This window comes from Budorcas taxicolor, chromosome 9 (genome assembly GCF_023091745.1).
Source record: "Budorcas taxicolor isolate Tak-1 chromosome 9, Takin1.1, whole genome shotgun sequence".
Taxonomy (NCBI): domain Eukaryota; kingdom Metazoa; phylum Chordata; class Mammalia; order Artiodactyla; family Bovidae; genus Budorcas; species Budorcas taxicolor.
This window is the reverse complement of record NC_068918.1, coordinates 78,749,549-78,821,637: the sequence shown is the minus strand read 5'-3', so window position 1 is coordinate 78,821,637 and position 72,089 is coordinate 78,749,549. Positions and strand designations below refer to the sequence as shown.

The following is a 72,089-nucleotide window of genomic DNA, read 5'->3' as shown; positions in this document are numbered from 1 at the left end:
TGGGTTGGGAAGATTCCCTGATAAGGGAATGGCTACCCACTTCAGTACTCTTGCCTGGATAATTCCCTGGACAGAGGAGCCTGGTGGGCTACAGTCCATGGGGTTGCAAAGAGTTGGACACGACTGAAGCAACTTGGCACACACACACACTTCTGTAGTGAACATTGGACTATTTTACATCAATATCCAAGTTCTCTTCTTCCAATTCCTGAAACTAGTTCTTATTGATGGAAGGTAAGCAGAAGTGTTGTACATTACCTCCAGACCGAGGCAGTTAAATGAAATAGGGTTTACCCATCCTCCTCCTCTCCTGGCTGCTGGTCAAATACAAAGCCCTGATAGAGGAAACCAAGGCACCAAAAATGGCAGAGCCACTAACTGAAAAAAGCCTGGATCCCTGAATGCCTGGAGCAAGGCTCCCTGCCTTTCTCCTGAGAGACCCATGTTAAGTTGTGAAGAAAGTGAGAAATAAACCTCTGCTTTGTTAAACCACTGAAACTTTCAGGTCTTTGTTCATGTGGCCAGCACTGCTTGTTATGACTCATGCAAAGTATAAATCTTACGTAAATCTTTGCCATCCTAGAATTGAACTTAATTTTTCCAAAACTGAATCCCTGCCTACTTTCTTTTGTATTTGTGCTTTCTCATAAGATATTTCATTTTTAAACTAATAACAACAACAAAGCCCCAGACTGTTCTGGATCTTTATAATGGGTTGGTGACAGCTGTTGAAGGCCTTTGGGGGGAAAAATGTTGCCTTCTGGGTTGTAGCTTATGAGGTACAAATGTATTATATGATGTTACAACATATGACATGACACCTGGATAAAAAAAAAAAGGAATGTAGGGATTAAAAATAAAAGTGAATAAAGGTTATTAAAAATGATATCCTGTATACAAATTGATCCAGTATATTCAAAAATTAAAATAACTCTCCTTCTTTATGAATGTCAGAGGACCACAAGGTTCTTTTTATATCCCAAGGACTGAACCAATTAAAAAAAAAAAAACAACCTTTAACCATATACTTCTGGAATTAAAGGTCAGCTCTGAAAACTTCAATAACAGACTTATAAATACTAACAGTTCCTAAAATGCTGTCTGCATAATCAAGGACTATTTCTCAATGCTGCTCTATAAAAAACTAGATCAGACCCTTGTTTTGTGATTTAGACTGTGAATTTTTGTCTTCTTGTGTTAATGGAGCACCACGAGGAAACTGAGGAAAGCATGGTCAATGTGTCCCCTTTATTCCATCCATCTTTCACCCTCTTGGATCTACTGTCCCTTCACACCAGCCACTCCAGGGGCCACCAACACCCCAGGGGGCCTCTCCTTCCATTTCTTGGCTAAGCAGCAGGGCCCCAGCCAGGAGGTGGGCCTGCCAGCCCCCAGGCTGCCCTGCTTTTCACTTCCACACAGGGGGCCTTTCTGTGGCCACGTTTGTGGCTTGGTGAGGTCAGACTAGCTCAATCTCATTTCTCTCTTCCGGCCTCTAAGTCTCTTAGTTCCCTTTATTGGCTCTGGACTTGCTCCACAGGATGTCCTACCAAACTTTTCCTCTGGGGACCTGAGTCTTGCTCTAGAGGGAGTGCTGGCGGGGGTGGGGCGGGGGAGGGGGGGTTTGACTGGGAGATGGCAAATCTCAGTGACCATAGGACAGGCTCGTAACGTGGCTGGTCTTGCTGGTTCAGCTTCAGACTGTGAATATTTCCTCTTCCCCCCACTTCCTCTTTTTCCAAAAGGCAAAGACAAATAAAGCTGAATAAAGAGAGCTATCATTTGCTTTGTATCTTGGGACATTTCTCTAACGTCTTTCCAAAAGCTGAGCCTCTTACATGCAAAATAAAAGGAGTGGCATCTTTAAGAGGGTTGGGGAATTGATGTACTATACAAGAAAATTTCCAGAACATTCAAGAGTAATGTTTTTCCTCTCCATCAGTATGTGTAAGAAAGAAAAGAGACCCACACCACTGATGTAAGTGGATGAAAAATAAAGGAATGTGTGGCAAAGGAATAGTCAGAAGACTTGAGCTGAAAACAAAGGAGAGTGATCATTTTTACAACCTAGCCTTAGACACTGAACAGGTGATTCGGGTGACTAACTCTAGCACATCTGTATTTACATGATCTAGAAACATAAATTACGAACACACAGGAAAATTCGGGGGTTGCCTGGGGAGAGAGAAAAGATAGTATCTGATTACATTGGTGTCTTTGTCCTTATCTATATAAAGGCCTGATCTAGCATGCGTGCGCCACCTGGTGGAGTCACAATACCTACCTTCACTTGGAAATGGATTCAATTCAGCAAGATGCTTTCAATTTCCCATCAACGGCAATGAAAGGGGATTGAAAAAGTATTTTTGTGGCAACCACATGTAGGGTATTTCCAAATTATGTAAGCCAATGATGAGTGAAAACTTACGAACTTCACACAAATGCCTGATTTCATCATCTAAAGGCATCCATTCAATGCCAAAGTGTGTATTGTGTCTGGACACCAAAGACACCCACCAGCTCTGCAGATAGTTCCTGCCTTCCAAAGCAGTTACAGACGTCTCCCTTCTGTTTTCAAGGTACTAGGAGGTAGTGATAGTAGTATTAGTGGCAGCTAATAGAGAGAGAGAAGAATCCCTAAACTCAGTAGCCATCCTTTAAATAACCAACAGCTGATGTTTGCCATAAAGCAATAACATTGACCTGCCGAATCTCTTGCTCTGAAATTGTGGGGTGGGGGGTGGTTTTTGTAAATATTTGCTCTAAATGTGAAGACTTCCCACACCAACTCTGACTCTCTCTTTCTTTAAACCATTTTTAAGATTAAATTTTTATTGGCATATGGTTGCTTTACAATGCTATGTTTCAAAGCTATGTTACTTTCTATCATACAGCAAAGTGAATCAGTTATATGTGTATATATATCTCTTTTCTGGATTGCCTTCAATTTAGCTCACCACAGAGCACCAGACAGCATTCCCTGCGCTATACAGTAGGTTCTCATTAGTTATCTATTTTATACTTTTATACACACTAGCAAATATACGTCAATCCCAGTCTCCCAACTCATCCCACCCCCTACATTCTCCCTTGGTGTCCATTATTTTTTCCCTCTGTGTCTCTACTTCTGCTTTGAAAATAGGATTTCTAGAGTCTGCATGTATGTATTAATATACGGTATTTGTTTTTCTCTTTCTGACTTACTTCATTCTGTATCTGATTCGCTATTTACTTGGAGTCTCCTGTTCTATCTGACTTGTGTTCTGAAGGTCATCAACATCCACCCAAAGTTGTCCCCAGCTCTCAAATTTCCCTACTTATGTGCAATTCTCCGATCAGCCACTTACACTCTCAACTCTACCACCCACAAGGAAAGAGTCAGAAGGAACTCAGGGAAGAAAGAATAGAAAATACCCAGAGTTTCTTTCTTTTGCAAGTTGCTTTGAAATGACTGCACATTTTATACGGAATCTACAAAAACATAGAAATGTACAGAATGGTAAAATAGCTGACGTGAGAAGGAAGCAAGACCAAGGAAAACATCTCAGCAACTTTTGGAAACGTTGGAAAAGTGGAAATGTCCCAACGTTTTAAAACATGGATTTTTAAAACATGAAAATAGAATATTTCAAATAGCTGTTGATGTTTGTTGGTTTATTTACTGTTTGTTGTTGTTGTTGAGACGTAATTCACATAACATAGAATTCACCATTTTAAAGTATATAGTTCAAAGTTTTATTTTTCATTCACAAAGTTGTGCAACCATCGCATCCAACCAATCTTAGAACATTTCCATTACTCCCCAGAGAAACCCCACACCCATACCTCACTCCCTGTGCCCTCTTCCCTTACCAGCCTCTGGCAACCAATAATCGACTTTTCATCTCTACAGATTTGCCTATTCTATATACTCTGTGTAAATGGTAGCATATAGTAAGAGGTCTTTGGTGTTTAGCTTCTTGCGCTTAGCACGTTCAAAGTTCATCCATCTTGTAGCGTTATAGTCCATTGTATGAGTATATTGCACATCATTTTTCATACATTCAGTAGTTAATGGACATCTGGATTATTTCTACTGTTGGCTTTATTGTGAATAATGCTGCTATGAACATTCATATACAAGTTTTTATGTAAATATACATTTTCAATGCCCTTGAGTGTATGTTTATATATATGAGTGGGATTGATGGGTCACATGGTAACTGTATGTTTAACTCTTTGAAGAACTGCCAAGCTACTTTTCGCTGTGGCTGTACCATGTTATAGTCCCAACAACAATGTATGAGTGTTCTAATTTCTCTGTATCCTCACTAAGACTAGTAATTTTCTGTTTAAAAATTACCATTATTATTATTTCCATCCTACCGGGTGTGAAGTGATCATTGATTTTTAAGAGTGAGTATTTCAGGTGATGCAATGGTAAGGAATCTGCCTGCCAATGCAGGAGGTACAAGAGACATAGTTTCAATCTCTGGATCGGGAAGCTCCCTTAGAAAAGGAAATATATTCTCCAGTATTCTTGCCTGGAGAACTCCAAGGACAGAGGAGCCTGGCAGGCTACAGTCCATGGGGTGGCAAAGAGTCAGGCAACATTAAGCGACTGAGCACGCACTCAACACACATTAATGCAAATACAAACTAGAAAACAAAGGAGATGCTCTTGGGCATAGAAAAGAAGTTTCAGATCAGTTCAGTTCAATCGCTCAGTCGTATCTGACTCTTTGAGACCCCATGAACCGCAGCATGCCAGGCCTCCCTGTCCATCACCAACTCCTGGAGTTCACCCAAACCCATGTCCATCAAGTCGGTGATGCCATCCAACCATCTCATCCTCTGTCATCCCCTTTTCCTCCTGCCCTCAATCTTTCCCAGCATCAGGGTCTTTTCAAATGAGTCAGCTCTTCGCATCAGGTGGCCAAAGTATTGGAGTTTCAGCTTCAACATCAGTCTTTCCAATGAACACCCAGGACTGATCTCCTTTAGGATGGACTGGTTGGATCTCCCTGCAGTCCAAGGGACTCTCAAGAGTATTCTCCAACCCCACAGTCCAAACACATCAATTCTTCTGTGCTCAGCTTTCTTTATAGTCCGACTCGCACATCCATACATGACCACTGGCAAAACCATAGCCTTGACTAGATGGACCTTTGTTGGCAAAGTAATGTCTCTTCTTTGTAATGTGCTATCTAGGTTGGTCATAACTTTCCTTCCAAGGAGTAAGCTTCTTTTAATTTCATGGCTGCAGTCACCATCTACAGTGATTTTGGAGCCCCCCAAAATAAAGTCTGACACTGTTTCCACTCTTTTCCCATCTATTTGTTATGAAGTGATGGAGCCAGATGCCATGATCTTAGTTTTCTGAATGTTAAGCTTTAAGCCAACTTTTTCACCCTCCTCTTTCACTTTCATCAAGAGGCTCGTTAGTTCTCCTTCACTTTCTACCATAAGGGTGGTGTCATCTGCATATCTGAGGTTATTGAGATTTCTCCTGGCAATCTTGATTCCAGCTGGTGCTTCTTCCAGTCCAGCGTTTCTCATAATGTACTCTGCATAGAAGTTAAATAAGCAGGGGGACAATATACAGCCTTGATGTACTCCTTTTCCTATTTGGAACCAGCCTGTTGTTCCATGTCCAGTTCTAACTGTTGCTTCATGACCTGCATACAGGTTTCTCAAGAGGCAGGTCAGGCGGTCTGGTATTCCCATTGAACTTTATGTTTATATATTAAGGTCAATTACATACTTGGCCCTCATCTAACCCAGACAAGAATAATTACCCAGCTTGTTTACCTAAGTATTCTGCTACCAGGGTGTTTATAGAATCACAGAGTCTTAGAGTGAAAACTGCCATAGAGAAGATTCCTCAACTTGTGCTACAGTTTCTAAATTGCAGAAATTTCTCTACAATTTATCTGATAGTTAATCATTTCATTCCACTCATGCAATGACAGGGAACTCTTTTCTTCACAAGACTTCCCATTTTATTTATAATTTCTAGAATAGCCTTCCTTACATTTAAAGCTTGCCTTCTTATAACATCATGTAAATTTTGAGACCACATGAAAAATCTTGAATTCCATTAAGCCACCGGTCATGTCCTTGTCCTCAATATTTCTCTTCATCAAGCTAACTGTCTTCAGAAGGTTACCCATCCTATAAAGTCATGGATTCCTCTCCTTCACCATCTCTGATGTCTTTCTCTAGATATTAAAATGGGTCTATATCCCTCTAAACATGAATCACTGGGGTGTGAGCCCAGCACGCTTTCGACAGTAGGGAATACAGTGAGAGCGTACTTGGCTGTGACGCTGTGCTTCCTCTGACGATGTTGTCTGAGACTGCATGCCTTTCTGCAACCGTGTTATAGTTGCAATTTGTTTGATCAAACTGTGCTTGAGCCAATCAGCTAAAACCCACCAAACTTTTTCAAATGACATGCTCTCACTCCCCTGTTCTTGGGCAGTTGGTTTTCAAAGCTTGTAGGACTCTTATCCTTTTTAAATTTCATCTTTTAAATTTTAGTCTCTAATTCCAAAGATTGTGACAATCTTTTGGACTCCTGAGTCTGTTTCCACTTCACTAACTACTTCTCTCAGGCTTTGTGCCCATCACAAATTAGAAAGGCATTTTATTGGTCTTTGATCAATTCATGGTTATGAACCACATATCCAGCCTGCTCTCCTGGATGGCATCTGTTCTCACAGACAGCACCACTATGCAGTTCAAACACCTGTTCAAGTGTCTGTCTCTCTATTAGATTGGACTCTCATTGTTCTTTCAAGTACTAGTCACTCAGTAAGTTTTGGTGCATCAAGTTGGACTGAATCTCCTTTTCAAATGCCAGCTTAGAGTTTTTTTGGTAAGACCACTTGCCAAACATGTGAGAACATCTCCTGTCTTGCTAAAATCTCACTAATTAGTTATGTTAAACTATGGTCAAGGGGAAGGAAAAAGCTGTTCATTTATACCTTCTGCTTAGTTAGTAACTCATTTCTTAACACATCATCCTTCATCCGCTAAGTTCTTGTAATGATATGTGCTAGGATCTGTATTAAGCATTTTGCATATGTTATCTCATCTCATCCTTAAAGGAAACCTATCAGGTACAATTATTTCCCAGTCTAGAGTCGAGGAAACTGTGGCACAGGGGTAATTTAAGTAAATCATTCAGGGTCACGTGTCCAATAACTAGCCAAGCAAGCATCGAAACTCAGGTCAAGTCTAATATGGAGCCAGAAAGCCAATCGCTATGCACCCTGTCACCTTTTATGAAGTCATGACTTTCACCCAGAAAAGAGATGAAATGCTATTATAATGTGTCACTGAGGACATCCATTTCCTTATCGGTATCCACAGATTCCTGCTGGTGATTAATACCTTCCATTCAAAGTGACCCACAGAGAATGGTTGCCTCGGAAAAAGGAAGGAAAAACATGAGACCCTGAGACCATAGAGGGTCTAATGAGATCTTAACATGCATTTCTAATGCTTTGTTTCTTGTATTTTAAAATAAAGAATACAAAATTATACAATGCAAATACTCACTAATACAAAGTGCTGGGTTTATGTGTGTTTTTATGTTCTCAATACTTGCCTGCATTTTTCAAATTACCAAAATAATATTTCAAAACAAAAATGTATAGATACGTGGAAATTTTGATGCATGTGAAACTGCTGATGCCACAGTTCCTTTTGATGTGGCTAAATGAGGCGGGCCACAGATTTCCCTGTTTCATCACAACAAGTTTAATGTACATCAGCAAAATCATAATTTAAAAATCACTTCAGGCTGTTTAGCTGAATGTATATAATTTCTTCTAGAAGAGCAATTCACCTCCCAGCACTAGAGGAGAGAGGGAATACCCAGAATCCTCTTGACTCTGTGGACTCCATGCTGGAGCCCCAACAATTAAGCTTCTGTTTGAAGAGCTAGGCTAGGCCATTAGAAAATGAACTAATATGCATTCTTAATGCTGCAAATTTATTGCACGCATTGGCAACTAGGAAGAAATAAAAGGTTCCCAAAGATTATTTCTAAGTCATAAGATCAATGGAAGATTTTTTTTTCATATTCTTTATACACATCCCAAATTTTCCACAGGAAAAAATAAAACTTTAATGTATTCTCTTTTGTCCTTCAATGTTTTACTATTCATCTAGAGGTTTATATGCTCTGAACCAGTGATATTGTTAACACTACTGAAGTTGCAAGCACTTTAGATAATTAACTGTCCCCAGATTGCTAGCAGCTTAGTACATTGAGGCTTCTGTCTGTCTGTTGCTTCCCTGGTAAACTGTCACATCTTTCTTAATGTTGCTTCTTCGGTTTTTCGTCACCTTCCAAGTTCCTATTTCATTCACTGTATCCTAGGGAATTAAATGAATGTGCTTGTTAGGCCTGTTTGTAGAGTAAATAGACCTGAGAAAAGGTCTGAAGGCCTTTGTTGTGGAGGACTGCTCTGGATCTTTAGGGTGGGTTTGTGACAGCAAGTGAAGGCCTTTAGAGGTGGGAAATGTTGCCCTCTGGATTGCAACTTGTGAACCAGAGGATTGAGACTTTTTATAAATCCAAACATCTGTCAAGTGAGTCGTTTCCATACTTGATATAAACTCTATTTTTTTGTTGTCGTTTAGTCGCTAAGTCGTGTCCGACTGTTAGAGGCCCATGGACTGTAACCCTCGGGACTCCTCTGTCCATGGGATTCTCCAGGCAAGAATACTGGAGTGGGTTGCCATTACCTTCTCCGGGGGAGCTTCCAACCCAGGGACTGAACCAGAGTCTCATCCATCGGCAGGTGGATTCTTTACCACTGAGCCACCAGGAAAGATGTATAAACTCTACACGCATCTCCTTTTTACCTCTAGAGTGTGTGGAAGAAGTTAGCTGCTTGCTGCTGAAAATAGTGTTTTGAAATCAAAGCAAAAATACATGAGCTTTATGAAGACATTGCAAACTTTTTTCTATTTTTATTCTTTATTAGGTGAAGAATGTCAACCTTCTGATTTTTTTTAATCCAGTACATTTTATTTGGAGCAAGTCCACTTAACAATTTATGCCCTGGGATTAGGCTATGAGATTAGACATTATAGATTGATTTTTGAAAAGTACCATTTTAATATATTATCATTGTAGTTGTTGAGTGTTTAAAATACATTTTATACATTTGTTTATATTTCCCCCAAGAAGCCCATGATTGGATCTATTGTGTTTTGACACTGCAGATCACTGGAAAAAGTTTCGATTTTCAGAGATTAGGAAACTGTTTTGACTCCACTGTAAAGTGTTTATTTGACTTGCTGTCCTTCAAAATAGAGACCAATGATAAATGGATCCGTTTCATAGGAATATACTTTGGGTTATTCTTTAGGAGTAGGAATAGTTTGCAATGAATCTCCATCATTTCTGTCTTCACTACGACTATTGCATCTAATATATACATGATACTTTATAGCCTCAAAATATAAATCATCTCAGTTGATTCTAACACCAAACAGTAGGATTGATTCAGTTCAGTTCAGTTCAGTTGCTCAGTCACGTCCAACTCTTTGCGACCCCATGAATTGCAGCACACCAGACCTCCCTGTCCATCACCAACACCCAGAGTTCACTCACACTCATGTCCATCGAGTCCTTGATGCCATCCAGCCATCTCATCCTCTGTCGTCCCCTTCTCCTCCTGCCCCCAATCCCTCCCAGCATCAGAGTCTCTTCCAATGAGTCAACTCTTTGCATGAGGTGGTCAAAGTACTGGAGTTTCAGCTTGAGCATCATTCCTTCCAAAGAACATCCAGGACTGATCTCCTTTAGAACGGACTGGTTGGGTCTCCTTGCAGTCCATGGGACTCTCATTGCCCACCGCCTAATGAGGAAGAGCCCAGTGGCTCTTGAGCCCGTTGTCTTCTGATTCTTGTATAGGCGGCTTCTGACCACTCAGAGTAGCAGAGAGTGTCTGCTCCTGAGAAGGCTGGTTTTCTGCAGTCCAATGATCCTGGCTGGCCTGTGTTGGCTCAACAGTTTTATCTGTATTTGCTTCTTAATTACCAGCTATGACAAAGAATCCTCACTGTCAAGTCTTCATCTTATAAATTATAATTCCAAATGAGAAAGAGTGAATCTCACACATATGTTTTAGAAGAATGTCAGTGAGCTTCTCAGAATCTCTCCTTCTAACATTGACTTTGAGAAGGACAGATCTTCTGGTAATTGGCTGGCACGTATTTGAGTTTACTTTTTATGATCAACCATAGAAATATGGCTTAGAAAAAGGAAAATGGAATTTTAAATCATACCTATGCTAGAGTGAGTTGGTTTAATACTTCAATATAACTCATCATTTTGAAGTGAACCATTTTTCTCAATGACTGTGGTTTGTAGCTTCTTCTATGACTAATATGCCATATACCGTATTAAAACTGTCAAAGACTGCACTTTTCTGTGATGAAGAGAAAACACTGAAATATTCTTTAGAAAAGCCTTTCCATATCCAGATTATTGTCAAAAGGTCTTATGTTTAGATAACAATGTAATGTGCTCATTTGCCCCCAAGAATGGTGGGAAAAGCAAAATATCGCAGAAATTGCCTTTCTTATTGCCTCTATTGCTCCCCATTTTTTGTTTGCTTTTTGAAAGAGAAGTTGCAATAGTGTCAGCTGCCTTCAATCTTTTTTGAAAGTAGATATATTAAAAAATAAGCAAGGGAGATTCCTGCATTTAACAAATACCTGTGTGTGTGCATGCGTGATCAGATGCTCAGTCATGTCTGACTCTGCAAGCCCATGGACTGTAGCCCACCAGGCTCCTCTGTCCACAGAATTTTCCAGGCAAGAATACTGGAGTGGGTTACCATCTCCTACACCAGGGGATCTCCCTGGCCCAGGGGTCAAACCAGTGTCTCCTGCATCTCCTGCAATGCCAGGTGGATTCTTTAACCGCTGAGCCACCTGGGAAGCAATAAGTAAGAGATTCATGCACTTAACAAATAACCACATGCCTCATATATGGATGTAGCCATGAAAACTGGGTTTGGATACAAAGTCATAAAGAATTAAAGCTACCATCCATTAGCTTTGATATTTGTGCCCATATGAGTTTTAATTAGTGGACATCTGCCTCTTTTATTTCCCCTCCAGCTTCTCCCCCACAATTTTCACATTTACACCTTTATAGGTCACTACTAGGGTTCACGCTGTCTCTGGTTTAGTTTCTGCCTCTAAGCTTGGAAACTCTGAGTTTGACCTTCAACATTAAAAAAAATATTCACACAGTGGATGAAAACTGGCGTAAGTTAAATCACTTCACTCCCTTAGACCTTAATTAAGGAAATTGCAGAAGTGTTTATTTAATTACATTTAAATACCTAATTGAAGATCAGAAGTCCACTAGCTTCTAGGTACATGAAGAGTTTGTGATGAAAGTTTCTCCATTTCAATGTTATGAACCGAATTACTGAAACTCACATGCTTGATATGGTCCTTTTTTGTTTCAATAGTTAATAGGCTGAGCCTACGATCATAGAGCCTCCTGGGATCACTAGCTCAATATTTACTCTTTCAGAAACTAATACTCTTCTAGATATATTAGTAAGCACCAGAAAAAAAATTTCCCTGTTCTAAAAAAAATTAAAAAAAAAAAATAGGGAAGAAAGGAAGGAGGAGGAAGGGAGAAAAGAAGGAAGTCTCAGTCAATGAGAAGCACTGGTGGGAGTTCGGAGCATCAGAGGAAGGGTGAAGTCAGAGTACTTCTCTGTGTGTGTCTCAGCCTGTGTCCTGAGCTGCACAGCTCTGGGGTCTCTACCAGGCCGGCCATCCATGTTCCCAGCTTTCTCCAGGTAGCCCCTCAGGGGAGACCTTCACCATCACCAGGAAGCGGAGGGTAACAGCCCATCAGTCGTTGCCTCAACATCTACTTTGGTTTGGCAGTGCTCCCAACAACTTTGCAACCGATTTCTTTTTTTAAATCCTCTTATGTAAATAAGTGATCTCTGTTTAGGCCAGACCTGACCGACACACCCAATAATACCTTTCTTGGAAGGCAGCTATATGGGTGGCATGCACTCTTTCCAAGGGCAGAAAATGGGCTTTCACTTCCTTTTTCAGACCAAAACTCTTTAGTGTTTAGTATGTAAGTTTAGTAAGACCAATGTTCCAGTTTGCAACCAGAAATTAAATTATAAACTTAGAGTGCCTAAAGTGAAGAGACAGCACTTCGTTTAATCCCATCCCACCACGCCACTCTCCAAATACCTACCTCTACTCTGCCCATAATTATGTGGGGTTTGTTGTAACTGGTTTAATCTCATCAGCAAACCTGAGAGACCCAGGCTTTCCTTTTTTTACCCCCAAGAATTTCCCACTGAAAATGCAGAAAAGGTTTTGGTGAGGTCTCCCAATCATCGAGTGATAGCATCAAATTGCAGGGCTTCCCCACAATGTGAATCGTATCAGACAATAATCACCAAGCACCTACGATGGGCCGGGCCATGTGCCAGGTGCCCAGGGGACACCGAGCTTGGTTCCTGCTCTCTAAGCTTGGAAACTCTGAGTTTGACCTTCAACATTAAAAAAAAATATTCACACAGTGGATGAAAACTGGCGTAAGTTAAATCACTTCACTCCCGTAGACAGTTTGGGTTGAGAAGGAGGGTGGCAAGTGCCATGGGAAGGGACACCACCGATGCTCCAAGGAGAGGGTCTGACCTTGGCCTTTGCCTCTGGAAGTCTCACTGGAGAATCTGGGGGACTTCTTCAGCAGAGTGGCAGCAAGGTGGGCCTTAAAGGATGGAAGATAAAGCTGTGAGAAGTATACAGAAAGGTTATCTGGGTCTGATCAGGAAGGGCAACCGTGGGGAATTGGGGGGCACAGAAAATGGACCAGTTGGACTAAGCAGGAGTCTGAGTGACAGCAGGACACTGCGATGCTGGATTCTTGGGCTAGTTCTCTTTCATGTATTCTGACCAAATGCTCACTCTAGCTTGCTCTCGCTCTCTCTCTCGCCAGGTGTCCGAGTCTGGCAGAGCTGGTCCTCAAGGACTAGAAGACCCTGTTACTGCCTCTGGGACTCACATCCCCACCCCTCTCAGCCCCCAGCCCATGACCACTCCCTCTCTCCAATTGCTCCCCTTTACCCCCACTTTGGGGGTTTCACTTTCCATCCCTTTGGTAGCCCTGCTGTCAGCTCATTTGCTAAGTGCTGTATACATTCCAGGTTGGATCCAAGACAGTGGGATGAAAACCAAATGCAAATCCAACTAGGAAGAAAGGCCAGAATAAGCACAAACTTCAAGACCTCAAATGAATAGCTTCCAAGGCTGAGCCTCGATCTGAGCCATCCCCCAGGCCTCTGCGGCTCAGCCCGAAGCAGCCCCCACAGCTGCCTTGCGAGGACTTGCGGGGAGCTGGACGGAAGAACTCTGGGCGTTTCTTCTTCATCTTTTAAAGATTGATGTGACCTCAGGGCTTCCACAGGGAGCCTCCACTGGGTCAGCATTCCCTTTGCCGATATAGTGGCCTGTCCCCCTCCCTGCTCTGTCTCCTTGGCCAAGATCCCCCCCATCACCATAGCCCTGACGGTCCCTGGCAGTTCTGTTCCTATACTCTTGGATCAGAGGCTCACCTTCTGAAGAATCTTCAGGAACTGTACCTCCTGCCTCCAATGGCATGTGTGTTTGGCTTGGACCAGCTCAGCCATTAGGGAAAGCCCTCGAGCTGTCACTCCAGACTTTCTTCCTGGGGTACAAAACTTTGGACCCATAGCTCAAGGGACTGTGTTTACAATAACTGCTTCCTCTCAGGCGTCAGGGAGGCAGCAGCCTGGGCTTGAATCCAAGCGCTGTCCTCAAGATAGTCCGTAACCCTGGACAAGTCACTGTACCCCCTTGGGCCATCATATCTTCAGCCATTCAATAAATATTCATGTCATAGCCACTGCTCTGGGCACTTTGGAGACAGAGTGGAGCATGCATGAGGGATAAGACATCTTAGAATTCAAGTCTGCTCATGCGAGATGCTCAATAAGTGAGTTCAAACCTGGGACAGGGGAACCTTGGGAGAACAATTTAGTTGAAATTTCTAATTGAAATATGAATGCTCTTTGACCCAGCAAGTCTCTGCTGATGTATATACCCTAGAGAAATTCACATTTACACAAGGAGAAAGAATGACAGAACAAAATTTAAATGCCAGGTCACAAGAGATTCAATTCCTGGTCTGGTTCAATTCCTGGGTGGGGAAGATCCCCTGGAGATGGGATAGGCTACCCACTGTAGTATTCTTGGGCTTCCCTTGTGGCTCAGCTGGTAAAGAATCCGCGTGCAATGTGGGAGATCTGGATTCAATTCCTCAGTTGGGAATATATCTTGAGAAGGGAAAGGAAACCCACTCCAGTGTCCTGGCCTGGAGAATTCCATGGACTGTATAGTCCATGGGGTCGCAAAGAGTCAAACACGCCTGAACGACTTTTACTTTCACTTTCACAAGATTGAAAATCGTGGGATGTGTTATGCCCAAGTCGCGAAATCTCCCAGTGACCACCAGGGAGCCAATATCTGATGCAAAAACAAGAGAGTTTTTATTACCAAGCTCGAGCTGGGGCTCCCACCGTTACCGACGCAGCGGCTATAGGGAAGAGCCCTGGGTTTTGGATTATATTGCTTATATAGGGAGTGTTCTTGGAAAAAAAAAGAATTTTTAGGTAGGGGGACGTCTGATTGGTCACTTTCTTTCGAAGGGTTGTGTGTTGGTTTCTGATTGGTCCCTATTACGTAGGTAGACCACAAGTTCCTGAACGTCAAGTCAGGAGATTCTGGTCTGGGGTCTGATTGGCTCATGAGTGGTGGGGTGAGGTCAGGGGATTTCTAAAGGCTCTTTTCCCGGAACCTTACAAAATGGAGTTTTTCTGTTAACAAAATGGAGTAGCTTAGGTTCTTCAGGATGTAGTCCTGAATGATTTTGTCATGGATTTTATTGAACCCTGGACCTGTATCCAAACTTACCATTATGAGGAACAGATCCCCCTCTACTTATTTAAGCCTCTATGGTTGGGTTTTTTTTGTTTATTTGTTACACATAACAAATATAACAGGGGTAGGGGAAGACCCCCTGGAGAAGGGGTAGGCTACCCACCCCAGTATTCTTGGGTTTCTCTGGTGGCTCAGATGGTAAAGAATCCACCCACAATGTGGGAGACCTGGGTTTGATACTTGGATTGGGAAGATTCCCTGGAGGAGGGCACAGCAATCTGCTCCAATATTCTTGCCTGGAGAATCCCCATGGACAGAGGAGCCTGGTGGACACAGTCCATGGGGTTGCAAAGAATCAGACATGACTAAGCAACTAAGCACAGCAGAGTGCATTTAAATAATTTAAAACTAATTATTTTGGGGAAGAAAGGCTTTGATTAATGCTTGATTAAAACTCAAGTTGAATAAATAAAACTCCCTTAAAACATCTGTCTCATTTACCAGAATCATTTATTATAATCTCTTAAACATGTTAAACTCCTTCTATAGACTTAATCATAGTTGATTTTCTGTTCTAGTACTTCATATAATTGACCTGGCAAGTCTATCACCAATTAAGCCAAAATGTTCTCATATATTTAAACAGCTCTTCTAAACCTGATAAATTAAATTGATAAATATAATAAATCTATTTTAATACTCTTAATGAGCTACCCTGTAAACTTTCTTACACCTTTCAACATAAAATTATAAGCCTAAATCAATTTCACATTTTAAATTGGAATCATAAGTTTAAAAAAATTTAATTATTTAATAAGAAACATAAGCAAGTGTGAGAGTATCAATATTATGGGTCTGATTTATTTCATCATCTCTGTATTGATTCTAAACATTATCAGACTTGGGAAGTCACTTATTCAACAAAGGAACAGATTTTTGACCTCAAGGGAGTCAAAGTTACTTCATCAAGGATTCATGACCACAATATGGTGAAATCTCAGATCAACCAAGGGCGCTGAGGAGCCAAAATCAAGAGAGCCAGCCCCCGACCTTTTCTGTGATCACCCGCCAACAACAGGGGACAACTTCAGAGGCGTTTGATTTTAGAAGCTTCATTCCAGCTACCTCTTATTCTTCTTTATTCTTAATTATTATTAGAGGAGAAGAAAGTTGTTGACTCCTCCTCCACCAGTTAGCTGGCTTCCTCTATTACATCACTGGCTTCTAGGTTTGCTTGGCTCTCTGCAGACACTGCTCACGTACTTCCAGATTGCCCTAAGGACATTTTAATGGTCTTGAATTGAATCCTGAACATTTGGTTCTACATCATGCTTCTAAAGTCATAAGAATAACATGAACCATTCCCCTTCCTTGTGACTTTTCAGGAATTCCCCACATGGGATTATAGCACCTCACTTTTCATCACACCTCTTTTCCTTGATGCAGGCGGCTGCGACCGGGCGCACTAAGCGAGGCTGAGAGGAGCTACCCCACATCCAAGGTCAGGGGCAGAAGCCAGGAGGACCCCATGCTCGAAGGACAGCAGCCAAGAGGAGTTACCCCACGTCCAAGGTCAGGGGCAGAGGCCAACAGTGCCAAGCTGCGACAGTGCAGGAACGGCTGAGACGAGCTACCCTGCGTCCGGGGTCAGGGCACTGGTGGAGGAGCAATCCCACGTCCAATTGCACGGGTGCAGGAGGGCCTAGAGGAGTTATCCCAAGTTGAAGGTCAGGAAGGGTGGCAGTGAGGAGATACTCCTCATCCAAAGTAAGGAGCAGCGGCTGCGCTTTGCGGGAGCAGCCGTGAAGAGATACCCCAAGCCCAAGGTAAGAGAAACCCAAGTAAGATGGTAGGTGTTGCAAGAGGGCATCAGAGGGCAGACACACTGAAACCATACTCACAGAAAACTAGTCAAACTAATCACACTAGGACCACACTCTTGTCTAACTCAATGACACTAAGCCATGCCCAAGGAGCAACCCAAGACAGGCAGGTCATGGTGGAGAGGTCTGACAGTATGTGGTCCACTGGAGAAGGGAATGGCAAACCACTTCAGTATTCTTGCCTTGAGAATCCCATGAACAGTATGAAAAGACAAAACGATAGGACACTGAAAGAGGAACTCCCCAGGTCAGTAGGTGCCCAATATGCTACTGGAGAAGAGTGGAGAAATAACTCCAGAAAGAATGAAGGGATGGAGCCAAAGCAAAAACAATACTTAGCTGTGGATGTGACTGGTGATAGAAGCAAGATCCGATGCTGTAAAGAGCAACATTGGATAGGAACCTGGAATATCAGGCCCATGAATCAAGGCAAATTGGAAGTGGTCAAACAAGAGATGGCAAGAGTGAACATCAACATTCTAGGAATCAGCAAACTAAAATGGACTGGAATGTGTGAATTCAACTCAGATGACCATTATATCTACTACTGCGGGCAGGAATCCCTCAGAAGAAATGGAGTAGCCATCATGGTCAACAAAAGAGTCCGAAATGCAGTACTTGGATGCAATCTCAAAAACGACAGAATGATCTCTGTTCATTTCCAAGGCAAACCATTCAATATCACAGTTATCCTAGTCTATGCCCCAACCAGTAACGCTGAAGAAGCTGAAGTCGAACTGTTCTATGAAGACCTACAAGACCTTTTAAAACTAACACCCAAAAAAGATGTCCTTTTCATTACAGGGGACTGGAATGCAAAAGTAGGAAGTCAAGAAACACCTGGAGTAACAGGCAAATTTGGCCTTGGAATGCGGAATGAAGCAGGGCAAAGACTAATAGAGTTTTGCAAAGAACATGCATTGGTTATAGCAAACACCCTCTTCCAACAACACAAGAGAAGACTCCACATGAACATCACCAGATGGTCAACACCGAAATCAGATTCATTACATTCTTTGCAGCCAAAGATGGAGAAGCTCTATACAGTCAACAAAAACAAGACCGGGAGCTGACTGTGGCTCAGATCATGAACTCCTTACTACCAAATTCAGACTTAAATTGAAGAAAGCAGGGAAAATCACTAGACCATTCAGGATTGACCTAAATCAAATCCCTTATGATTATACAGTGGAAGTGAGAAATAGATTTAAGGGCCTAGATCTGATAGATAGAGTGCCTGATGAACTATGGAATGAGGTTCATAACATTGTACAGGAGACAGGGATCAAGACCATCCCCATGGAAAAGAAATACAAAAAAGCAAAATCACTGTCTGGGGAGGCCTTACAAATAGCTGTGAAAAGAAGAGAAGCAAAAAGCAAAGGAGAAAAGGAAAGATATAAGCATCTGAACGCAGGGTTCCAAAGAATAGCAAGAAGAGATAAGAAAGCCTTCTTCAGCAATCAATGCAAAGAAATAGAGGAAAAGAACAGAATGGGAAAGACTAGAGATCTCTTCAAGAAAATTAGAGATACCAAGGGAATATTTCATGCAAAGATGGGCTCGATAAAGGACAGAAATGGTACAGACCTAACAGAAGCAGAAGATATTAAGAAGAGGTGGCAAGAATACACAGAAGAACTGTACAAAAAAGATCTTCATGACCCGGATAATCACGATGGTGTGATCACTCATCTAGAGCCAGACATCTTGGAATGTAAAGTCAAGTGGGCCTTAGAAAGCATCACTATGAAGAAAGCTAGTGGAGGTGATGGAATTCCAGTTGAGCTGTTTCAAATCCTGAAAGATGATGCTGTCAAAGTGCTGCACTCAATATGCCAGCAAATTTGGAAAACTCAGCAGTGGCCACAGGACTGGAAAAGGTCAGTTTTCATTCCAATCCCTAAGAAAAGCAATGCCAAAGAATGCTCAAACTACTGCACAATTGCACTCATCTCACATGCTAGTAAAGTAATGCTCAAAATTCTCCAAGCCAGGCTTCAGCAATACGTGAACCATGAACTTCCAGATGTTCAAGCTGGTTTTAGAAAAGGCAGAGGAACCAGAGATCAAATTGCCAACATCCACTGGATCATGAAAAAGCAAGAGAGTTCCAGAAAAACATCTATTTCTGCATTATTGAGTATGCCAAAGCCTTTGACTGTGCGGATCACAATAAACTGTGGAAAATTCTGAGAGAGATGGGAATACCAGACCACCTGACCTGCCTCTTGAGAAACCTATATGCAGGTCAGGAAGCAACAGTTAGAACTGGACATGGAACAACAGACTGGTTCCAAATAGGATAAGGAGTCCATCAAGGCTGTATATTGTCACCCTGCTTATTTAAGTTCTATGCAGAGTACATCATGAGAAACGCTGGACTGGAGGAAACACAAGCTGGAATCAAGATTGCTGGAAGAAATATCAATAACCTCAGATATGCAGATGACACCACTCTTATGGCAGAAAGTGAAGAGGAACTAAAAAGCCTCTTGATGAAAGTGAAAGTGGGGAATGAAAAAGTTGGCTTAAAGCTCAACATTCAGAAAACGAAGATCATGGCATCTGGTCCTATCACTTCATGGGAAATAGATGGGGAAACAGTGGAAACAGTGTCAGACTTTATTTTGGGGGGCTTCAAAATCACTGCAGATGGTGACTGCAGCCATGAAATTAAAAGATGCTTACTCCTTGGAAGGAAAGCTATGATCAACCTAGATAGCATATTCAGAAGCAGAGATACTACTTTGCCGACTAAGGTCCATCTAGTCAAGGCTATGGTTTTTCCAGCAGTCATGTATGGATGTGAGAGTTGGACTGTGAAGAAGGCTGAGCGCCGAAAAATTGATACATATTAAAAAGCAGAGACATTATTTTGCCAACAAAGGTCTGTCTAGTCAAAGCTTTATTTTTTCCAGCAGTCATTTATGGATGTGAGAGTTGGAGTATAAAGAAAGCTGAGCACCGAAGAACTGATGCTTTCGAACTGTGGTGTTGGAGAAGACTCTTGAGAGTCCCTTGGACTGCAAGGAGATCCAACCAGTCCATTCTGAAGGAGATCAGCCCTGGGATTGCTTTGGAAGGAATGATGCTAAAGCTGAAACTCCAGTACTTTGGCCATCATGCGAAGAGTTGACTCATTGGAAAAGACCCTGATGCTGGGAGGGATTAGGGGCAGGAGGAGAAGGGGACGACAGAGGATGAGATGGCTGGATGGCATCACTGACTCGATGGACGTGAATCTGAGTGAACTCCAGGTGTTGGTGATGGATAGGGAGGCCTGGCGTGCTGCGATTCATGGGGTTGCAAAGAGTCAGACACGACTGAGCAACTGAACTGAGTGTCAGGAAAAACAGTGCTCTTTAAGAAAAAGAAAGCAAGTCCTGATTTGCGTGTCTGCCAATTGCCTTGATGTACTCCCACCGTTGGCAATTTCAAGCTACAAATGGTTGAATAACTGGCATGGAAAATTCATGAATATTTAAGCATTAGCTTCCACTAGCTGGTGCGAGCCAGCTCCAACACACACTGGGCTGGACAGTGCGACTAACCATTTATATGCCCAGATGGTGGCCTGCTCAACTCACCTGCACAAGCACGCGCTGTTCTGTTCTGTGCTTGTGATGTTTTAAATATTTTGAAGGTTATTTACTGAAAACTAGCAGAGTATCCATGAAGCTCAGAAAGAGTTCCTCTTAAAAATAATCCTTGCTTAAAAGCCACCAGAAAGCGTGGGGTGGAAAGCCAGTTGATCAGTCTAAATTTAAATTCAGAAATCATCACACAGCTGAATTCTTGGGACTACACTAAATTTTCTAATAACTCTTTCCTCTATGAATTTTTAAAGAGTAAAAGAAAAAAAATCCCCCATTATTTTTCTGGAACAATTTAGATAAACATAAAAACCAGGGCATATTGTTAATAAATATTTAATGCATTTCCAAAATAGATAAGAAATGGAAGGGAACATACCTGTTCATCCCTTATTCTGTATGTTCAGCTAATCTCACTAACGGAATCAGGCCTTCTCAGACTCAAAGTGCTGGAGAAAGTGGAAAGGTTTCTTGACACACAGAGTGGCCTCCCCTGCAGAGTGGAGTGCCAGGGAGATGGGACACCCAGGGAAAGAGGAACTGGAGAGGGGAGCAGGGCATCACCTTCCAGCATCTGCCTGCCTGGGTCCTGCCTACACAGTCACCATGATCTGATCCAGAGTTTTCCGTGCGAGGTTGGGCACCGTGGCATCTTCTCTGGGGTACCCCACAGGGAGCAGCATCAGGAGCTTTTCATTGGTGGGGCGGCTCAGAAGCACTCTCAGACGGGGGCCACAGTTGAGAGGCGTGGTGGTGACCGTCACCAGTCCAGCGTTCTACAGCAGGAGAGAAAAAGAAAATACATTTTTAAGTCAGCAGGCAAAACCCCAGCTCTGCTTGTAGCCTGGGCACGTTCTAGTCCCTGTAAGACTGTTTGTCCCATAGCTGGGCAGAAAAGAAAGCTACCAACTTGGGCAATGGTGTCTTGAATTTTTCCTACCCTCCTCAACCTCCCCAGAACTCATCTCTGAACCAAACAGTGTGAAGCTTCTCAGGGAAAAAAGTACCAGTCTTATTTTTCACTGGTGCTTAAAAAATGGGAATGGTTGCTTCATGGAAAGAAGTTTGAGGTATCTAATCATACCAAGACAACATATTATATGTCAGCATACCTAGACAGCATATTAAAAAGCAGAGACATTACTTTGCCAACAAAGGTCTGTCTAGTCAAAGCTTTATTTTTTCCAGTGGTCATGTATGGATGTGAGAGTTGGACTATAAAGAAAGCTGAGCACGGAAGCATTGATGCTTTTGAACTGTGGTGTTGGTGAAGACTCGAGAGTCCCTTGAACTGCAGGGAGTTCCAATCAGTCCATCCTAAAGGAAATCAGTCCTGAATATTCATTGGAAGGACTGATGTTGAAGCTGAAACTCCAATACTTTGGCCACCTGATGCAAAGAACTGACTCATTTGAAAAGACCCTAATGTTGGGAAAGATGGAAGGTGGGAGGAGAAGGGGATGACAAAGGATGTGATGGTTGGATGGCATCACCGACGTGATGGACATGAGTTTGAGCAAGCTCTGGAAGTTGGTGATGGACACAGAAGCCTGGTGTGCTGCAGTCCATGGGGTCACAAAGAGTAGGACATGATTGAGTGACTGAACTGACTCATACCAAAGAAATGGAATAACAAAAGGCAGTTCCTGTGGTTATACAACCAACCAGTGGAAGCAGAGCATCACCCCAGCTGAGAATACTTGACGTCCAGTGATGGAGGACCCTGTGGCCAAGAAGTACATTAAGAGGTCGAGGAAATATTCCACCAACCTCTGCCCAGGCCCCTTGAATAATAAACATTCAATAAAAATCGTGTAACTTCAAGACACTTTTCCAGTTGGCTCTCTCTATCCTCCCCTTGATTTTCCCGTTAGATGATCAACGATAAGCCTGGGCCAGAAGGAAGTTCTGGAATTGTCTTTGGGAATCAAGCATACCTACAGTCTCTGGGCTTCCCTGGTGGCTCAGAGGTTAAAGCATCTGCCTGCAATGCAGGGGACCTGGGTTCGATCCCTGGGTCAGGAAGATCCCCTAGAGAAGGAAATGGCAACCCACTCCAGTATTTTTGCCTGGAGAATCCCATGGATGGAGGAGCCTGGTGGGCTACAGTCCACCGGGTCGCAAAGAGTCGGACACGATTGAGCGAGTTCACTTTCACAGTCTCTGTGCAATCTGTCCATACAAGGGCTCCTGGAACATTCTTTCCTGTCGCACAAATCTACAAATCACAAAACCCACACAAAACCTACACTCAATTACATTTTAAAGAACGCTAAAGGAGAACCGGGGTCTCCTGCATTGCAGGCAGATGCTTTACTGAGCCACCAGGGAAGCCCTTTAAAGAACGCTAGAGGGCAGCAAATTCCCACGGTAAAATAGAGAAGTTTGCCTAGTCAAACGCGCAGAAGCCGCGCTTGAAGCCAGCACAAGGCGAAACTGCTTCTTCCGGGACCCTAGGTAGGATGGTGCCCTGAGGTTTGACCTTTGTAACGTTTGTATAGCACCTCCTTTTTGTAACCATTTTTCAAGTCATCTGAAGTGTTTTTTCTGATTTTTGTAATGCTTTATTTTTTATGTTTTTTTCCCTGTTTTATGCTACAGTGACTATTTTGCAGGTTTTCAACAAGCATGTTTTCCTTTGAGATAATGAAGAAGCACATAGGTTTTTGCAATCGACTGTCCCTTGATCCCTTGAAGGCTGGCTCATTCGCTCTTCTAATACTGTTTGCTTTGTTTATGTCTCTTGTTTACCATCGCTCTCCACCCTTTCCCAGGACCGCAGTCCCCACTAGAGTATATTGTTCACACACGGAGGCAACTGTTCCTGGTGCCTCCTGGAATCTGCCACATGAGAGGAGCTCAGAAAATATCTGGTATGTGAATGACTTGAATCTTGTGAAATCCTGCTCTATTTCATGCTTAGTGTTACTGTAGCTCCTATATAGGTGGAATTTTTTTAAGCACATGGACATGTTTCTTTTTTTTTTTTTTCATCATGGACATGTTTCTGATGCAATATATAAACAACTTCTCAGGATAGGAGCTCCATAAGAGAGCCCCCCTTGTGGCTTTTTAATCCTCCCACTGGCTCAGACAACAGTGAACACAGCTGAGAAGCCAGGCCCCGCAACTTTCAGATTCCAAAGCTCCTCATGGGTGTTTACCAAAACCCTTTAAGTTTCATGTCCTTACAGAAGAAGGCAAACACGATGACCATTTTGTTGACCCTTAACTGATGTTATAAGTAAACTTCCAAGAAGGATTCTGGATTGTTTGAACCATCATCCTCACCAGCCCAGCTTTCCAGAGGTATTTTATACATCAGAGTAACTTGCCTTAGGAATTCAACTTTAGATAAAACTCCACTAGTCCCTGAACTAGAAACTCAGCTGAAATTTGCAAATAAAACCACAGTCGGCCCCAGGGATCACGTTTCTCTCTTGGACAGAGAGGGAGGGTGGTATACCTGTAGGGCAGCTAGGAGGATGCCACAAGCGATGGAAACACTGATCTCATTGTAGTAGTGAATCTTTTTCTTGCCATTTGCAGCAAATCCGTGGACTTGCTTGAAAATGAGAATCAAAACAGGGGCAGTGTCCAAGTACTCTTTAATCCAATTGGTCCTAAAGGTGAGAAAAAGATATTCAGAAGAATATTTTCTCTTAATGATTTTTTTGTTCCCCTTTTACCACCTTACTGACATGAAAAATAAAAACATTTACTCATCTTTTATGGTTAAATTGAAAAAGACCAGGATTATTCTTTTGTCATATTCATCTTTTCCTAGCCAAAGTCAATAAACAGATATTCATAAAAAGTCACATGTGAAATGCTGAAAAGACACAAAGATGGATCTTATAACCCAGGGGGTAATAAGTCACGTTTAGTAAAATAAAAACTTGGTAAATTTTATGAAAGAAAAATAAGCCAAATGCCTTAGGAGCTCAAAAATGAAATGCTAATTTTAAATAAGAAGGTTGTCAGAATGTATGCAAGATTTCTCTTGAGGAGGGACGCTGAAGACCAAGTGGAGAAAGGGCATTGGGGAGGGCACCCTAGTGAAGAGATGAGCAAAAGGCAGAGTCGGAAGGAAAATCCTTGGCCAGCCAGGGATTTCAGAAGTCTGATAGGCTGGAGGATGGTGTGCATGGTGGAGCATGTGTTTGGAGGGCTGGCAGTTTTCATACAGATTTTACACAGGGCTTTGTTCAGCAGGGCATGAAAAGTTACCATGCTTCTGAGCAGAAGCATCATGTGATCAGATCTGTTTCAGAAAGAGCCAGGTTGGTGAGAACCAGCTCCGGGGAGACCAGAGAGGAGAAGATGGCATGGCCCAGGAGAATCTGGGGAACTGTGAAGGCTGGAGCTGACAGATATGATACAAGAGAGCGAAGGGAGAAGGAAAAGGTGACAGTGAGGCTGAAGCGAGTCTCCAGACGGCGATGCTCTTAGCCTAGTTATGGAGAAAAGGAAGGAAACCTTTGTGGGAGAGGGACACAGCTCATGGGAGGTATAAATGCTGAGTTCCCATTTTTATTTTCCAGCTAGGAGCATGTCTTTCACTACCCTGCCCATACATTTTGACAAATGTTTCATTCTAGCACAGGTATTCAAAGGAAAGACCCCCATACAACGCTATGTATTTGAATTTTCCCTTAGGGTATATAACGTCATCAGTAAACAAGAGACAGTAATTGTTCATTTCATTTTTAACCTAGGAAGTATAATGCTTCCTTGTTAAAAATACACTAAACTCGCATGTATATTTTTCGACTGTTTCTTTTACCCTACTTACTTCTGTAGATTACTTGTTCAAAGCTATGTCACCATACCTCAACCAGCTTACTCACATTTGACTAGGATCAATTCTTTTCCTTTTTAGAAGGAGGGAGAATGTTAATAGTTTACCAGAATACTCCGGAGTCAATTAGCTTTGCCATGTTAGGTAAGCCTCTCCGTTTCTCACAGTTCATCTTCCTCGTGTGTAAAATGTACTCACCTCAAAAGGTTTTGTGACGGTAAAATCAGTCCAAATAGATCAGGTGCTTAGAATAGTACCCAGGGCATGGTGGCATGCCTGTGATAGCTAGTGTTATTATCACAACTATATTTTATTTTACAGTGAATAATTCAAAACAATTTTTAAATATAAGGTGAAGAATAAGTAATTTACTTAGCAGTTTCAGAGGCAGGGTAGTAATTTTGTACAGTTTTTGTACTTATTTTCCAGGGCACACATTGGTGGCTAGTATTTTGGTGTGTTCAATTTTATAGGAATGTATTATGACATTGTATTAGAACTAATAGATTGCGACATGCTGAGACCTGTTAAGAAAGGACAAGTAACACCTTCTGCCTGGGGGGAAGGCCTCATGCCAGCGGCAGGAGAACAAAGCTTAACAGATAAGTTGGACCAGAGTGTGTATTATAGGCTTTAATGATAGTTCTGAGTTTCAGAGCTGACCTAAATTGGATATCAGGAGGTGAGTGAGATGAGTGTTCATTTGCAATGCAATTTAGCAAACATTTATTCAGTTACCTATTATGCATTATCACTGTGCTAAGTGATACAAGCTGGGCCCTAGAGTTATAAACATATCTGTGCGTACATATTGTCTGCAGAGAAAGTCTGTAATGCTCATTGGATTCTCATGGGTATCTTGGTGTACAACAGAGGTTTCTAAACTACGGACTAGAAAATGAGAAGAAAAGTAAGCCAGCAATTGAAGTACTGTGTGCTGTGCTTAGTCACTCAGTCACGTCCGACTCTGTGACCCCACGGACTGCAGCCCACCAGGTTCCTCTGCCCATGAGGATTCTCCAGGCAAGAATGCTGAAGTGGGTTACCATGCCCTCCTCCAGGGGATCTTCTCAATCCAGGGATCAAGCCCAGGTCTCCCTGCATTGCAGGTGGATTCTTTACCAGCTGAGCCACCAAGGAAGCCCAAGAATACTGGAGTGGGTAGCCTATCCCTTCTCCAGGGGATCTTCCCAACTCAGGAATTGAACCAGGGTTTCCTGCATTGCAGGCGGATTCTTTACCAGCTGAGCTACTAGGGAAGCCCCAAATCCTGTGTGGTAATGGCTATTTGAGATGCATGAAAGGTGCGTATTAAGTACTTTGCGCACAGAGACAAGAGAGCACCCGATTCTGCCTTCACTGGGGAGAGATGGGGCTGGCAGTGTGTTGTAGGTACTACACACACACAGAGCAAACGTCTCTCTAAGAGGGACGGACTCAACTGGACTTTACCTGTCTATGTTTTCTCATGAATGTGCCATAAGATTTACATATTTATTATTAATACACTGTACTTATTCCAGAACACAACCATAAGTTACAATGCCAATAAGCATCCATTTTGATAGGGTTTAAATAATATCTCAGGAAAAAAAAATGTCCTCTGAGGCCAAAGAAATGAAAAGAGCAGGACCAAGAGGCCAGCCTTCCCATCACCCAGCCTTGTCTACCAGAGGAGAAACCCGCTTTACCCCACAAGATGGTGAGCCCATTGCCTTTCCTCAGGCTTCTGTCACACTGGGTGTTGTATGGCTGGAGCCGGAAGTGGCCACTAAAGGCCCACAGATGACAGCCTGGGGCATAAGAACTTCTACTTCTACACGGCAAGGGCTAGAGCTGGCACCCCACCCCTCCTCATGCTCAACCTGAGAAGAGCTCAGAGGGGAAACGAGATGCCTGTGAGGAGTGCAGTGTTTGTAAAGGGGACCCTGTGACCAGTGTTCTAAATGACAAGGCTGAGGGGGGCTTCCCTTGTGGCTCAGCTGGTAAAGTACATGTCTGCAGTGTGGGAGACCTGGGTTCGATCCCTGGGTTGGGAAGATCCCCTGGAGAAGGGAAAGTCTACCCACTCCAGTATTCTGGTCTGGTCCAGTATTCTGGTCTAGTCACAAAGAGTCGGACACAACTGAGCGACTTTCACTTTCACTTTCTCTGCAACAAGCGAAGCCATGTGCCTCAACTAGAGAAAGCTCATGTTCTGCAACAGAGACCCAGAGCAGCTGAAAAGATAAAAAACAAACTAAAAAAATTTTTTAATTAAAAAATAAAATAACAAGGCTTAGTCTGAAAAAATGGAGTGTTTTTAACTATGAAAATGACTGAGAAATTACTGAATTCATCCTAGATATAATGTAGGGTAACTGGTCCTCAAAGAGGAAAAATGGGCTCAACAAGGCATAGTCAGTTGCAGGTTCCAGAAAAAAATGAAACTTCTTATGTGTCTACTCTAATACATTGAAGCCTCATGGTAAAGCCAGTTACACTGAATTCCAATCCACCCTGGAGTTAAGAAAGCCCACACAGTTACTAATGCCTAATGGATATTAAACCTGCACTAAATTTGTACTTTTACTGAGCATGTATTAAAACTAAAGTCTGCTCAGTGACATCATGTGGAAGATGTGATCATTATAGCAAGATATCATTTACTTCATTCAAGATTCTGAGAATTTCACAGTCTTATGTTCCAGAGAGTAGAAAAGTACATCCTCAAAGTTTAGTTTGCCAATAATTATTTGGGTCAGAGCCTGTTTGTTTACCAGACTTACTATGTGTCATCACTGTTCTGCATGCTTACAAACACATTCAAATTTCATAATGAAATAGATACTAGACGTATTCCCATTTTGCAGATGAGGAAACTGAGGCACAGAGAAGTTAATAAATAGTAGATCTCATATTTGAACCCAAGCACTCTGGCTTCTAAGGCCCTACTCTTAGCCTCTATCTTATTTAATCCTGATACCAAGTTTTTAACATTATTTGGGGTGAAAAAATAGAAGCTTAATGTGATGGTTAAGTTAAGGTGCCAGCTTGACAGGGACACAAGGAACCCAGATAGTTGCTTAAGCATTATTCTGGGTGTGTTGAAAGGATGTTTCTGGATGAGAATAACATGTGAATTGGCAGACTGAGTAAAGCCGATTACCTTCCCAATGTGGGTGGCCTGGTCTAATCTGTTGCAGCCCTGAGTAGAAAAAACACAGGTGGAGTAAGGGATAATTTTCTCCTTCTGCCTGACTGTCTTTGAGGACATCAGTCTTCTCCTGTCCTTGGACTCAGACTTGGACTGGAGCATACACCATCAGTTCCCCTGATTCCCAGGCCTCTGGACTCAAACCAAAACAGCAGCATTAGCTCTGCTGGGCCTCCTGCTTGCTGAGTGCAGGTCTTGGGATTTCTCAGCCTTCATAATCACTTAAGCCAGTTATAGTAAGTTGGCTCAAGTAATTATGAGCCAATTATGAATAGTAAATAAATTGTCTACTATAATAAATAATGTGCTAAAATGTGTTTAGTCTCTCAGTCATGTCTAACTCTTTGTGACCTCATGGACTATAGTCTGCCAGACTCCTCTGTCCATGGGGATTCTCTAGGCAAGAATACTGGAGTAGGTTCCCATGCCCTCCTCCAGGGGATCTTCCCAACCCAGGGATCAAACCTAGGTTTCCTGCATTGGGGATGGATGCTTTTACCAGCTGAGCCACCAGGGAAACCCAAGAACACTGGAGAGGGTAGCCCACCCCTTCTCCAAGGGAACTTCCTGACCCAGGAATTGAACCAGGGTCTCCTGCATTGCAGATGGATTCTTTACCAGCTGAGCTACCAGGAAAGCTCATAATAAATAATATGATCTATTATATATATTAATATAATAAATCTCTTCCTCTCTGTGTTTCTATTTCTCTCTATCTTTGTCTCTCTCTCTATCTCTCCACTGATTCTGTTTCTCTGGAGAATCCAGACTCATGCCCTTAGAGACTGCAAGCAAACGCCCAAGGTCTTGCACTTGGAAAAACCAGAGCTGAGACATGAACTGAGATGTGATCCCAGCTGGCATCCCTAACACCTACCCAATATGTGTGCTCAGAGCAACACAGACATGAGGCCTGACTGCACTTCCATTATTTCTCCCACAGTTAAAATGAAACTTTTTAACACCTAAAACAAACCAGGCAATTGAATCTTAGTTATCTCATTTTAAGAAACCAAACCAAGCATGCCTGATTCTCCCCACTTCTGTACCTGAATTTCTTCAGGTCTGTGACCCATCGAGGTCCCATCCTCTTCAGGTAGTTTATTTCCTCTTCCTCCTCAATGATCTCCCGAATCTTATGCTTCACGTCTGGGTCCTTCACAACCACAAATGTCCAGGGCTCTGTGTGGGCCCCACTTGGGGCTGTTCCTATCACACATTCAATTAACATCAGAAGTTAAAGCTGCAGGAAAATGGAAACTGTTAGCTAAGAATTCGTATAATTCATATTTGTTCAAGATAATGTTAGATCACCTAGGACACAAAGTGCCCAGCAGTAGCCTCTGGGGTCCTGCTGACATCCTGTTCTGTTCCGCCTTACTGTCAGGGTCTCTGAACCAACTAACTGAGATCAAGGCCAGTAGTTCCTGGACTATGGGAGTTTATCACTGCTTCTCTAATTATGTGGGAGAAGACCTCCCTTGAAAATTGCACCGTGACCAGTAAGGAAACTCAGAGGGGAAGTTCTGTCACGCAAAATCCCCCCAAATCCATTATTTGTTTTGGTAAATATTTGTGTTGGTATTCTTGAAAAAAGCGTCAAGTCGTGAAGGTTATTGGAACTCGAAAAATTTTAATGGCAAAAAGCATTTAAAATTTTTAAATGGTAAAAAGCACTCTCCAGGGCTTCCCTGGTGGCTCAGTGGATAAGAATCCTCCTAGCGTTGCAGAGGATATGGGTATGATCCCTGATCCAGGAAGATCCCACATATGAAGAAGCGACTATACCCATGTGCCACAAGTACCGAAGCCTGTGCTCGAGAGCCCAGGAACTGCAACTACTGAGCACATGTGCCCCAAGTACCAGAGCCCCTACACCTGGAGCGTGTGCACCACAAGAGAAGCCAGCTCAACAAGAAGCCTGGGCGTCGCAACTAGAGGAAAGCACACACAGCGACGAAGACCCAGCACAGCCACTAAATAAATGAACAGAGTTTTAAAAGAGCGCTCTCCGAAAGGCAACTGAACTATAAGTTCTTTAGTGCCTATATCACAGTTCTGAGGGTGGCACTGTGGGCTTGTGGTCCTATGTGGATACATGAGAACTTCTTGGCCCTGGGCACTTGGACACATAGCAATGTGCTTTTCAGCTCTCACAGGCTTTGGGAAAACTCAGACCACACTTGGATCAGTCCCAGTATCCCTGACAAAGCTTCATAGTGCATCGTGGACTCAAGGAGCTTCACTTCTCCTTAAGATTCCAGCTGAGGGGTGAGCCAGGTTCTGGTCTGGAAGTCACCACTCTCTCCTAGAAATCGTTCACTGTTTCTAGAAGCAGACCACGGTGTGGGATATTTCAGAAGTATTTTTTTTCCTTCCTAGTGAGTAATTCAATGGCATAAACTCTATAGAAGGGCTCTCAAGCCTGCCAGCCTTCATGAGTTCACCATCCACCAGTCCCCGTGGTAGAGAGGGCATACTGAATTGTAAAATCAAGTCAAATCAAACATAAAGCCCTCTAGGTTGATACAGAGCCCCCTGTTTGAGTTCCCTGAGACACAGAGCAAATTCCCATTGGCTATGTATTTTACATATGGTAATGTAAGTTTCCATGTTACTCTCTGATGTGAACCCCCCCACCAAATGGAAGGTGTTAACTATTTGACCCCATGAGCTCCTGGAGCCTAATGTCTGATGCAGTTAACCCTTATGACACCACCCTGCGAGCTCACCATCAGCCAGTCAGAGACTTGTACCTGAGAGGATCTCACACCTGCGGCTCCTCTCCCTCAACTGCTGTTTAAAAATGCTTTGAACTCAGGGGGCTTTTAGGGAACGAACCACCCCTCTCCTTGCATGACACTTCAATAAACCTTTCTCTGCTCCAAACTCCTACATTTGGTGTGTTTGGCCTCTCTGTGCATTGGGCATAGCAACTTGCACGAACAAGACTTTGCAGGTGAACCTATCACTCCAGGCTTTCTCTGCTGCGTTTGAACTTCCACATTGCTCTACTACTGTCACTTGCAGCGGACATTCTCAAAGACCCACTGCGCATGTACAGACCTGCTGCTTTGATGACATTGTCAATGACCTCCATTGGGACTTGCTCGTTACTTATGAATCTAACAGACCGTCTCTTATTGAGAAGTTCATAAAACTCCTGGGATCTCTTAACCATTTCCTTCTCTGGGTATCGGCTGTGGGAGAACGGGATGTGTTCCACCTCTTCCTCTGACTCTTGCCATTCATCAGCCTCTGCAAGTAGGAACAAGACAGCAAATTAAATGATCTCTTGGTTTTGAAAGGGAATGCTCCTTTCCCGCCCCCACATGCCTCATTAACATAAGAATTCTTTTGAGTTGACTGTTTTTAGGAAACAGCAGACACAGGAGAAACTCTGAAAACCAGAGTAGAAGTCACCCTTTGGTAAGCAGACGTTTACATTTATAAAGGAATTCTCCATTTGGAAGTATCTTCCTCTCTGCACCGGGAAGACAGGGATGATTCTAAATCACAATGAACTCTTGCCAATAGAGAAGGTGTGGCCATAAATCTCTGTAACAACTTTACCCTTGTTTACTCTGCTTTTTCTGATAACCTCCCATAACTGACTCTGCCCAGCCCCCAACACCTTTCTTTTGTCTTTATCTGAAAATGATATTTAAGGTGGTGGCTGGGGCCATTTCCCTGGCAGCTCAGCTGGTAAAGAATCAGCCTGCAATGCAGGAGACCCGTGTTTGATTACTGGCTCGGGAAGATTCCCTGGAGAAGGGAAGGGCAACACTCCCCAGTATTCTTGCCTGGAGAAATCCATGGAAAGAGGAGCCTGGCAGGCTACAGTCCATGGGGTCACAAAGAGTTGGACACAACTGAGCGACTTTCACTTTCTTTCTAGAGCCATTTCAAGGGGGTTACTCAGTTTTCCTGGGTCTCTCTCATGTACACAAGAAATATACATATTGTTAAATTTCTGTTTGTTTTTCTCTTGTTAACCTGTATTTATTATGAAGAAGAGATGTCTCAGCCAAAAACCTAGAAGAATAGAGGGAAAATTCTTTTCCTCCTTTAGAGTCACAAAGCAACCACTAGGGAAAGGGAAATCAAGTTCTCAAAAATATCTATAAGGATATGAGCTCAAAAACATCATAAAAAAATGAAAAGGGTCTGAGAATCCTGAACTCTCATCTTGACTGTCCTTCAAACCCCCGACTGGTTACAAATCAAGAAAAAGAAAATTTTTGCTTCCTCATAGATGAAAAATATAAATTTCTGTTAATGGTGAACTAGCTTATTGAAGCTGTCTCCCACCAGCTGAAAATCACTAAAGTGAAAGTGAAGTCACTCAGTCGTGTCCGACTCTTTGCAACCCCATGGACTATAGCCTACCAGGCTTCTCCATCCGTGGGATTTTCCAGGCAAGAATACTGGCGTGGGTTGCCATTTCCTTCTCCTGGAGATCTTCCCGACCCAGGGATTGAACCCAGGTCTCCCACATTGTAGGCAGACACTTTACAGTCTGAGCAACCAGGGAAGTCCAAAGTGTTAGTCGCTCAGCAGTGTCCGATCCTTTTGTGACCTTATCAACTGTAGTCCACCAGGCTGTCTGTTCATGGAATTCTCCAGGCATGAATACTGGAGTGGGTAGCCATTTCCTTCTCTAGGGAATCTTCCTGGCCCAAGGATTGAACCTGGGTCTCCTGCATTGAAGGCAGTTTCTCTAACATCTGAGCCACTAGGAATCATCAAAAATCACTAAGATCTTGAAAAGAAAAAAAAAAAGTATTACTTTAAAACCTATTGTAAAATCATTAAATTGCTAACAGCGTAGTAAGACATACCCAGGCCAAAACTTAAGGGAAATTAGGAACCTGCGAAGGTAAATAAGTGCAAAAGCTGCATTTGCCCTGTTAGTATCTGCCAATCCCTACATGTTTATTTTTATATTTTCAAGGATCAAGAGAGACAGAAATCAAAGCCCAGACCCATATACAATGGGAAGTCTAACAAGCTGGGACCCCAAGACTACATCCTTAGAAAAAGTAAGAAATGTAAATAAGTCAGCCCTCAAGAGGTTACAGCACTTTTGTGAGTCATGCCTCAAAACTGAACTTGGAACAAAGTGGTCCTGCCTGAAAATAGCCCCATCACCTAACAGAAGCAAATGCCAACATACAGATAATTTTAAGTACAATAGTCAGCAACCCACCAAAGACAACCAGACATACATAAAACCAAAACACCTTGAACAAAATATAGCAGAGCAGATTTTTAAAAATAAAATCAGACACCTGAAGTCTCCAAATATGGAATCGTCAGACTCAAAAGATAGAAAAACTTTGATGGCTAGGTTTGGAGGGAAAAAAAGACAAGCATTTATATATCTGTAGGATACAGGAAAAAATGAAAAGTTACATGGAAAATGGTTTAAAATAGAGATTTTTCGAACTGAAAAATAAAATAACAGAACTAAGAACTTGGTGGATGAGTTTAACAGCAGGTTAGACATACCTAAAGAAAGAGTTAATGAACTGAAGATAACTCAGAAAAAAAATACCATGAATAGAGCAAGGAAAGACCAAAAGACAGAAAACATAAAAGATCAAGAAAAATAAAGCAGAATGAGAATGTCTATTATATGTCTGATGATAGTCACAGCAAGAGACGGGAAAGAGAATGTGGCAGAGGCCGTATTTGAAGGAGACTATTTGTTAAAAGGGCTTCCAGGGTGGCTCAGCAGAAGAAAAGCCACTGCAATGCAGGAGACACGAGAGACTCAGGTTCAGTCCTTGGGTGTGGAAGATCCTCTGCAGGAGGGCATGGCAACCCACGCCAGTGTTCTTCCCTGGAGAATCCCACGGACAGATGCATGCATCTGATTTAAAAAAAAACAAAACTGATGAAAAATGCAAAATCTACAGATTCGAGAGCCCCAGTCAATCCCAGGTAGTAAAAGAAGGAAATGGCAACCCACTCTAGTGTTCTTGCCTGGAGAATTCCAGGGACAGAGGAGCCTGGTGGGCTGCTGTTTGTAGGGTCTCTCAGAGTCAGACACAACTGAAGTGACTTAGCAGTGGCAGCAGCGGTGAAAGAGAAAAGAAGCCCACACCTTTTATAATCAAATATAAAATCTCAAAATCAGCCAGAGGGGAAAAAAAGATTCCTTTAGGAAGAGGCACAGATGGCTTCATAAGGGAGTTGGTTCTATCAAACACTCAAAGAACATGCGTGCATGCATGCATACTGAGTCGCTTCATTCGTGTCCAACTCTCCAGGTGCCTCTGTCCATGGGATTCTCCAGGCAAGACTACTGGAGTGGGTTGCCATGCTTTCCTCCAAGGGATCTTTCCAACCCAGGGATCGAACCCTTGTCTCTTATGTCTCCTGCATTAGCAGGCAGGATTTTTTTCACCACTGGCACCAGCTGGGGAGCCTGAGTAATATTGGAGTGGGTTGCCATGCCCTCCTCCAGGGGATCTTCCCGACCTAGGGATCAAACCTTCATTTCTTAGTTTCCTGCACTGGCAAGCAGGTTCTTTATCACAAAGAACCATTATTGCTAAATTTTTTCAAACTCTTACCAAGAATAGAAATAGAGGAAACATCATCCCCAACTCATTTTATGACACCCACAACCTTGTTACCAAGTCTGACTTGGACATTACAAGAAAGAAAGGCTACAGATTCAACTTCCTCTTAAATATAGATGCAAAGAGTCCTGACCAAAATATTAGTAAACAGAATTCAACAATATAAAAAGAACAATGCACTTTGATCAAGTTGGGATTATCCCAGGAATGCAAATTAAAAACGTTAGCAAAACCATGTTTGTTACATGCACAAACTAGTAGTCATTGGAATACGGAAAAAGTGTTTGATAAAATTAGGCATTCGTCTCTTAGTAAATTGGAAGTATAAAGGAACTTTCTTATCCTGATAAAGTCTAGCTATGGGGAAAAAATGAAAACACCCAGAACCAACTGCATAGTTAATGGTGAAACATTTAAACTCTTCCATCAGATATTGAAAATAAATTTATATTGCCTATTCTCACCAGAGTTTTAATTATGAAAGACTAAGTTTTGAAGCTTTTAGGAAAGAATGTAGGAAACTGTCTTCATGACTTTGTAGAGAAGAAGAATTTCTTAAACAAGAGACAAAAATATTAACCATAAGGAAAACACCTGTTCTGCTTACCTACACTAAATTTTATCTTTACACCTGCCTGATTCTGCCATGTTTCTTGGTTTCCTCTGCTCCCGTCCTGTTCAGAGAGCTGTGAAAATCCATTATGTATAGTTCGAGATCGTACAGAAGATGAAGATGCAATGGAGGATTCAATAGGTGGAGCTGAAAACGGTAGAATGAAGAAAATGAACTCGCAGATCCGGTGGAAGATAAACAGGGAAGATACATCTGGTGAACTAGAAGCCTCACCACAGGCAGACCCAATCACCTCATTTTAGAAGGTTTTCCAGTCAATAACACTGCGAAGTTCCTGGTAGGCTTTTCAAACAAAAGAGTTCAGAAGACCTTATTGCTGAATTCCCAGATGCTTCATTCCAACATTCTTGAAATTGTTGGTTATATATCCAAAATATCACAGTTCTAGCTCTGAACATGTGTGTTTCTTCATTCCTTTCACCATAACTAGACAGTATTTTTGGTCTGAATTACAAAGATTCAAATGTGAACTACAAAGATTCCAACTGAAAGAAATTCTAAGATATTGTCTTAAAAAATTAAAGATTATGAAATATAGAAATGCTTTGAATGTAGAGTGTGTGTGTATATATATATATAAATATAAAATTAGGCATTCATCTCTTAGTAAATTGGGAGTGGAAAGGAACTTTCTTAACCTGATAAAGTCTAACTATGGGGAAAAAATAAAATCAAAACACCCCAGAACCAACTACATAGTTAATGGTGAAACATTTCAACCCTTTCATCAGATATTGAAACTGGATGAATATTGCCTGTTCTCATCAGAGTTTTAATTATGAAAGACTAATTTTTGAAGTTTTTAAAAGCGAATGTAGGAGACTATCTTAATGACTTTGTGGAGAAGAAGAATTTCTTAAATAAGACACAAAAATATTCAGTTCAGTTCAGTTGCTCAGTCGTGTCCGACTCTTTGAGACCCCATGAACCGCAGCACGCCAGACCTCCCTGTCCATCACCAACTGTGGAGTCTACCCAAACCCATGTCCATTGAGTTGGTGATGCCATCCAACCATCTCATCCTCTGTCGTCCCCTTCTCCTCCTGCCTTCAATCTTTCCCAGCATCAGGGTCTTTTCAAATGAGTCAGTTCTACGCATGAGGTGGCCAAAGTATGGGAGTTTCAGATTCAACATCAGTCCTTCCAATGAACACCCAGGACTGATCTCCTTTAGGATGGACTTGTTGGATCTCCTTGCAGTCCAAGGGACTCTCAAGAGTCTTCTCCAACATCACAGTTCAAAAGCATCAGTTCTTCTGTGCTCAGCTTTCTTTATAGTCCAATTCTCACATCCATACATGACTACTGGAGAAACCATAGCCTTGACTAGACGGACCTTTGTTGGCAAAGTAATGTCTCTGCTTTTGAATATGCTGCCTCAGTTGGTCATAGCTTTTCTTCCAAGGAGTAAGTGTCTTTTATCATGGCTGCAATCACCATCTGCAGTGAGTTTGGAGCCTCCCAAAAATAAAGTCAGCCACTGTTTCCACTGTTTCCCCATCTATTTCCCATGAAGTGATGGCACCGGATGCCATGATCTTAGTTTTCTGAATGTTGAGCTCTAAGCCAACTTTTTCACTCTCCTCTTTCACTTTCATCAAGAGGCTCTTTAGTTCTCCTTCACTTTCTGCCATAAGGGTGGTGTCATCTCTATATATGAGGTTATTGATATTTCTCCTGGAAATCTTGACTCCAGCTTGAGTTTCCTCCAGCCCAGTGTTTCTCATGATGTACTCTGCATAGAAGTTAAATACAGCCTTGACATACTCCTTTTTCTATTTGGAACCAGTCTGTTGGTCCATGTCCAGTTCTAACTCTTGCTTCTTGACCTGCATACAGGTTTCTCAAGAGGCAGGTCAGATGGTCTGGTATTCCCATCTCTTGCAGAATTTTCCACAGTTTATTGTGATCCACACAGTCAAAGGCTTTGGCATCGTCAATAAAGCAGAAATAGATGTTTTTCTGGAACTCTCTTGCTTTTTCGATGATCCAGCGGATGTTGGTGATTTGATCTCTGGTTCCTCTACCTTTTCTAAAACCAGCTTGAACATCTGGAAGTTCACAGCTCACGTATTGCTGAAGCCTGGCCTGGAGAATTTCAAGCATTTCTTTACTAGTGTGTGAGATGAGTGCAATTGTGCGGTAGTTTGAGCAGTCTTTGGCATTGCATTTCTTAGGGATTGGAATGAAAACTGACCTTTTCCAGTCCTGTGGCCACTGCTGAGTTTTCCAAATTTGCTGGCATATTGAGTGCAGCACTTTGACAGCATCATCTTTCAGGATTTGAAATAGCTCAACTGGAATTCCATCACCTCCACTAGCTTTGTTCGTAGTGATGCTTCCTAAAGCCCACTTGACTTCACATTCCAGGATGTCTGGCTCTAGGTGAGTGTGAGTGATCACACCATCATGATTATCTGTAAGGAAAAAAATCTGTTCCGCTTACCTACACTAAATTTATCTTTACACCTGCCTGCTTCTACCATGTTCTAACATAATATATGGTAGAACATGGTAGAAGCAGGCAGGTATACATAAGGGCTTCCCTGGTGACTCAGAGGTTAAAGCATCTGCCTGCAATGCGAGAGACCTGGGTTCAATCCCTGGGTTGGGAAGATCCCCTGGAGAAGGAAATGTCAACCCACTCCACTATTCTTGCCTGGAGAATCCCATGGATGGAGGAGCCTGGTGGGCTACATTCCTCGGGGTCACAAAGAGTCAGATATGACTGAGCGACTTCACTCACATATATATATTATATGTCCTACCATATTATATATATATATATATATTCTACATGCATACATATGCTTAACTTGAGTTAGTTTTGGACTTCTGGTTATTGCTGGGCTTCACCAACTACTAGAATCTTGGAGGCAGAAGATGCCAAAAAGAGACCAGTACAGAAGTGGACTTCAGTACATCAAATCAGAATAAATTGATGTGAGTTGGACTTTTGAGGGAGATTTAAATCAGATAAACAAGGCTTCACCAAGAACGCTGCCAAAGAAATAGACACTGAAAATATCAGTGGGATCTAATGAGTAGATAGTTCTTTTATACCAAGGCTGAAGTCTTTCCTAAACCTGATCTGATATTTTTCCGCCTGATGGGGATTGGTGCAGAGAAGCCACATAACCAGCAGAAGGCAACTCCTACTAGATAACAGCAGGTAATCAGAATCCACTATGATCAAATTCCCAAAAATGCTCAGCACTTCCTTTCATTAAGGTAACAGGTTCAGATTGTTTTAAACCATAAAATTTATCTGTATTTATGTGCATGTGTTACTGAATTATTACTGTACTACCTGAACTGTATCTTTAGAAAACTGAATATAATGCTATCATGTATCTTTCTCATTCACAACCCAAAGCCCAATGAATATTTGCCTGATAAGACATATTATATCCCATGCCTTCAGCTGTGTGACAGAAAACAGTTAGCTGTGACTTTCTTCCTCGAGTAGATACAAATCCATTTCGATGCCATGGATTAACTGATGTTGGAGTTATGATTATATTGTGGTTGTTGTGACATTTACTAAAGGGTTCTCATTTCCAGTAATGCTTATTTACATAATTTAAACCTTACATAATTTAAATAATTTAAATTTCACTCTAAAGTGAAAAAAGGTAATAAAATTTAGAATGTTTTCTTCCACATATTAATGAGCTAATCTGTAATTTCCCTGGTGGCTCAGTGGTAAAGAATCCCCCTGCAATGTAGGAGACTTGGGTTCGTTCCCTGGGTTGGGAATATCCCCTGGAGAAAGAAATGGCAACCCACTCCAGTATTCTTGCTTGGGAAATCCCATGGACAGAGGAGCCTGGCAGGCTATGGTCCATGGTGTTCCAAAGGGTGGACACCACTGAGCGACTAAACCACCACCACCAATCTGTGACTGTAGGACATCATAGTTAAAAGTCTAGGTGAAGGTTAGTACCAGTAGAGGTAGACCAGCAATCAAATGTCCGGAGAATATTTTCCAGTTGCCTAGAAACAGCCATGAGGCTGAGTTCAGACAAAGAGATGGTGACAAAAGTCAAAACCCCAGGGTCACCCAGGGCTTGAAGGTTTATGTTCCAACAGTAAGACTAAAATGTAACTAATCCAGCCCTGGTAACTTAGAGCCTAGAATAATATCCTGTGAGTGATCCAAGGAACCATAAAACCTGACCTCATATTAAAGATGTCCCAGTGTTACAATGTTGCTCAACTTGTAGGTGCAGATGTGACTATTCCCTGGAATAAGTAACAATATCTTCTTATTGTCCCTTAGTTGCTAGGTCTTGTCTGACTCTTTTGGGACCCCATGAACTGTAGCCCATCAGGCTTCTCTGTCCATGGGCTTTCCCAGGCAAGACTACTGAAGTGGGTTGCCATTTCTTTCTCTAGGGGGATCTTCCTGATCCAGGATTAAAACCACTGTCTCCTGCTTGGTAGGTGGATTCTTTACCACTGAGGAAAGCCTAACTATATCACCTGGGAAGCCCTAAATATATCTCAGGCCTCAAAAAAAATTATGAGTAATTTTCCAAAAGAATAACCAGTGTACATTAAAAAATAAGTGTGTTCAAGAAAATAAGAAGTCATGAATAATAACCATAGAAACCGCAGGCATCAGAAATAGACCTACAAAGACTTGAGATATTGGAATTATCAGACAGATCATGAAGCAGTTTCAAACTGAGACTAGTGTGTAGGATGTTTACAGGAAGTAGCTTTGGGAACAAAATTTGTGGAAAGGAAAGGCAAAAAACACGATTGGACGGAAGACATCATATTTCAATGTAAGCCTTATATGATGGCTTAGCCAATAATAGGGCTTCTTTGGAAGAAAAATATCCCATCAGAGTTGTCCCCAACTAGGCCCAAATGACTGGGCCTTTATACCCCTAAGCCAATCAGTCATTGCATATAAACCACCCTGGGAAAGGCAGAATCTTGGGCAAAGCAAATGTAAATCCTGAAATATGCAGACAGTTGAAGGCTCTTTGTTTACAACAGTCCCAATAGAAGGGGCAACAAGTCTTTCCTTGAAGGGTGATCTAGGTGATACATTTCCATGCCCATCACACTCTAACTCAGCAATCCCATGCATACCTCAGAGAAAGTCATGCATGTGTATTCCAGAAATAAGTATTAAAATGTTCTTAGAGGCATAGTTTATCATAGTTCTGAACTGGAAATAGCCCAGATCTTCATCAACAGTAAAATAAATAAACTGTGATATACTCATGATGGCACCCCACTCCAGTACACTTGCCTGGAAAATCCCATGGATGGAGGAGCCTGGTGGGCTACAGTCCATTGGGTTGCTGAGAGTCAGACACGACTGAGCGACTTCACTCTCACTTTTCACTTTCATGCATTGGAGAAGGCAATGGCAACCCACTCCAGTGTTCTTGCCTGGAGAATCCCAGGGACGGGGGAGCCTGGTGGGCTGCCGTCTATGGGGTCGCACAGAGTTGGACACGACTGAAGCGACTTGGCAGCAGCAGCAGCATGAAACAGAATACTATACAGAAGCAAAAATGAATGAACTGCAGTCACGTGCCTAACCTGAATGAATTTTACAAATAAAATGTTAAGCTAAAGAACAAAGTCAAAAGAATATAAGCAATAGAGCTCTACTGTTTAGGAATGCATGTTTAGGTGACACGTCTATAAGGCACAGAAGTAATTCCCATAAACTTAAAAATAGTAGTTATGTCTGTGGGATGAAGAGGTGTGACTGGGGATGCATGGATTTATAGAGTACTAGAAATTTATACTTCTTGATCTAAGTGATAATTATATGGATTTTTGCTTTCAAATTATTTGTTAAGCCATCCATCTATGTTTTATACACTTTCCCAGCCAGCATATGACATATCACAGGCTTCTCTGGTGGCTCAGGATAAAGAATCCACCTGCCGTGCAGCAGATGCAGGTTCGATCCCTGTGTCAGTGAGGTTGCAAAGAGTTCAACATGACTTAGTGACTAAACCAACCGCTACCTTACATTTCACAATTAAGGGATTTGTGTGTGTGTGTGTGTGTGTGTGTGTGTGTGTGTATGTGTTGTTTTAATAAGAAAGCCATAGAAATGAACTGTGCAAAAAAACCCAAGGGTAGATCAACTGAACACAACTGTTAAGACACTTCATGGTCTCTTAAGTGAGACAGAAGGATGAGAGATGAACCGTCTGGGGAAGGTGGGGCAAAAGTAGAAGATGGAATGAATGGATACAGTTAATTTGCCCTAAACATGCAGTAATCTTTCATGGAGCCAGAACTATAGCTTAGGTTTCTTAACTCCTAAATCAGTGTTCCTCCCTTCCTGCCCGCCGAGTACAGAGGTTTTGCTTTCTGAGGCAGGTTTCAGTTACCCAAGGTCAACTGTGTTCTGAATATATTAAGTGGAAAATTCAAGAAATAAGCAATTTATACCAGTAGTCATGTATGGATGTGAGAGTTGAACTATAAAGAAGGCTGAATGCCAAAGAATTTATGCTTTTGAACTGTGGTGTTGGAGAAGACTCTTGAGAGTCTCTTGAACTGCAAGGAGATCCACCCAGTCCATCCTAAAGGAAATCAGTCCTGAGTATTCATTGGAAGGACTGATGCTGAAGCTGAAACTCCAATATTTTGGCCACCTGATGCAAAGAATTGACTCATTGGAAAAGACCTTGATGCTGGGAAAGATCAAAGGCGAGAGGAGAAGGGGATGACAGAGAATGAGATGGTTGGATGGCATCACCAACTCGATGGACGTGAGTTTGAATAAGCTCAGGGAGTTGGTGTTGGACAGGGAAGCCTGACGTGCTGCAGTCCATGGGGTCACAAAGAGTCAGACACAAATGAGCGACTGAGCTGAACTGAAGTTTTAAATTATGCACCATTCTGAGCAAGATGATGAAATTTCATGCCTGTCCTGCTCCGTCCCCCTACCTACATGAATCGTCCTTCTGTCCACATATCCACCTAATTAGACACTTAGTAGCCTTGTAGGGCTTACTTGGTGACTCAAATGGTAAAGAATCGACCTGCAGTGCTGGAGACCTGAGTTTGATCCCTAGGTTGGGAAGATGGAGGAAGGTGTGGAAACCCACTCCAACATTCTTGCCTGGAGAATCCCCATGGACAGAGGAGCCTGATGGACCCCTGAAAGAGGAGCCTGGTGTGCCCCAGTCCATGGAGTTGCAAAGAGACGGACACCACTGAGCGACTAAGCACAGCACAGTTATCAGGTCAACTGATGAGGTATTGCTTCTTCTCAAGTAACCCTGATTTTACTTAATAATGACCTCAAAGCACATGGGTAATGATGCTGGCAATTCAGATATTCTCTTACTGTGTCTAATTTAAACTTCACCATAGGCATGTATGTATAGGAAAAGCTTAGGATATGTAGGGTTCAGCACTATCTGTGGTTTCAGGATATCCACTTGGGGTCTTCCCCTCAAGATTGAGGGGTTTCCCCCATGGTTTCCCCTCAGGATTAGGGGGGACTGCAGTCAATATCCAGGAGGTGAGATGTCACTAAGGAAGCCCTCAGATAAAGATGAGAATGATAATCAAAACAGAGGGAAGAGAGCAAGAAGATCCAGGGCCTGGCCCTAAGGGCCCTGAGGGGCATTCCAGGTGGAATTCAGGTAGAAGAGAGTCCTCTGCCCCTGGGAGCACGCACACATTTCACTCCTGGGTATGTGAGGATGGGGAGAAAAAGGCAAGAGGGAGAAAAGGGGATTTGGGGGAGACTGAGAACCCAACTACAGTACTAGTAGGGATCGTGGTAGCTCACTGTTAGTAATGAGAAACTTCTTACACTTTACTAGCCAGGGGCAGTGGGAGCCCACATGGTACACATTTAATGAGATGGCCCAGTTACGAAATCAAATGCACTAGATGTGATGGGGGAGGGGCCACTAACACCTACCAGCTTTCTAGCATTCCACTGTGAACCAAACCCAGATGTCATCAGGTCAACTTTATCAAATGCATCAGCAAAGACTTCCGACACCGTGCTACTCCCCACCCATGTGTCACAAAGTCCAGCAACCTGTTTAGTTAGTCATTGGTAAATGAGAGAAGGCATGAAAGGCCTCCTTAACTTCAGGTCTGTCCACCATTTGCAGAAACTAAAGGCAGTAGAGGGGCATGACTCAGCAGTTTCTGCAGCCACTGAAGTCCAGGGTAGGTGCTCCTACTCTGCCATAATGAAGGGGCTGCTTCTCAAGCCTTATCAACACAGCCTTGTCTCTGAGCAGGGCAGACACTCGGCCCCAATCACCACTGGGTTGGATTGTCCTGAAGGGCTTTCTGAGCAGAGCACCAAGGGGCTGCTGTTCCTGGAGCCTCTCCCAGGACAGAAAGTCTACACTTGACCTGGAGAAAGGGGTCAGCTGAGCCAGATGGAGAGAAGCTCTGAGGGACTGCAGTGCAGTGAACTGATACAAAAGGCACGGCTTCTCCTTCCTCTTGAACTCCTAACCATCCCCCCCCGCCCAGGGAATGTGGGCTCACCAAAGGAGAGGGAAGAGCCTCCATTCTGCGGCTTTTCTGCCTCCAGCCCAGACCAGCCAAGCCACTCTGGTGGATTCATTTAAGTGGTAGAGCCCACATATTCCAAAATAAATGCACACCGCTGTGGTCTGCTTTTAACAGAGGTTATGTGCTATCACACATGGAGTTTGCTATTGACACCAAAACCAATTCGCCTTGTATTGTGGTTTGAATGCCAAGGAGCCAAATTGCTCCCTAATTAGGTTTAATGGCCAAGTAATTCTAGGTCATGTCTATCCTTTAATGTTTAACTTGGAGGCATTTTTCTGGCTACATCTCTATGTGAACTGCTTTTGTGTTTTTGCAGTTCCACTTCCAAATCTTGGCAAATGGGCCAAATGTTTTCCGGCTATGAAACCACAAGGCCAATTTGTGTCGTATCATCCTTGTTCCCTCCCTGCAATTTTGGAGGAGCCTTCAGCAACCATGTTGATAAGGCTCTGGGTGACACAGCTCTTGCAGCTGACAATGGGAACAACTCTGGGGCTCAACATTGGCCCAGAGAACTTCTTCTTCCCACTTCCTCAGTCATCGCTTTCCTTTCTGTGTGGGCCTCTCAGCCATTTGTTGCAGTGTAAATTGACTCACTAGCAACAACAAGGGTGGGTGGGGTTGGGGAGTCTGGGGGTGTTCAGCTGGAAAGATCTGGACTAGAGCAGTGCTATCCCAGGTGAAGTGGACAGAACTTATTTTCTGAGCCCCTCCACCTCTTCTGGGGTCCCCAGTGTCCTGTGCTGACCTTTACTCTCCCCAGCAGTACCCACCCAGATTTGATCCCAAGGATGACATCTCCATCAAATCCTTTCCCGTCCCGAATCTTCTCTCATCTGAATTCAAATTTACCTCTCCCTTTGTCCTAGGACCATAATGTCTTACAGGAGTCCTGGTGAACCAGCCTTTTAAAATTAGTCATGCGAAAGTATGCATGGGTGTCAAAAGATGATGAAATGCAAAGATGAAGCTGAATTCCTTGCTTCTTACAGCAGAGGAAAGCTAGGCAGGTCTTGAGTGCTGCTGTTATATAGCATTTTTGTCAGTGGTGTGCTGGTAAACCAGCTCTCTGAGAGTAGGGAGAAAAAGAGCCCTGAATTATAGCACTGGCCAATTTCCAGTGCTATAATACAGACTCAGTACTCCCATCATGGCCTGACTTCAAGCTGCTAGCACGTGAACAAATGGCCCATAAATTTTCAGAACCTCTAAGATCTCCTCAGGCTAGTTCTTGCACACCACTTGGTTGGAAAACAAGGAGTTCAGGCATTGGTTGGCTTCCAGGCATGTAAGAGGGTCAATATCATCTGTAGGAACAGTGTTACTTGGTTGAGACTGTTGTTGATTAGTTGGCATGCAGAGGAGCTGGAACTGGAATGAATCCGTCTTTAATTGGTTGACTTGTTAAGCTTTTACTGAAATGAGCTGTCATTGATCCAATGAACAGGTTTGAAACAGCTGCATATGAGTACATAAAAATCTCTCTGTTCCTAAGTCTGAGGAACATTTTTATTTTCAGGTGTTGAGTACATTAGATAAAAATATTGGCAAAGCCTTTATTAGCAGTGACTGGGACAATGAAAATTCAGTTAGAATACTAGCTTTTGATGGCTAGCGAAGCCAAGTAAAGAAAATCCACACTAATGTTAAAATGGACATATCTTACTGTGTTTCCTGTCTTTTTCTCCTATTTCCATTTCCGTGAGCTTTCATGAGTCTGGGACTGACTAGAGGATTTTTGTGTGGTATTTTCAGTTCATTTTCGGGAAACAATCTGAGGTTTCCTGTTTGAGATTAAATATGGGTCATTTATCTTCCTCAGACCTCTGCCACAGATAAAGAGGGAACAGAAAATCCTCATGAGGACACCATGTGTGACTGGTCCCCAGACAAAATCTGACATCTAGTCAGCATGTCCCCTCTATGTCCCGCCCGCGCCTCTCCTCCCCTCGCCCCCCACCCCCCACCCCAGACACACACAGGCTGATTCCCCGATCTGTGAAAGTGGAACAGGAATCTTCTGAGGCAGAGCTGGCAGAGGCTGGATTGGTGCTCATATTTCCCTCGACTCACACTAGAATGGCCTACAATACTTATTGAACTGTTTTGTCTCTGTTAATTTTCAAAATGGCTTGCCCCTGGTCTCTCTTCACTGTTAGCAAAGCCATCTCGTGTTTCCTTGGCTGCTGCTGCTGCTGCTAAGTCACTTCAGTCGTGTCTGACTCTGTGCGACCCCATAGACAGCAGCCCACCAGGCTCCCCCGTCCCTGGGATTCTCCAGGCAAGCAATGGTAGCCTTCTCCTCTCTAATTATACCTGCATCGGAGCCTCAGTACTGGCAGGGTATCCTCTCTTAGACAGTGTCCACCCACCCAGTGGTTAAGAGCAGGGACTTGAGTGCCAGAGGAGACGGGGTTTAAACATTAGCCCTACCTACCACCTGTGTGCCCATGTGACCTCAGTAAGTATCTCTTATGCAGACAAGAAAAATCCCAACAAGAGACTGTGAACTCTACACTGGGGGAAAATTTGCTCGTGGTTGCTGAGGCAGGTGCTACATGTTCACTTTATTCTTCCTTGTAAAGAATAGAGAATGAGAAGTGAATCAACAGGCAGAGAAGCAGAACGGGGCCGCACAGCTCTGGTATCTGGTCCCAACCAGCAGGCGCAGGTCCCTGGTCCCAGGTCCCTGGTTCCCCACCAGCCACATTGATCCCTCTGTATCCCTTCAACCCTTGGGTCTTCAAAGCCAGTGGGCTTTTCTCAATGCACACACTACTTCTGATCTCTCAGGAAACGTTTAACTCTGTGGGCTGTCTCCTGCCCACTCTGTTCTGGACCATTCTTTGGAAAAGCCTGGAAAAGCCTGCTTTGTAGACCTGGAACTCTGGAACCAGCCCCCGCTGGGTCCTGGCTCCACCGCTAGCTGCTTGGACAGATGATTTAGATGATCTGAGCTCAGCTTCCTTATCTGTAATCTAGGGATGATAATAGTGCCTGCTCCCTGTATTGTTATGAGTCACCCTATGTAAAAATGACCTTGGATATAGAAAATACCTGGAAGGGCTTGTTACTAACCTGGCCCTTCTTCCCTACACCTTCTCTTCCAAGTCCATTCCTCCCAGGCAGTTCCTCTCATCTGAATGTGCTCCCCACCAGCTTCTCTCCTCAGCCTTCTCTTTAGCAATACCCTCTAGTGAATTCATTTTTTCCCCAAGTTCCAAGCATCACCTTAAGCTAGTGACTCTCCAATCAGTGCCTGTGGCCTGGATCTCTCACCTAGAAACCTGCCTATCTTTCTGCTTCAATGTGCCACTGTTCATTCAAGCCCAACACGCACTGCACTACACTCAACAGCTTCCCCTTTAAACTGGGTCCCCTCCCCTCACCTGCTTATGACAGTGTTGTTCTGTTTCTTCTAGCCTCCAAATCATTGCCCTCTTCTTCCTCTCCCAGCAGCCAACTTATTGCCAGAGCCCATTGTTCTTCCTTGACTGTCCCTTGGATCCACCTCTTCTCTTGCATCATGCTATCGCCACCACCCTGCCCATTGTTACCAGAGCAGATCCTTACCCAGCTTCAAAGTGGATCTCCCCTCATTCAGGAAAGTGCTTCTCAGCTGGCATAGTTGGCATTCAGGGAGGAGAATGAGAGATAGCCCTGCTAGGAGGCTGCCTGGGCTTGGACCCTGTGTGGTATACTCAGTGTACATGGTATAGCCAGTGCTACATGGCTTCCAGCATGAATTGCCAGCTTTGTACCCTACTCCCAAATCCTAAGGTTAGGACAACTCAAAACACACACACACACTTATACACATATGCACACATATACTTCCAGGTGGCCTCTTTTGGAGTGAGGGTGGAGCTTTATTTTTTTTGAAAGGGGGCTCCAAAATCACTGCAGATAGTGACTGCAGCCATGAAATTAAAAGATGTCTGCTCCGTGGAAGAAAAGTTATGACCAATCTAGACAGCGTATTAAAAAGCAGAGACATTACTCTGCCAACAAAGGTCCATCTAGTCAAAGCTTTGGTTTTTACAGTAGTCATGTATTGATGTGAGAGTTGATTATAAAGAAAGCTGTACACCAAAGAACTGATTGTTTTGAACTGTGGTGTTGGAGAAGACTCTTGAGTGTCCCTTGGACAGCAAGGAGATCCACCCAGTCCATCCTAAAGGAAATCAGTCCTGAATATTCACTGGAAGGACTGATGTTGAAGCTGAAATTCCAATACTTTGGCTACCTGATGTGAAGAACTGACTCATTTGAAAAGACCCTGATGCTGGGAAAGATTGAAGGTGGGAGGAGAAGGGGACAACAGATGATGAGATGGTTGGATGGCATTACCAACTCAAGGGACGTGAGTGTGAGTAAACTCCTGGAGTAGGTGATGAACAGGGAGGCCTGACATGCTGCAGTCCATGGGGTCACAAAGAGTCGGACACGACTGAGCGACTGAACTGAACTGGTGCCATTACTACCCCAGCTGAGAGTCACTGAGCCTCTTCCAAGTCAAATCCAGCCCACAGAACCTCCTCAGACCCACCCCAAACACAGATCACTCAGAGCTCCCAAAAACCTCTCCCTGCCTGCCTGCCTCCTTCATCATCTTGTCTTTCTTGGGTCACCCATGCCCCCGCCCATCCTCAACATCCAAGTTAATTTTCGCCCCTTCCCTGGTCAGCATAGTCCTTCTATCTTCTCAGCATCTTTCCTAGAAGTTCTGTATTCAGGCTCCTTCTGTTCCCCTTAACCTTCTCACCCTTACCATTCATATTGTAGTAATCCACCTGGCCTGGTTCAGCCCTTCTGTAATGCCTTGCCAAGATCCTGAGCCTTCTCAAAACACCTTATCATCAGTTCCACCTGTCTCTTTTTTACTCTCTTTCAGTTGTCCATTCATTGCTTTATCTACTGAATCAGACACTCAGCTTTGAGGACCACAGCCACTCTTGTCTGTAACCCACAGGGCTGCTATAATGAGTAGTAGTGAGCCCTTACACAGCTGCCCTTTTTTTATTTCAAATTTTTGATCAAAACCTGACTGCTTATCTCATGGCCACACCAGCCTGTGATGTGCCCCCTGCAGAAAGATTTTAGTAGCCAGTCAGGACAGGAGCTGGGGAAAGCCAGCCCTCAGCAGTTTTTTTTTTTACTGATGATCCAGTTTTTTACTTGGTCACAGCAAATAACAAGCTGACACCCAAGAGAAATGATGTCTCCGTCACACACTAATTTGTTTGCACAATAGAAGTTGATGATGAAACTGACCTGCCTGCACTTATTTCTCTCCATAAGCCCCACCAGCCACTTGCCCTCATCGTAAAAATACAGAAGGTGGGAACCGAGCAGCAGAGCCAGTGTCTTTACCTGCTTCCTCCTGGTGGACATCGGTGCTGTCTTTCAAGTCTTTATCTGCCCAGGGATGAGCCTCAGCCCTATGCTCCCCCTTCTTTCTGTCACTGCTCCCATCAGCATTTTTAAAGATCCACACCGTCAAAATGCAGACGATGGCTACCAAGACTGGAGTCAGAAGAAGCATGGTGGTGAGACTGATCCTGAAGGGTGTCCATACTTCCCAGGCTGGGGTTTAAACAAACAGGGACAGGTGTGGGGAACGCTGGGAGATGAGTGAAGAGAGGGAGGGGTTTGCTCGGGGAAGGGACAGTGAACCTGCTGACTCCACGAGGACTTTGCCAAGGAGCAAAGATCACAGCTGTGTGCATCAGGGTGTGTTGCGGATCTGGCAATGCACGGGTGAGTGCACTTTTTTAAACTGTGTGCTCAATGTATTCTTAGACAATCATTGCCAGGATTTGAGGATATACTTTAAAGCACTAGATCTTGCCAGCCATGGTGGAAGGTATTTCATCTTTCCCCTGTAGATTTTCTCTGAGAGCAATGTGTCTTCGACTGGCCTGATGCCAGGAGTCACTTAGTGTTGGCCCCTTCGAACCAACTTCCATGCCCGTTTTGAGCAGTTCCCAAATCTGGGATGTTTTCCTGCGGTTTTAGAGACCGGGCCAAGGATTGGCTATCTCAGGCTTCTCGTGCACACTTTGCCTTATATATATCTATATTATTTGAATTCTTTTCAACCAGCATGTACTATTTTTTTACTATTTCTACTTTTTTATTGTGATAAGATATAATAATATAAAATATACTGTCCTAGCTCTTTTTAAGGCTCCAGTTCAATGACATTAAGTACATTCACAGTGTTGTAAACCCACCACCACTCTTCCAAAAATTGCTTCATCACCCCAAACAGGAACCCTCTAACCGTGAAGCAGTAATTCCCCACTTTCTCTTCCCACAGGCCCTGGTAACCTCAAACCCACATCCTATGTTATGATTCTGACTGTCCTAGGAACCTTCTGTAAGTGGATTTATACAGTATTTGTCTTTTTGTGAATGGCTTGTTTCACTTAGCCAAAAGTCTTCAAGATTCATCCATGTCTTAATACGGATCAGAACGTCGTTCTTTTTCATGGTTCAGTCGCTCAGTCGTGTCCGACTCTTTGCAACCCCATGAATCGCTAGCAGGTACTATATATTTTTATGGGGGCTTCCGCAATGGCTCAGCAGGTAATAAATCTGCTTGCAATGCAGCAGATGCAGGTTTGATCCCTGGATCGGGAAGATCCTCTGGAGAAGGGAATGGTAATCCATGCCATCATCCTTGCCTGAAAAATCCCATGGACAGCAGAGCCTGGAGGGGCACAGTCTGTGGAGTAGCAAAGAGTCAGACACATCTGAGCACTCGGCACAGCACATGTATTTTTATACTTAAAAAATAGACACTAAATAAATGTTATATTTACAAAAAGACCATTACAATACAGTGCAATAAGTGCTATAATAGACAAGTATGCCTGGTCCCTTATTCCATCTGAGACAGGACAAGACCCCATGGAGGACATAGCTTCTACTGTCTCAACAAACTCAGTGTGACCTGGGACAGTGCAATTGAGGGAGCCTGCACCAGAATCTAATCTACACACTCTCCCTTCCTTGAGAAACTCTTGCTACAAAAAAAAAAAAAAAGTCAGCTGACCTAGACAGTGTGTAGTGTAGTGACATGGTTACTTTGCCTGAATTTCCATTCTACTGTGTGCTCATGTCTCATTTCATGACTGGTGATCACTGATTGGTCAATCTGCAGACCACACTGTGAACATCTTTACTCTAGAGAACATATTTTCCCAAAACACACATATGAGTCTTTACTTTCAGTGCTGGTGCTGAATCTAATGATCCCCATCCTTGAATCCTTCTGCTTTAGTAACATTCTGCAAGTGTATTTGCAGGGTAAGTGAAATGAGGTGAAAGAGCACTTTCCAGGAAAGAGACTTCCTGGGATTGAGTGAGGCAACACCGTTTCTAATGATTCACACAAACAACCTGTCATCAAGCATTTCTATTAAGTACTTATTTAACAAGTGTTATATCAAGTATTCACACTAAAGGCTTAAAATAGGACGTGCTTGGGACTTCCCTGGTGATACACTGGTTACAGCTCTGCACTTTCACTACCAGGGACATGTTCAACCCCTGGTTGGGAAACTAAGATCCCACATGCCACGTGTCATGGCCAAAACAGAAACAGACTCACAGATTTAGAGAATGAGCTTGTGGGTGCCAGGAGGAAGGATGGAGTGGAGTGGGGGAAAGGATAGTTAGGAAATTTGGAATGGACATGTACACATTGGTGCCCACCTGAAATTGTTATAACATTGTTAATCAGCTATACTCCAACACAAAATAAAGTTTGTTTTTTTTAAAAGAAGAACCTTATGGCTAAAAAAAAAAACAAAAACAGTAGAGTGTGCCTATGTCTGCACCAAAATCTTATCTCAGTTCAAGTGTGAAGTTAGAGGAAAAAATTCAGAATGCTTTTAAACCTAACCGACCTCACCTATACACAGTCCATACTCACGAATAACTTTAACACCATCAAAGGATATTTAGTTTATATAGATCTAATGACCAGAGGACTGTGCGATGCAGAAGTTTATATTTCTATGTGTGATCACTATGTTGATTCTTTATCTACATTATCCCATATAATCCACAGGATGAGTCACTTGCTAAGAAACTCCAATGCTCCAGCCATTCCACTACATACAAGATTTGAAAGCAAGGTCTCAGAGAGATATTTGCACATTTATATTCACAGGACTATTTTTCACCATAGCCAAGAGATGGGAGCAACCCAGCTGTCCATGGACAGAGGAATGGATAAACAATATAGTAGAGACACTAGAATATTATTCAACCCTAAAAAAGAGGGAAATTCTGACCCATGAATTTTGAAGACATCTGCTAAGTGGAAAGACATCCAGTCACAAAAGGATAAACCTTGTATAAATCACATGTATGAGATCTAATGTAGCCAAATTCATAAAGATAGAAAATGCACTGATTGTTCACTGGCTGGGGGAGCGGAAAAGGAGAGTTATCATCTAATGGGTGCAGAGTTCCAGTTTTGCAAGACAAAAAGAGTTCTGGATTGTGGTGGATAGTGGTGATGGTTACACAACAGAGAGAATGGACTTACACGGTTGAACAGTACGCTGAAAACCAGCAAAGATGGTGCATTTAATGTTGTGCACTGTGCTGTGCTCAGTGACTCAGTCGTGTCCGACTCTTTGTGACCCCATGGACTGTTGCCCGGCAGGCTCCTCTGTCCGTGGGGATTCTCCAGGCAAGAAGACTGGAGTGGGTTGCCATGCCCTCCTCCAGGGGATCTTCCCAACCCCAGATGGAATCCAGGTCTCCCGCATTGCAGGCAGATTCTCTATCATCTGAGCCACCAGGGAAGTCCTCAATGTTGTATATATTGTACCAAAAATATTTTAATTTAATAAAATCTCCTCTGCCCTGAAGGAAAAGTGAAGAGCTTGTACAACAGTGCCTAAAGCACCATGAATGAGTGGAGACAGGTCCTTAAAGTGTAGTCCTGGATCCCCATCATCCACACCCCCAGAGGATTTGTTAGACATAAAAACTCTCGGGCCCTACTCCAGATCCACTGAACCAGAAACTCTGGAGGTGGGTCCAGTGCTCGGTTTCAACAAGCACCCCAGGTGGCGCCGACCCTTGCTGAGGTCTGAGAACCACTGGACTCGAGAAAGGCTTGCTCCTCATGTTCCCGCATTTCTGTTGTTTAGTCGCTCAGTTGTGTCTGACTCTTCTGTGACCCCATGAACTGTAGCCCTTCAGGGTCCTGTGTCCATGGAATCCTCCAGGCAAGAATACTAGAGTGGGTTGCCATTTCCTTCTCCAGGGCATCTTCCAGACCCAGGGATTGAACCCGCATCTCCTGTTTGGTCTGTTTGGCAGACCTATTGTTTACCACTGCGCCACCATCAGTTCAGTTCAGTTCAGTCACTCAGTCATGTTCAACTCTTTGGATCCCATGGACTGTTGCACACCAGGCTTCCCTGTCCATCACCAACTCCCGGAGCTTACTCAAACTCATGTCCATTGAGTCAGTGATACCATCCAGCCATCTCATCCTCTGTCGTCCCCTTCTCCTGCCTTCAATCTTTCACAGTATCAGGGTCTTTTCCAATGAGTCAGCTCTTCCCATCAAATGGGCAAAGTATTGGAGTTTCAGCTTCAGCATCAGTCCTTCCAATGAATACTCAGGACTGATTTCCTTTAGGATGGACTGGTTGGATCTCCTTGCAGTCCAAGGGACTCTCAAGAGTCTTCTCCAACACCACAGTTCAAAAGCATCAATTCTTTGGCACTCAGCTTCCTTTATAGTCCAACTCTCACATCCATACATGACTACTGGATAAATAACTTTGACTAGACGGACCTTTGTTGGCAAAGTAATGACTCTGCTATGGGAAGCCATAGCCCAGGGAATTATACTCAATATTCTGTAATATTGTATATGGAATAAGAATCTTAAAAGGATATGTGTGTGTCACACACACGTATATGAATCACTTTGCTGTACACTTAAAGGTAACACAACATTGTAAATCAACTATAATCTAAAAAGAACCATTGCAGCCATTCAGAGGAGAGCTAACCAAGGACTCGACTCTTGGGGAAGAAAACTGGGGGAGTAGGAGGAGGAAATGGTGGCATAAAGTTTGGAGGTGGTAGAAGTGAACAGGTCCAGATGTGGGGGTATTACAAAGCGGGAATCAGAAATGACATCCCTCCTTCTCCCAGCATATTCCAGTCTGTACTTTGTCTCATTCTCTTGGGAAAAGACTTTGGGATTTCATGAACTTCATGTTATTTAACCCAATGAGCGTGTAAGTGGAGAGACTTCTATGAAGAGCTCTCAGGGAAAAAGCTGAAATGACAACGCAGCACTCACAAAGCTGGGGATTGTTCCAGAACGTGATTCATCAAGTGAGACTGGCGCTGCCTCTTTCAAAACATGACTTCTGAGACTGGCGGATATCCTGAGTGCTTCTTTTCTCACTCAAGCAATAGCCAAACAGTACTGCCCGGGTATGGGTTGGGGCCCACAGATGACAGATGACAGCAATTCCTCGACCTCTGTATTATATTACCTTTTGAAAACAATGCCTTTTTATGAAAGAGTTTAGCCACAAATGATGTGGCATCCATTCTAGACAAGAAGACGAAAACCCTGTGGTGATATTAGTCAGAAACAGTTTTTAATAGAAAAATGTTATGTTCCGGAACAACATTCCTTAGCATTTAGTGATACTGTATTTGCTTCCAGTAGAGATTCATTATTGCTTTTCTACACAATAAAAAAAATTATCATCTGATGATGGAATTATCATTGCCATCTTATTTCTCCTCTAAGAAGAAATTACGAGGCAGAATGTTAAGAAAACAAGGTGACTTGTAGGACAGGCATTGATTGCTTGGCATTTAAGAGAATGTCTGGTGTGTTCCTTTCCTAGTGTGTGTGTCAGTCATTCAGTCATATCCAACTCTTTGTAACTCCACTGACTGTAGCCTGCGAGGCTCCTCTGTCTGTGGAATTCTCAAGGCAAGAATGCTGGACTGGGTTGCCATTCCCTTCTCGAGGGGATCTTTCTGATCCAGGGATTGAATCTGGGTCTCCTGCACTGCAGGCAGATTTTTTACTGTCTGAGCCACCAGGGCAGCCCTAAGGCAGCTGTAACAAAGCCCTGCAAACTAGGTGACTTGAAAGGACAAAAATGTGTTGTCTCTCAGTTCTGGAGGTCAGAAGTCTGAACTCAAGGGGTCAGCAGGGCGGGGTTCCTACGGAAGTCTCCAGGGCTGATCAGGGCTTTCTTTTTATTTCTGGTGGAAGCCAGCAAGCCTTGATGCCCCTTGGCTGGTAGAAACTTCACTCCAGTCCTGCCTGTGGAGTCACATGGCATTCTCCCAGTGTATCTTCACTTCCCCTTCCCCTTGTAAATCTGTGTCTGTACGTGTCTCCTTTTCTTATCAGGATACCAATCATTTTATACCCTATGACCTCATCCTAACTTGACTACACCTGCAAAGACAGTGTGTCCTGGGGGACATCAGCATATCCCTTTCGGGCACCACTCAACCCATAACACCTGGTAAAATGGTGAAGATACTTCCTCCTCTTCTGGTGAGGGTAAGTTCATTGTGCAACATTAGTCACCTCATGGTGAGTCTCCAGGTTTTTAGCCTATCTGATTGTAAAGTGGGCAGAGCAGGAGAAATTGCACTCATTTCTCTCTAAGGCAACCACCCCGTCTGTAATCAATGACTCATCTGCCCAGGTGGGAGGCTGAGATTGCTCAACACAAATGTTGGAAGACCAGAAACCTCTTTTTTTCATATGTCTAGACTCTGGAAAGTCTAGAGGTCCAAAGGTTATATCTTTTAATTTTCCTTATATTTAAGTTTTTGATTAGATATTAATGTTGATTACTTTAGCTAGCAACAGCCGGTCAAGTTTTTCTACCATTACGTCACTCTGACTTCCACTTCTACCCCTCTCTGTCCACTGGGAGAACCAGGGCGGGAGAGGACCGGAGCTCTTCTTCTGATTCCATGGGCTCCATCCTATCATCCAGGATGATCTCCCTATCTTAGTATTTCCTTGAAATATTAGCATAAAAGAATATTTCTGCAGACCAAGAAAGGCATTCAGTGCTTTTCTGCAACACAGTGACTTGAAATCTCTTTAATATTGCATGCTAGGCATCACTGTTTCTCTATTCCTTAATAGATGAAGTGAGTTACTATACTCTTGTTTTACGGATGATTCATCTAAACTAAGCCTAACGCCTATTGCATAATATTCTAATTGCAAAATATACTTTTTCTTAACGGTGGTAAAATATGCAAAACACAAACTTCCCCATTTTAGCCATTTTTAAGTGAACAGTTCGAAGGTGTGAAGGACATTCATGGTGTTGTGCGACAATTCCCACCTCCCATCTACAGAATGGTTTTTTATCATCCCAGTCTGGAAGTCTGTTAAACATCAAACATTAAAAATATCCATTAAAACATTAATCCCCTCTTCCCTCCTGCCTTAGTCCCTGGCAACCAGCATACTATTTTCTGTCTCTACAGAGTTGACTACTCTGAGTACTTCCCATAACTGGAATTATATTTGTCCTTTCATGTCTGGTTTATTTCACAGCTCAACATTGTGGCTAATGTCAGAATTCCTTTGCTTTTTAAATCCAGATGATATTTCACGGAGTGTATACACTGTATTTATTCACTTACCTGTTGATGGATCTGTTGCTTCTACATTTTGGGTACTGTGAATAATCCTGCTATGGACATTGCTGTACCGTGCTATTCTTTTTAACCCTATTAATGCATAGTTCATTGAGAAATGGACTGTAAAATTGGTTGCCCAGAACACATCGGGCTGATTCTTAAGGAAACACTATATGATACAAATTTCTGGATTTTTTTTTCCTCCTAGTTTGCAACGTGTGTGTGTGCTCAGTCCTGTCCAACTTTTTGCAGCCCCATGGACTGTACTCTGCCAGGCTCCTCTGCTCATGGAATTTTCCAGGCAAAAATACAGAAGTGGGGTGCCATTTCCTATTCCAGGGATCTTTTTGACCCAAGGATAGAACCCTCATCTCTTGTGTCTCCTGCATTGGCAGGCAGACTCTTTACCACTAGCGCCACCATAACAGTAACACTTAAATTCTTGTATTTCAATTTTTAAATGCTTCTCTAAAAAAATTTGTTTATTAAATAAATAGTGGCACAGATTCTTTAGAGAAAAAAGAACACAACACACACTAGCAAATGTAAATAAGGAAAACACAATTTAACAAAATTAGAACTAAGGTTGTATCTCAAATAATTACAAAGGGACATTTTAAATTACAACAAACTTCATACGATTCAGTGTGGATACCTTTTAAACCTCAATAAAATCAGCAATTTCCAGGGGAAAAACAAGCAAAATTCTTAAATGGACTAAAAAAATCAGTTACTATGATAAAAATTAAAAACATTGTCAAAGAATGTTATGTTCAAAAAAAGATGTGTCCTACCTCAGATGGTGACTTTTTCAAACACTCAAAGAACAATATTACCCAGGCTAAATAATAAACCTCAGAGTATATGTAAATCTTCCCAATTTATTGAGCAAAAATAGGAATAATTCTACTAACAAAGCTCAACAGAGATAGCAGACCAAAAACAAAACAAAAACAATCACACTTATAAATCCCACTTGTAAATTTTACAGAAAGAATTAGCAATTTAAATTAATCAATATATTTTAAACATATCTTCACTAAATACATTTCAATAAGATTTATCCAAGCAGTACAGAATAATTAAATATGAAGAAATCTAAATATATCATATTACAAAAATTGGTTAAAATTTAAAATAATGCAATAATCTTCAAAAATTTCCAAAAACTGTCTGATATTCTTTAATACCCAGTCTGACTTTTAGAAACTTCTTTAGAAGCCCTAAAAATTTTTTTAACATGATTTTAAAAATTCACCTTAAACTGAATCAACAATATTTTCAATGATAAACACTAGAGGCAATATCATTAAAATCAGAAATCAAAATTTAATAAGGAAGGAAAGACAAAGTGAGAGAGGGAAAGCTAGAAAAAAGAGAGCTTACTCTTGAGCATTCTTATTCTGGAAACTCTGGTCAAGATATTAAGAATGAAACTGTTAACCTTCTAGATCGTCACAACATGGGTGCCACATTCTTCAGCTGCATTTTACCAATAATAAAACTAATATTTTTGTTCCCATTTATCTATCTCCTGAGTCTATCTCTGAACTCCAAGTAGCAGAGAGAGTGGTGATTAATTATTAATTCATTACACTCAAACCCCAACCTAAGGCATTTTTTTTTCTTCCTGTTTTCAGTTCAGTTCAGTCGCTCAGTTGCATCTCACTCTTTGCGACCCAGTGGACTGCAGCACACCAGGCTTCCCTGTCCACCACCAACTCCCGGAGCTTGCTCAAACTCATGTCCATCGAGTCAGTGATGCCATCCGACCATCTCATCCTCTGTCATCCCCTTCTCCTCCTGCCTTCAATCTTTCCCAGCATCAGGGTCTTTTCCAATGAGTCAGTTCTTCTCATCAGCTGGCCAAAGTATTGGAGCTTCAGCTTCAGCATCAGTCCTTCCAGAGAATATTCAGGATTGTATCGTTTTTTTTAGGTTCCACGTATAAGTGATATCATTTGATATCTGTGTAGAGACAGGGAACTCTTACCCAATACTCTGTAATTACCTATACGGGACAAAAAATCTGAAAAAGAATGGATGCATGTATATACATAACTGAATCACTTTGCTGTGCATCTGAAACTAAAATAATATTATAAATCAACTATAATCCAAGATAAAAATTAAATTTAAGAAAGAAAAAAAAAGCCTTCATGAGGTGGGGGAAATGCAAACCTGACCACAAGGTGGCAGGCGTGCGCTTAGACAGAGTCTCGCCGTCAACTGAGAACAAGGCCTGGGTTTGGCAGGGCCAGGCCCTCAGTGCGGACTTCTCAAAACGCAGGAGCACGTCCTCTCCTGGGCATGCCATGGTCTCTGGGAAATGGAGGAACAATGGTCTCAGAACCTGGAAGGCAAGAGAGCAGTGCTGGGGGTCATATTCGGGGTGAACTGGAGAACACGAGCGAGCCTTCCGCAGGGCTGAGGGCATCATTTCACGTCTGTTTCCCAGGGCACAGGCTCCATCGTATCCTCTTCAGTCTAAACGTGCTCTGGACACTTAGCGGGGAAATCGTGGATTCCGTATCCTCCCCTCTTTTGAGTTAAATTGCGTTCCCCCAAAAGGTATGCTTAAGTCCTGACCCCAGTGCCTCGGGATGGGACTTTATTTTGAAATAGAGTCACTGCAGATGTAATGAAGTAAAGTAGGATGAAGTCGTACTGCAGGAGTGAAAAGTGAAAGTCGCTCAGTTGAGTCTGAATCTTTGCAACCCCATGGTCTATACAGTGTGTCTAAGGCCAGAATACTGGAGTGGGTAGCCATTCCCTTCTCCGGGGGATCTTCCCAACCCAGGGATCGAACCCAGGTCTCCTGCACTGTAGGCAGATTCTTTACAGTCTGAACCACTAGGGAAGGGTTGGCTCCAAATCCAACATGGTTGCTGCTGCTGCTAAGTCACGTCAGTCGTGTCCGACTCTGTGTGACCTTATAGACGGCAGCTCACCAGGCTACCCCGTCCCTGGGATTCTCCAGGCAAGTGGGTTGCATTTCCTTCTCCAGTGCAGGAAAGTGAAAGTGAAGCCGCTCAGTCGTGTCCGACTCTTCGAGACCCCATGGACTCTAGCCTACCAGGCTCCTCCGTCCATGGGAACATGGCTGGTGTCCTTATTAAAGCAAGGGAGACTTAGATGCACAGGAAGACAGCCACGTGATGATGGAGGCAGAGATTAGCGTGCTGTGTCTGCAAGTTAAGGAACACCACAGGTTGCTGGCAAACACCAGAAACCAGACGAGATAGGAGGGAATTTCCCCTTCAGGTTGCAGAGGAAGTATGACTCTGCCCACCCCTTGATTTCAGACTTCTTGCCTTCTCACTCCAGACTAGAAATCGGTTGTTTTAAGCCGCCCAATTTGTGGTACTTTGTTACAACAGCCCTAGGAAAGGAGGTGCTAAAGAATCCACCTGCCAGTCAGGAGATGTGGGTTTAATCCCTGGTGGGGAAGATCCCCTGGAGACGGAAATGGCAACCCACCCCGTTATTCTTGCCTGGGAAATCCCATGGACAGCAGAGCCTGGAGAGCTACAGTCCGTGGGGTCGCAGAGTCGAACACAACCACCACCACCTAGAAAACCACTTAAAAGACACTCTTCTAAGAAAAACATGTTCTAATCCCAATCTTTATCTTCTTTTTAGCCTGGATACTTTATTTGCTGTACCGTTTATGTCTGACCAGAAAGGAATAGGTTAAATGCTCGGATCAAATTTCAGAGAAAACTCCGGAAGGAAGGCCCTGGGTTTGCATTCCCAGCGTCAGGCCAAGCTTCCCCACCATTTCAAGGTTCACTTGGCAATAATGGTTTCTTCCCTCCTCCCTTGTTGCATGCCAGGGAGGCTACCCACCCCCATCTGCCTGTTGGCAAAAAAGACCTCAGCAGAGAAGGCCCTCAGTGGATGCTATTTGTGTTTTCACCTCACACCCTCAGTCTGGGTGGGAAGAAGGGCAGGAGAGAGGGCTTGTCTCTTTTCTGGAGAGTGTATCTGTGTGAATGACAGCTGAATGAGAGCCAGAAACCCTAACCCTCAATCCCAGTGGAATAAAATTAAATCAGAGGGTAAAGTGTTTCAACAAGAATGATAGCATTGAACTGTCGTTTAACTAAGATGCTTCCGGCTCATCCCGCCATCTGTTTAATAGATCGTCGACATCAATTACCACTGCTCTGCAGTAAAACAAGGAATAACAGAGAGATGCTAAAAGCAGGATGGCTCCATGAGAGGAGGCGAGCATTGCTGAGCAGAAGTGTGGCACCAGGGGCTCCCGGGGGGATGGTGGTGGCTGCCTCGCCCAAACAAATCCATTTCCTCTCCAGGACTTGAGGTGGCGCTTATATGATGATAACTTACTTCTTTGCTGGTTTCTTCTTTGGGGTCGGGGGCAGTGTGTGTGGAGGTGTTACCATAGTTACCAAAGAGATCAAGACACTGTTCAGAAAACTGAATCTCCTGACAGGGAGAAGGTGAGTTTTCAGGTCAAAAACACCAGCAGGAATGTTACTGAAGGAAATGTGGAGATGAGTACAGGGAGAAATGCAAAATCCAAAGCAACCACAACACCCAGAATTCAGACTCTGTTATGCCCTCTTACTGCTCACACTCTAAAATGACAGTCTTCCTAAGACACAGTTACAGGTTAAGTTAATAATCGTGGTTCTACAGGATATCGCAGTTTCCTACCTTACTGTAATTAGACAGGCAGCTTGCCAGCAGCTCATGGCGAAGCCAGAGCTTAATTTTGGGTTTAGGCAGCACAAATTGCTTAAGGAGGTTTGGAGCTACTGAGGGATTTTGCTGTTTCCCCATTGATTTTTCAGCCTCTCTGTACTTAGAGGAAAGAATTGAAGTCTCACTGGAAAGTATTATCCTGTGCCCCTCATTTCCACATCTGAGAACGACTTCATGGAGGTCAATGGGAGGGAAAATGTGGATGGCCCCACTTCCCGCCAGACAACATCAAAGAATCTCAGGGATCCCCCAGTTGACCCCAGCCTCTTGCTTTCTCGTTGACAAGTGGCTCACAAGGGTTGCAGATCTAAAACATTAATCAGATGTCTTGAATATTCTCCCCACCCAGCCTTGAGTTCTATTCCTGTTCAACCACTGACAGAGTGTTTGACCTTAGACAAGTCACTCAATCTCTCCAATCCTCTTTATCTTATCTATAAAATGACCACAAACCCTTTTCTTTCTGCCTCAGAGGTGGTTGTGAAACTCAAGTGAAATGTGTAAAGAAAGTGCTTGTAATTGGCAGACATATTTACAAAGGGAAGATATTCTAGGACTTCCCCTCTATGGGCGGGACTTCCGTCTGCTGACATGAATGACAGGAGGACAGGTCCCCAAGTCTGTCAGGAAGATGCCAACAAAAATACACCATGCGCTTGGGACTTGACAATTTTTACTTAGTGTGCAGATTTTGACATGGGTTAGGAGTACCAGACTGCTGGGACAGCAGACACGCCAGAATAAGTTCCAGCAGATTAAAAAAGAAATATGGCACTACTTCCTCTTTCCCACTTCCTTCAGGCTCTGGGGGCTCTTCCTGTCAGCCACGACCGCTCACCAGCACATACCAAAAGATAAAAGAGAAAGTGCCAGGAGCACATAGGGGCATCTCCTGCATCATTGTTCCCATTGCTTACCCTTTAGCCAGGCCAGCATCTTAATGTAAAATGGAATAGCAAGGACAGTTCTTGTAAGTTATTAACCACCTGCCTTCTAATAAGATCTTCCCTCATAACTCAGTTGGTAAAAAAATCCGCCTGCAATGCAGGAGACCCCGGTTTGATTCCTGGGTCGGGAAGATTCGCTGGAGAAGGGATAGGCTACCCACTCCAGTATTCTTGGGCTTCCCTTGTGGCTCAGCTGGTAAAGAATCCGTCTGCAATGTGAGAGACCTGGGTTGAATCCCTGGGTTGGAAAGATCCCCTGGAGAAGGGAATGGCTACCCACTCCCGTATTCTGGCCTGGAGAATTCCATGGACTGTATAGTCCATGTGGTCACAAGGAGTCAGACATGACTGAACGACTTTCACTAAATAAATAAAAATAAGCTGAGAGGAGATACTCCATGTTCAAGGTCAGGAGGGGTGACCTCGTCCAGGGTAAGGAGCAGCGGCTGCGCTTTGCTGGAACAGCCGTGAAGAGATACCCCACGACCAAGGTAAGAGAAATCCAAGAAAGATGGTAGGTGTTGAGTGAGCGCATCAGAGGGCAGACACACTGAAACCATAACTACAGAAAACTAGTCAATCTGATCACATGGACCACAGCCTTGTCTAACTCAATGAAACTTAGCCATGCCTGTGGGGGCCACCCAAGATGGACAGGTCACAGTAGAGAGGTCTGACAGAATATGGTCTACTGGAGAAGGGAATGGCAAACCACTACAGTATTCTTGCCTTGAGAACCCCATGAACAGTATGAAAAGGCAAAATGATAGGATACTGAAAGAGGACCTCCCCAGGTCGGTAGGTGCCCAATATACTACTGGAGATCAGTGGAGAAATAACTCCAGAAAGAAAGGAGTGGAGCCAAAGCAGAAACAATACCCAGTTGTGGATGTGACAGGTGATAGAAGCAAGGTTGATGCTGTAAAGAGCAATATTGCATAGGAACCTGGAATGTTAGGTCCATGAATCAAGGCAAATTGAAAATGGTCAAACAGGAGGTAGCAAGCATGAACATCGACATTCTAGGAATCAGCGAACTAAAATGGACTGGAATGAGTGAATTTAATTCAGATGACCATTATATCTACTACTGTGGGCAGGAATCCCTTAGGAGAAATGGAGTAGCCATCATGGTCAACAAAAGAGTCCAAAATGCAGTACTTGGATGTAATATCAAAAATGAGAGAATGATCTCTGTTCATTTCCAAGGCAAACCATTCAATATCACGGTAATCCAAGCCTATGCCCCAACCAGTAACGCTGAAGAAGTGGAAGGTGAACGGTTCTATGAAGACCTACAAGACATTTTAGAACTAACACCCAAAAAAGATGTCCTTTTCATTATGGGGGACAAAAGTAGGAAGTCATTATGGGAATGCATTTCATTATGAGAATGAAAAAGTAGGAAGTCAAGAAACACCTGGAGTAACAGGCAAATTTGGACTTGGAGTATGGAATGAAGCAGGGCAAATGCTAATAGAGTCTTGCCAAGAGAACACACTGGTCATAGCAAACACCCTTTTCCAACAACACAAGACAAGACTCTATATATGGACATCACAGATGGTCAACACCGAAATCAGATTGATTATATTCTTTGCAGCCAAAGATGGACAAGCTCTATACAGTCAGCAAAAACAAGACCAGGAGCTGACTGTGGCTCAGATCATGAACTCCTTATTGCCAACTTTAGATGTAAATTGAAGAAAGTAGGGAAAACCACTAGACCATTCAGGATTGACCTAAATCAAATCCCTTATGATTATACAGTGGAAGTGAGAAATAGATTTATGGACTAGATCTGATAGACAGAGTGCCTGATGAACTATGGATGAAGGTTCATGACATTGTACAGGAGACAGGGATCAAGACCATCCCCATGGGAAAGAAATGCAAAACAGCAAAATGGCTGTCTGAGGAGGCCTTACAAATAGCTGTGAAAAGAAGAGAGGCAAAAAGCAAAGGAGAAAAGGAAAGATATAAACATCTGAATGCAGAGTTCCAAAGAATAGCAAGGAGAGATAAGGAAGCCTTCCTCAGCAATCAGTGCAAAGAAATAGAGGAAAAGAACAGAATGGGAAAGACTAGAGATCTCTTCAAGAAAATTGGAGATACCAAGGGAATATTTCATACAAAGATGGGCTCGACAAAGGACAGGAATGGTATGGACCTAACAGAAGCAGAAGATATTAAGAAGAGGTGACAAGAATACACAGAAGAACTGTACAAGAAAGATCTTCACGACCCAGATAATCACAATGGTGTGATCACTCCTCTAGAGCCAGACATCCTGGAATGTGAAGTCAAGTGGGCCTTAGAAAGCATCACTATGAACAAAGCTAGTGGAGGTGATGAAATTCCAGTTGAGCTATTTCAAATCCTGAAAGATGATGCTGTGAAAGTGCTACACTCAATATGCCAGCAAATTTGGAAAACTCAGCAGTGGCCACAGGACTGGAAAAGGTCAGTTTCCATTCCAATCCCAAAGAAAGGCAATGCCAAAGAATGCTCAAACTACCACACAATTGCACTCATCTCACACGCTAGTAAAGTAATGCTCAAAATTCTCCAAGCCAGGCTTCAGCAGTAGGTGAACCATGAACTTCCAGATGTTCAAGCTGGTTTTAGAAAAGGCAGAGCAACCAGAGATCAAATTGCCAAGATTCGCTGGATCATCGAAAAAGGAGAAGAGTTCCAGAAAAACATCTATTTCTGCTTTATTGACTATGCCAAGGCCTTTGACTGTGTGGATCACAAGAAACTGTGGAAAATTCTGAAAGAGATGGGAATATCAGACCACCTGACCTGCCTCTTGAGAAACCTGTATGCAGGTCATGAAGCAACAGTTAGAACTGGACATGGAACAACAGACTGGTTCCAAACAGGAAAAGGAGTCCGTCAAGGCTGTATATTGTCACCCTGCTTATTTAACTTATATGCAGTGTATATCATGAGAAACGCTGGACTGGAAGAAGCACAAGCTGGAATCAAGATTGCTGGAGAAATATCAACAACCTCAAATATGCAGATGACACCACCCTTATGGCAGAAAGTGAAGAGGAGCTAAAGAGCCTCTTGATGAAAGTGAAAGAAGAGAGTGAAAAAGTTGGCTTAATGCTCAACATTCAGAAAACAAAGATCATGGCATCTGGTCCCATCACTTCATGGGAAATAGATGCGGAAACAGTGTCAGACTTTATTTTTGGGGGCTCCAAAATCACTGCAGATGGTGATTACAACCATGAAATTAAAAGATGCTTACTACTTGGAAGGAATGCTATGATCAACCTAGATAGCATATTCAGAAGCAGAGACACTACTTTGCCGACTAAGGTCCATCTAGTCAAGGCTATGGTTTTTCCAGTGGGCATGTATGGATGTGAGAGTTGGACTGTGAAGAAAGCTGAGCACTGAAGAATTGATGCTTTTGAACTGTGGTGTTGGAGAAGACTCTTGAGAGTCCCTTGGACTGCAAGGAGATCCAACCAGTCCATCCTAAAGGAGATCAGTCCTGGGTGTTCATTGGAAGGACTGATGTTGAAGTTGAAACTCAAATACTTTGACCACCTCATGCGAGGAGTTGATTCATTTGAAAAGACCCTGATGCTGGGAGGGATTGGGGTCAGGAGGAGAAGGGTGTGAGATGGGTGCATGGCATCACCGACTCGACGGATGTGAGTTTGAGTGAACTCCGGGAGTTGGTGATGGACTGGGAGGCCTGGTGTGCTGTGGTTCATAGGTTTGCACAGAGTTGGACACAACTGAGCGACTGAACTGAACTGAAGCTAAATCAAAATGAATTGAAAGTTCCTTTAAAAATAAGAATTAAAACAAAGAAAGCTATAAGGATATACTGTACAACATAAAAATAATAGCCAATATTTTACAATAACTATTACTGAAATAGTTCCAATGGAACTATTAATGGAATATAACTTTTAAAAATTGTGAATCATGCTCTTATACCCTGCATAATATTGCACGTCTATTCTACTTCAATTTTAAAAATTAATGAGAATCATTATCTGTGAATTACCATCTTTGAGGAGATTTCACACTCCAGACTCTGGGCTTAGTGATATAGAGGTGAGGTTCATAACCCAGTGAGGTGGGTGTTCTTATGGTACCCATTCCACAGATGAGGAAACTGAAGCTTAGAGAAGTCAAGAAGCAGTGCTGGGCCCTGGGGCAGATCCCTGGGCTCACCTGAATCCCGGGGTCGGTCCCTTCCACGTTCTCACTTCTTCCTCAGCACCAAGCATCTTCTGGTCCTCCTGAAAGGCTTGAAGGAAAATAAACACACACCGGATCTGAGCAGCTCCTGGGCGATCCGCAGCACTCGGTGACCTGCGATGGAGAAGAAGCAGCTCCCGACTGAAAGTGGACTAGTGACAAACGATGACATTTCCATCTTCAACAGAATCACTGACTGGGTGAGGACAGAGCAGGAAAATTGACAGGAAAGAACTTGTATTCTTTCACCAGCAGTTCTCTCTGGAGGCAGGACGTGGGGGCAAGGGAAGGGAGGAATACAAACAGGTACTATTTAACCAATTCTTAAAATGCAATTAAGAAAACATCTTTAGGAAATTAATACAACATTATAAAGCAATTATATCCCAATTAAAAAAAAATAGAGTACAGAAGAAAAATAAAAATCAGGCATGGAAAAAATAAAGAAAGAAAACATTGTTAGGGTTGGAGTCAAATCTTCAGTGTGAAACGCACCCTGATAAACCTGGGGGTGACCCGAACATTACATAGAGAAGCCCCTTTATAGAGTAGAACTCAGGCAGAGGGAGAGGGCGGTGAGCTCTGAGGCCTCTGCTTGGAGCCCCTTCCAGGCCTGCTCCTCTGACGCAGCTGGCAGTGCCAGGGCTGCACTGGGCTTCCTGGCCTCACTGTCAGTTGACCTGGGCTTTGCTCAAGAAGATGACAAATGCAATCGAATATCCCAGGAGATAACGTTGGTGGGAACAGTGCAGCCACTAAGGAGAGCAGTGTGGAGGTTCCTCAAAAAGATAAAAACGGAGCTACCATCAGTTCAGTTCAGTTGCTCAGTCGTGTCTGACTCTGTGTGACCCCATGAATCGCAGCACGCCAGGCCTCCCTGTCCATCACCACCTCCCGGAGTCCACTCAAACCCATGTCCATTGAGTTGGTGATGCCATCCAGCCATCTCATCCTCTGTCTCCCCTTCTCCTCCTGCCCTCAATCTTTCCCAGCATCATGGTCTTTTCAAATGAGTCAGCTCTTTGCATCAGGTGGCCAAAATATTGGAGTTTCAGCTTCAGCATCAGTCCTTCCAATGAACACCCAGGACTGATCTCCTTTAGGATGGACTGGTTGGATCTCCTTGCAGTCCAAGGGACTTTCAAGAATCTTCTCCAACACCACAGTTCAAAAGCATCAATTCTTCAGTGCTCAGCTTTCTTCACAGTCCAACTCTCACATCCATACATGACCGCTGGAAAAACCATAGTCTTGATTAGATGGAGCTTTGTTGACAAATAATGTCTCTGCTTTTTAATATGCTGTCTAGGTTGGTCATAACTTTCCTCCCAAGGAGTAAGCATCTATTAATTTCATGGCTGCAATCACCATCTTGGGAGCCCCCCCAAAATAAAGTCTGACACTGTTTCCCCATCTATTTGGCATGAAGTGATGGGACCAGAAGCCATGATCTTCATTTTCTGAATGTTGAGCTTTAAGCCAACTTTTTCACTCTCCTTTTTCACTTTTATCAAGAGGCTCTTTAGTTTTTCACTTTCTGCCATAAGGGTGGTATCATCTGCATATCTGAGGTGATTGATATTTCTCCAGCAATCTTGATTCCACCTTGTGCTTTATCTAGCCCAGTATTTCTCATGATGTACTCTGCATATGATCCAACAATCCCACTATTGGGTATATAGCCAAACAAAACTACAATTTAGAAAGATACATGCACCCCAATGTTCACAGCAGCACTATTTACAATAGCCAAGCTATGGAAACCGTATGGAAACAACCCAAATGTCCATCGGCAGATGAATGGATAAAGAAGATGCAACATGCATATGCAATGAAATGTTCCTCCAGCATGAGAGAGAATGAAATCATGCCATTTCCAGCACCGTGGATGGACCTAGAGATTATTATACTGAGAGAAACAAGAAATCTAAATATATGTGTAAAATCTAAAATATGGCAAAGGGAACTTATCTGTGAAACAGAAACTGATTCAGAGACATAGAAAATACACTTGTGGTTGCCAGCAAGGAGGGCAGGTGAGGGAGGGATGGGGTGGGAGCCTGGGATTAGCAGATGCAAACTGTTATATATAAAATGGATAGTCGACAACAGCCTACTGTGTAGCACAGGGAACTATATTCAATATCCTGTGAAAACCCATAATTGAAAAAATATGAAAGGAATACATATATATTAATATATTTATATGTAAGTGAATCACATTTCTGTTCAGCAGAAACTAACACATTGTAAATCAACTATAACTTAATAACAAATTAAAAATACATAAATAAAACAAAATCATTGTTGTAAACAGGTATGCTACCTTTAGTAAATAAAAATACAGAATGGAAACTAAGAAAATGAGAGAGAGGAAATCCCAGGAAGTTTGGTAGTGGAATTGTCCATCCCCTCTGGTCACTTCACTGCTGCAGGGTCAGGAAAGGGGGGACAAGTTAAGGAGCTGCCACTTGCCTCTGCTGTCCCAGCAGAAGGGCTCAATTGCCAGCTTTGATTCTTGTGCAAAGGACAGCTTGGAGGAGGTTCTCCTTCAGAGCTCAGAGCTCATTCCCTTTTTCCTCCTCAGCTGGTTTGGCTCAACTGCCTCTGCTGTCCCAGCAGAAGGGCTCAATTGCCAGCTTTGATTCTTGTGCAAAGGACAGCTTGGAGGAGGTTCTCCTTCAGAGCTCAGAGCTCATTCCCTTTTTCCTCCTCAGCTGGTTTGGCCAGGATAACACACATAACCAGCACCAGCCTCCATGTCTGACTGGTTAGGCAGCCTGCCCACTTATCCACGCTCAGGGCAGGCCCTTCTAGCTGGCCAGAAAGTGGATGTCTTTTATCTGTGTGTCTCTGCCTGATCCGCGGTAGTGCCAATTGATGGGTGTTTGATATAAGGGATTAGCATTGAAGTCTAGATTGCCTAAGGAGACGGGAGCAAGTCAACAGGTCCCTGCCTGCGGGCTTCTGATGGAGATGAGGCTGCAGGAAGCTGAGTGAAAATATCCTCAAGACACAGAAAATGGGAAACATGGAGAAACGGAAAGGCAGATTCCTTCCGCTTCTCAGTCCTGTCCAGAGTGGCTCCTACACAGGAGAGTGTCCCACGGGAGACTTGACCAGTCAGTCTAGCAGAAGGGCCTATGTGTTCAACGGTTCGTATCACTTAGGATGACTCCTTCAGTTCAAAGTAAAAAAGGACAACAAAGGTCCCATTGCCTTCTGTGGCAGCTATATATACATATTTTTAATTTTTACCTCTATATTATGTGACATGAATGCATCCGAAAGACTTGTATTGAAAAGGAAAGTTTTTATAAAGGACTTGGTGCGTAGGAAGTACTGAATGTCACATGTCTGGTGAGTTGACATGACGTCTTCATTGAGTTTTGCTTAACCCGGGAGCCTCTGCAGTCTTGGGTTCAGGACTGAACCCAACCATTGTCAGCAATCTTGAAGCCCCCTGTAGAAAAGTAGCTGAAAACTCCCAGGCACATGAGCACACACTTTGTGTTCAATGCAACATTGTACTATTGGAATATTTACTCTCAGTATATCTAGAGATGGGTTTGATAGTCTTCTTAAGGATACAAAATATTAATATAACATGTAAAAAGAAACAGACTGCCTTAAACACTGACCCAAAAAAGCCTATATGATAAAGAACAGCAAGTACAACTTTCTTTTCCATAGTTCAAAAAGGACTGGATACAGACTTTTAAAAAAATTACAAAGTTTCATACCTTTGCATTCTTAAAGTATTATTTGTTTTCAGTATAGGGCAATTACTGTTTTTAAAACATGGGATTTTCCTCTGTATATATAATATGCTTTCTTTTCTCATTAATTAAATTTAGCCCCTGAGTTGCCCTCACTTATTCTGGGCATTAAGACGCAGACCTGCCCCTGCCTTTCATCCTCAACATGTTCACTGGTCACCAGGCTCGGTGTTCAGGTCTAAGGGGATAACTGTTGACAAGGTGTCTGCCTTCATGGCATTTATTTCCCCGAGGAACAAAGAAGCAAAGGGAGCCAGCGTATGGATCTGTGCCAACTGTGACAAGTGCTGCAGGGCAACGACCAGGGTGCTGTGACATAGCCAGCAGTCACCGAGAATGGCCTGCGGACTGAGACCTGAAGGAGGAGAATGGGCAGAGGAGAGAAGAGGCAAGAACAAGCAAACCGGATGGAAGCAGCGGCAGGTGTCAAAGCTCTGAGGGCCTGCGGGGCCCAACCAGGCAGCAGTGCTGGGTCTGCAAGGAAGCTGAGAAGGTGCTTGGGTGGGAGCTGGAGTGTGTTCTAAAAGGATGGGAAGCCACTGAGAGATTTCAGCAAGGAGGTAGCATGACTGATTCACAGTGTTGAGGATTATTCTTGATTGTGGTGGTATACACACACACACATTCACACATACACACACACGAGTGCAGGTAAAACTGCTGAAATCAACTCTGTGGATAGCACCGTTGTCGATTTCCTGGTTTGATACTATCTGATCGTTATGCAAGACGTTACCACTGGGGGAGACTGGGCAATAGCTATATGGGATCTCCTTCTACACTGTTCCTTGCAATTTCTTTTGAATCTATAATTATTTCAGAATAAAAAGTTGATCATCAGAATAAAAATGATCATTCTGAGTCTAGTGTGGAGAATGAATGGGAGGCTTTGCAGGAGGTGCAGAAAGAGATATTGGGGCTTAGAACAGAGACGGAGGTAGAAAGAAGTAGAAGGATTTGAAATGCATTTTAAAAGTAGAAAAAGCAGGAGCTCTCAGCAGATTAGATGTTGCCCAGGCCAGTAATGGGGGGAAGAGGTTGGATGAAGGATAACTCAGTTTTTGATTTCAGTAGCTCAGTGGATGGTGGTGATATTCTATACATTTATTTTTGGAAAAAATTCCCAGTCAGCTATCATTTCAAAACAACATGCAAACAAGCATCTTGGGGAAAAAACGTATCTTTAGTAATATTAGGGGACAAAACTTTTTAAAGGGAGTAGATTTCAGACAGTCCCAGAGTTGGACTGAAGTTAGAAACTCTAAACTTTAAGCAAGATTTTGCTATGAGATGTGTGACCTTGGACAAGTCACTTCATTCCCTCCGAGTCTCAGTTTTCTCACCTGTTTAAAAAAATAAATGAGGAAGGACTAAATAGAAGCTCTCTGAATTTCTGGGTTTAAAATTCTGTGAAACCTGAGGTATTTACGTTGAAGCTGGGTGACTGTGTTTTTACTGACTTCAGGCATGGTGAGTAACACAGCAGTGTGAATTTTTTCACACCAATTCT

The 72,089-nt window shown here is 43.1% G+C and overlaps 1 protein-coding gene across 1 annotated transcript; it reads right to left on the bottom strand.

The window, feature by feature from the left end:
- Nucleotides 1-21,030: 21,030 nt before the first annotated feature.
- On the bottom strand, nucleotides 21,031-49,744 carry IYD (iodotyrosine deiodinase). Its single transcript, XM_052646002.1, has 5 exons — nucleotides 49,573-49,744; nucleotides 31,501-31,692; nucleotides 29,484-29,643; nucleotides 23,904-24,060; nucleotides 21,031-21,213 (listed from the first exon to the last, which is right to left on the bottom strand). Exons 1-5 carry the CDS (start codon nucleotides 49,742-49,744, stop codon nucleotides 21,031-21,033), a joined length of 864 nt encoding a protein of 287 aa, XP_052501962.1.
- Between the last annotated feature and the right edge of the window lie 22,345 nt (nucleotides 49,745-72,089).

Coding starts and splice junctions, on each gene's coding strand:
- IYD (XM_052646002.1), bottom strand. CDS start 49,744: ATGCTTCTTCTGACTCCAGTCTTGGTAGCCATCGTCTGCATTTTGACG. Junction 31,693..49,572: donor TGTCCACCAGGAGGAAGCAG/GTAAAGACACTG, acceptor TCCTACTTGCAG/AGGCTGATGAATGGCAAGAG. Junction 29,644..31,500: donor CAATGTCATCAAAGCAGCAG/GTCTGTACATGC, acceptor AATGTGTGATAG/GAACAGCCCCAAGTGGGGCC.